Source organism: Pituophis catenifer, unplaced genomic scaffold (genome assembly GCF_029215685.1).
Source record: "Pituophis catenifer annectens isolate HBS135680 unplaced genomic scaffold, rPitCat1.0.hap2 SCAF_2, whole genome shotgun sequence".
NCBI classification, from domain to species: Eukaryota; Metazoa; Chordata; class Lepidosauria; order Squamata; family Colubridae; genus Pituophis; species Pituophis catenifer.
Genome location: NW_027256882.1, coordinates 8,903,317 through 8,964,264, shown reverse-complemented (window position 1 = coordinate 8,964,264; position 60,948 = coordinate 8,903,317). Strand labels below are relative to the sequence as shown.

The 60,948-nt window shown below is 39.4% G+C and overlaps 2 protein-coding genes across 2 annotated transcripts; both read left to right on the top strand.

The window, feature by feature from the left end:
* Window positions 1-2,015: 2,015 nt before the first annotated feature.
* On the top strand, window positions 2,016-7,788 carry LOC139310527 (vomeronasal type-2 receptor 26-like). Its single transcript, XM_070934699.1, has 4 exons — window positions 2,016-2,750; window positions 3,695-3,907; window positions 5,939-6,065; window positions 6,884-7,788. Exons 1-4 carry the CDS (start codon window positions 2,016-2,018, stop codon window positions 7,786-7,788), a joined length of 1,980 nt encoding a protein of 659 aa, XP_070790800.1.
* A 15,681-nt stretch (window positions 7,789-23,469) lies between these two features.
* LOC139310524 (vomeronasal type-2 receptor 26-like) lies at window positions 23,470-29,216 on the top strand. The gene is made up of 4 exons (XM_070934697.1): window positions 23,470-24,204; window positions 25,152-25,364; window positions 27,368-27,494; window positions 28,312-29,216. The coding sequence occupies exons 1-4, from the start codon at window positions 23,470-23,472 to the stop codon at window positions 29,214-29,216; spliced, it is 1,980 nt and encodes a 659-aa protein (XP_070790798.1).
* The last annotated feature ends 31,732 nt before the right edge of the window (window positions 29,217-60,948 follow it).

The window sequence follows — 60,948 nt, the reverse complement described above, 5'->3', positions numbered from 1 at the left end:
CCATGCGGCTGCATTTTGCACCAGCTGAAGATAATACAATCCCGATCGGTATTGTTTGAAATAAAAACAACAATCTAGGTAATATATTCATCTTAATTACCACTGTTCTTCTCATTGATGATAATTGCAATTTTTTCCATCTCTCCAAACCATCTCAATTTGTCCTTTCAATTTATAGTAATTATCTTCTTTAATTGTTACACACCTTGCTGTTAATTGTATTCCTAAATACCTTACCTTTTTAGTAATCTGAATATCTAGTTCCTCCATTAAATCCCTCTTCTGTTTCTCTGTAATATTTTTCACCAATATTTTTGTTTTATCTTTATTAATTTTCAACCCTCTATATTCTTCTATTTGTTCTATCAGTCTGGATCCTACTTCTTGAGGCTCCTCTAAAATAAACACTAGATCATCTGCAAATGCTTGTAGTTTGCATTCTTCTTTTTTAATTTTCATCCCTTTTATCTCTTCATTTTGTCTTATATTTCTATTTAGCACCTCTAACGTCAACACAAATAGCAATGGGGATAGAGGACAACCCTGCCTTGTTCCTTTCATAATATTAACCTTCTCTGTCATATCTCCATTTATTATCACCTTTGCAGATTGCTTACTATAAATTGCCTCAATCATATTTATAAATCTTCCCACAAAGTCCATAGTCTGCAACTGTTTTATCATAAATTGCCAGTTCACATTATCAAAAGCCTTCTGTACATCAAGAAACATCAATGCCATTTGCTTTTCTGGGTGTACTTCATAATATTCCAAAGTATTTAAGATTGTTCTCATAGTGTCTCTGATCTGTCTCTTTGGTAAGAAACCATTTTGATCTGTGTAAATAAATTCATTTAACAATCTCCAATTTATTCGCCGTTATTGATGCAAACATTTTATAATCTGTACTTAACAAGGAAATCGGTCTATAATTTTTAACTTCTTGTAAGTCTATGTCTTCTTTCGGTATATATGCCCCTATCCAAGAGTTGGGTATTTTTGTATTTACTAAAAGTTCATTTAATACTTCCAACATTGTATTGCTAATTACATCCTGTAATATTTTGTACAACTCTGCTGGCAAACCATCTGGACCTAGCGTTTTACGATTCTTTTGTTTTTTAATCCCCTTCTTGTATTTTATTTTTTTTGGTATTTTAGGTAATTCAGACTTTTCTAAGTATTGCTTTATCTTCTTTTCAGATATTATCTCTTGTTTATAGAGTTTCTCATAGTATTTCTGTACTATTTTCTTCCTTTCCTCATTTCGATAGCATAAAGTTCCTTCCTTATCCATTAATTGATTAATTAGTTTTTTTTTCTCTCTCTCCTTTTTCATTTTATAAGCCAACCATCTACCTGGCTTATTAGCATTTTCAAAGAAGTTTTGTTTGGACATCTTTATTTTATTTGCCAACTCCTCTTTTTCAATTAAATTCATTTCATGTTTTTTCAAATCCATTTGATTTTTAATCCTCTTATTTTGCATGTCTTTTTGTAATTCCATCTCTAATTTCTTGTGTTCCTCTTCCAATTTTTTTTGAGATTGTCTTTTCTTTTTATTTCTTTTTCCCAAATAAATCATTGCCAACCCTCGAATGTATGCTTTCGCTGTATCCCACACATTTTGCAATTATTTTCCTTTTTATTTTGTTGAAACTCTTTTTCATTTAATATTGTTCGAGTCAAAGTCCATCTTAATCTCTTTCTTTGTCCCTTCCACTGCATTCAATTGTAGGAGTGATTGAGAAATATGATTTGCATTTTGATTGTTATTCTTTTTAGTTATTGTTTCTCATTTTCCATTTTTATCTAAAGTCTTCTTAATATTCTGTGTTTAATATTTTAAACAATGGTCAATCAACAAACTATTCGAAGATGTTTATCAAAACAAAAAGTTGGATTTATTAAAAGTTCGTATTTTGGAGTTGCCTTCTTCATTGTTTTTCCAGATCAGTCAAAGAATTGTTTCAGAGACTCTGAGTGATAAAAGTAAATTCCCTTTTTTCCACCGGATGCTCCTCAAAGAAGTATTTCAGTATTCAGCAATTGTCCGAGTGCTCCTACACTTCAGATGGACCTTGATTGGCCTCCTTGCTCCAGACACAGAGGAGGGAGATAATTTCCTGAGGATTTTTCCTCCTTTGCTTCTCAGGAATGGAATTTGTGTCGTTATATCACAACAATTCTCAATGAGTGGAGATCCAGAACCCTTGAGGGATTCCAGCTTTTCTCAGTGGAAACAAGTCAATGTCTTTGTTCACTTCACAGAACATATTATCGTTTCACATACATTTCATATTTTTCATCTAACACTTGATATTTTGTCAGGACCCATTAGAGAGAAAATCTGGATCACCACAAGTTTGGGAAACTATATAATGACTCATCTTGGATATCACAAATACATCCATAGTATTTGGAGTTTTGAATTTCTGCAAAAAATAAGCCCAAAATATGGTGCTTTTGAACCCTTTTCCTTTTTAGACTCCCAGTATGAAGACAAGAATTTTCAGTGTTCTTTTCCAAAGCATGTTTTTTCTGTCAAAGGCCAGAAAAGATGCACCCAAAAAACTCCAGTGGAGACAGAAGATGATTTGAATGGGATATTCGTTGAAAACAGTGATTCTGTTTACATTATCTTCATGACTCTGGCCCACGTCTTGAAGGCTGCATATTTGTCCAGATCCTGGAGGAGAAAGAAGGAGGCCCAAGAGACACTGGAGGCTCCAAGGCTGCAGCCGTGGCAGGTATGTGGTCCCAACAAGGATCCAACTAAACTAAATTCCTCTGGAGAAGGAATCCTTTAGAGAAAGAGGGGAATCAGATCAACCTCCTTGTGCTACAAAAGAGCAATAGATTTGGCCAATCTAGTGGCTGGGGTGCGTGTGATAATTTACCAAGGAGCTGGTAGCAGATATATGTTTGATATTAAACATTTGTTGTTTGCAATTTCTCACAACATATTAAGCATACTGGTAAACCAGTCTCATCAGCAGTGAAAGTAAATGAATCTGCCCACGTACCATTAAATGTTCTGTTTTCTTCTAAAATTTTTCTTTTCTTGGATTTATCCATGGTTGGCCTACCGCGGTTTGAAAAACTCAATAAATCATGTGCTGGCACTTGTCACACATTGGCAGTTGTGAAGCATATTTTGAGCGACAGGGAGCCGGAGCAGAGGGATGAAAGAGCCACATGTGGCTCCAGAGTGGCAGATTGCTGACCCTTGATCTAGTCCAACATCCTGCCCAAGTAGACCCTATGCTATTTTTGACAGATGGCAGTCCGGTCTCTTCTTGAGACTTCCAGTGATGAAGCTCCTACAACTTCCGAAGGCAACTTCTGTTCCATAGGTTGATTGTTCTCACTGTCAGAAAATTCCTCCTTATTTCTAGGTTGAATCTCTCCTTGATCAGTTTCCATCCATTATTCCTTGTCTGGACTTTGGGTGCTTTGGAAAATAGCTTGACCCCCCTCCTCAAATATTGGAAGACTGGAAGACTGCTATCATATCTCTCCTGGTCCTTCTCTTCACTAGACTAGCCATGCCCAGTTCCTACAACCGTTCAGCATTAAGCATGTTTGCAATTAAAAAAAAAAAAACTAGAAGAAAAATTCATACATGAAAATACCAGGTGGGATAAAAAACCAAGGTTTCTGCTTTTAAAATTTCTGGATGTTTCCATTCTAGTTCCATCCCTTTCTGGAGAAGAATGAGTTCTACAATCTTTCCTTCTGGAATCTTTACATAGACCATAATGGAGAAATAGCTGCAGATATGGACATTGAGTTCTTGGTGATTTCGCCTGAGGGGGATTTGATCAAAAGGAAACTGGGGAGTATTGATAGACAGAGAATTATTATTAACGAAATTGCTCTTTCATGGATAAATCTGCTCAACAAGGTGGGTCAAATATTGCTGTGTTTTCTCCTTTTTTCTAAAGATTATGACCCATTTCAAGTGGCTTAATTCTAGTCACCATGGCAGATGATCCTCACTGGGAGTTGAATGTACAAAAGAGAAAACTTAACATTTTGTTAGATGGATTGTGGAGACTTCAGTACTATCTTAAAAAGTGTCCTTCAGATGCCATGATAAGGAATATCCTTTTAAACAGATTCAGTCATGTCCAATATTGGATGCTGGGTGATTATTCTTTAGGATGGAGACCATGGATTAAGCAGTTGTGTTCCTAATAGCCTCAGGTTCTTTCAACCAGTGTCTGCATTAAGGTTTGGACTGAATCAGATGAAATATAGTCATGGCTGGTTAGAGGTTCTGTTGATCCATGTGAGAAATAAGCCTCACCTTGTCCAGGTGGAGAAATGTCTCTCTTGAAAGGTCACTGATGTTCTATAATCTTTTTAAGCAGCTCAAACCTGGCCAGAGTTACCCATATCTCTCTTTCACCAGGATAAGCAATAGGCCTTCTGCTCCTCTGAAGAAGCTCCAAAGATATTCATGGTTCAAATGAAACCATAAAGGGTGATTTGATGTGAGATAATGCCCATCACCTGGCAAACTGAAGCAGTGAAACAAAACTTTGATTCAAAGAAAAGCCCTTCCTCATTTTGGAAATAACAAGGAAGAGTTTGAAAGAAAATGCTACTTTAGATTTGGGTTTTATTTTATTTATTTATTTATTTATTTTATTTTATTCGGCTTATATGCCGCCCTATCTCACAATGGACTCAGGGCGGCTCACAACAATAAAACACAAGCCACAATAAAAATAAAAACTAAAATCTAAAAAGTTTAAAATTAACCCATTAAAACCCTTAAAACCCCGTCATCAGACCAGGTCAAGGGATTTGAAAAGCCAAGTTTTTAATTCCCTTACAAGGGAATTTGAAAAGCCAAGTTTTTAATTCCCTTACAAGGGAATTTGAAAAGCCAAGTTTGTAATTCCCTTACAAGTTTTGGCTTGTAAGAGGGTAATACATCTGAAAAAAACTAGCTATGTTAAGTCCCTCTGAGCCAAAAGGAGGATCCAAATTTAAGTAATAAGAAATGCAGACTTCTCTTTCCATGCAAGTTGGTGTCCTCAAATTGTAGTAGAAAAAGACCCAGATACAGAGCTGGACACAAATCTCCCACTTGCTGAAGATGAAAAGATCCCCTTTTTGAGGGACAAGTTCTCATGACCTCTCCTGCATCTCATCTCACCCCAGTTCTAGTCAGTTTTAGTCTTAGTTGAGAGCCATGTGAATTGAGGAAAGAAACACACAAATAAAGAAAGACCTAATTTTTAAGGATTTCTTTTCTTTTAAATCTTAATTGGGGAATGGTTTTGATTACTTTCAAAGGCAAGCAGTTTTGCAATGTTTTATATACTCCAGAAGAAGCCTATCCAGATCTTACTGGTCTGAAGTTTCTTTCTTTGTTACAGTTTTATTTAATCAATCTAAAAATAGATATAAAAATAATAATAAATCTTTTACAATAATTTATTTTCCAACATTTAATGCAAGATCATTGTACTGTAGTTTAAATCATAGTTATGTGAAGAATGGAGAAATGCATGTTAAAAAGGCTTGGAGGAGGAACCAAACTGGTTGTCACTTAAGGCTGAAAAGGATGAAATCAATTCCATCCCTGCAGTCGTTCTTAAGTAGAAAAATCCTTTATTTCAATGTTATAGATGCCAAAAGCAAAGGGGAGTGAATAAATAAACTATCTGCCAGTGTTCATCTCTCCTAAATCTGTTTGGAATGAGTCAAAGATTTCATATTTATCTAAATGAAGCCCAGGAACTATTTGGCTAATGTTAATGTCTACATCCATTTTCATGCATGCTTCATCCCAATATTTTTTCTTCGGCATTTTTTCCTTTTATGCTTAGTCGAGAGTCCGGAGATGTCATCTCAACCTCCATTTTTCCTGGATAGTGAGTCCTAACACATTTTCTTTGGTGCTCCTTCTTATTTTGCTTAGTCTCTCCCTCTGTCCCAATGTGTGGAAAGTTGTCATCCTGGATTTGTCAAGCGGAAGCGAGAAGGAGAGCCTGCTTGCTGCTACGACTGTATTCCTTGTCCTGAGGGGACCATCTCCATCCATGAAGGTGAGGGACACCAAGGAAAAGGACAGGCCTTGTGGAAGTGGATTCATCTGAAACACTGTCATAAAAGTGCAAGTTAAAAGACAGACTGAAGCTCAATTGTTTTTTTTTTGTTTTGCCAGCAGTTTGGCAGTTCTATTTTCACTGTCTCAAGGTTGACTCAGCCTTCCATCCTTCCGAGGTCGGTAAAATGATGTCCCAGATTGTTGGGAGCAATAAGCTGACTCTGTAAACTGCTTAGAGAGGGCTGTAAAAGCACTGTGAAGTTGTATATAAGTCTAAGCACTATTGCTATTATCTTCAAATTGCACAATTTCTTACTAGAGGGAGGAATAGCAGAAAATCCTTGAAGGAAGGTGTAGGAAGAGATAGGAGGGTGTAGCAGATTAGACAAGCTTCTCTACCAGCAGGAAAAAAAAATGTATCTTCTGCTTTTTAGTTCAGATTCCAGATTATTTGCAGAACCTTTTTTTCTAGCTAATTCAATTTCAGAAGATAGGCATCCAGCATCAAGTATATTAAGAAGTGCCATCTGGCAAAATCCAGGAAATGTGTCTAGAAAGATTTATTATCTACTTCTAATAATGTAGGTTCTGCAAATTACACAAGAAATCATTCCATGACTTCTTCCAATTTCATAAACTATAAAAATATTGCTGTTTTTTTTAGAAAGTGATATTCTTCTTACCTTCTTTCTGAAAAGATTTTAAGCAACACTTCTCAGAAATGCTGCTGGGACAAATGTGGTCCGAGGAAAGTATTTCTTGAAAGGTGAAAGTACAGAATATTTTTTACAAATATTCCTTTTTTTGTTTACTCAGATACAGAAAAATGCACCAAGTGTCCAGATGAAAAATATCCAAATGAGGACCGAATCCAATGTATCCCCAAAGTTATAACCTTCCTTTCTTATGAAGAACAGCTGGGAATCATTCTGGTCTCTTTTGCCCTATTCTTGTTCTTAGCCACAGGACTCGTTTTAATTATATTCATTAAATATCTAGAAACTCCCATTGTGAAAGCCAACAACCGAGACCTCTCTTACATCCTCCTAGTCTCCCTCCTGCTTTGCTTCCTGTCTCCTTTTCTTTTCATTGGTCAACCAAGGAAAGCCACCTGCCTTCTCCGACAAACAGCTTTCAGCATCATCTTCTCAGTTGCCGTTTCTTCTCTCTTGGCCAAAACCATCACAGTGGTGCTGGCTTTCCTAGCCACAAAACCAGGAAACCAAGTGAAAAGATGGTTGGGGAAGAGCTTGGCCAACTCCATCATCCTTTCTTGTTCTAGTGTCCAAATTATGATCTGCTCCATCTGGCTGGGAATTTCTCCCCCATTCTGTAACTCAGACTTTCACTCCCAGCCTGGGGAGATCATCCTGCAATGCAATGAAGGCTCTGTTTTCATGTTCTACATCACTCTCAGCTACATGGGCTTCCTGGCTGCCATCTGCTTCACAGTGGCTTTCCTGGCCAGGAATCTCCCTGGAGCCTTCAATGAAGCCAAGCTGATCACCTTCAGCATGCTGGTCTTCTGCAATGTCTGGGTCTCCTTCCTGCCCACCTACCTGAGCACCAAGGGGAAATACATGGTGGCTGTGCAGGTCTTCTCCATCTTGGCCTCCAGTGCTGGTCTGCTGGTCTGCATCTTCATCCCCAAGTGCTACATTATCATTCTAAGACCAGACCTGAATACAAAGGAGTATCTTACGACCAGAAGAAATATATAAATGTGTGTTAGAGGAATTTCAACACATTCCAATAGGCCAAGCATATAAATTGTTTCAAGCTTACATAAGCAGGGGCAACAATTTTGAGCTGAAATAATCAAAAGGCAATTGGAAGATAGTGTCCTCCATCCTTATCCAATATAATTGGAAGATCTGGATAATCTGGATTAGCCATCTGGTCAAATTATGTAGAAATAAAATAAGAGAGGAGCTGAAATTCAGCCGTATAAATTGGTTTGCAAAACAATTCCTAAATAATTGATAGTATCCATATTTGGTTGTCCAAATATGGACAATATTGGGTGTCCTCCTGGACGCACGGCTGTCTTTAGAAGGGCATATGACGGCCGTGGCCAGGGGGGCTTTCTATCAGGTTCGCCTGATATGCCAGTTGCGCCCCTTTCTGGATCGGGACTCCCTACGCACGATCACTCAAGCACTCATCACTTCTCGTCTGGACTATTGTAACGCTCTCTACATGGGGCTCCCCTTGGGATACACCCAGAGGCTCCAACTGGTGCAGAATGCGGCCGTGCAGGGGATTATGGGAGCGACGGGGCGTTCCCATGTGACTCCTCTCCTGCGCGAGCTGCATTGGCTTCCGGTGGACTTCTGGGTGCGCTTCAAGGTGTTGGTGATCACCTTTAAAGCGCTCCATGGCTTAGGACCGGGGTACTTATGGGACCGCCTTCTGCCACCAATAGCCTCCCACCGGCCAGTTCGCTCCCACAGAGAGGGCCTCCTCAGGGTGCCATCGGCCAGACAATGTCGGCTGGCGACCCCCAGGAGGAGAGCCTTCTCTGTGGTGGCACCTACCCTTTGGAACAATCTACCCCCAGAGATATGTGTGATAACCGGCCTCCGGACTTTTCGTCGGGCCCTAAAAACTTATTTTTTTCAGTTAGCCGGTCTGTCCTGATTTTATGGTTGGTTTTAAAATTTGATACGGATTTTTAAATTGATAAGTTTTAAATTACGGGCCAAATTTATTTAATTATTTTAAATCTATTTTTAACTTTATGTATAAATGTTTTTTATCTTGGCTGTTCACCGCCCTGAGTCCGGAAGGAGAAGGGCGGTATAGAAGTTTGAATGAATGAATGAATGAATGAATGAATGAATGAATGAATGAATGAATAAATAAATAAATAAATAAATAAATAAATAAATAAATAAATAAATAAATATCCCATAAATGAGGTATAAGAGAAAGAGATGCAGCAATTCATCCATCTCATTCTTCTGATGGTGGACACTCCAGAGTTATTTGGTTCATGACTAATAGAATAACAAAGTTGGAAGGGATCTTATCTAGTCCAACTATCTGCTCAGGCAGAAAACTCTCTACCATTTCAGACAAATGGCTGCCGAAACTGGTTTTTTTTTTTTTTTTTTGTTTTTTTAAACACCTCCAGTGTTGGAGCACCCACAAGTTCTGGAGGTAAGTTGTTCCACTGATTATTATTCTGACTGTCAGGAAATTTCTCCTTAGTTCTAGGTTGCTTCCCTTCTTGTTTAGTTTCCATCTGTTGCTTTTTGTCCTTCCTGCTGGTGCTTTGGAGAATAGGTTGATTCCCTCTTCTTTGGGGCAGGCCCTCAAATAGTGGAAGACTGCTATCATGTCACCTCTAGTCTTTATTTATTTATTATTTATTTATCTGTATATTTTTTTTATTTATATTTTTTATTTATTTATCTGTATATTTCTAGCACCTAAGAAGTTATCAACCTTCCTCATTCCTTTTTGGATCTGGATAAATATGTATCATTTAAGGACTGTGTCACAATCTGCACCTTTAACCAATGTGGAGAAAGTCAAAGTTTTTGCTGCAGAAACTAGTAGTAATATGGCCAGGTTTTCTACAGCGTCCTCTGTTATTCTTCTGTTTTTGAGAGAAACTGTTAATCATATACATGTTTTTCTTCTAACCACATATGCAATTAACTAGTTTTCAAAGATGCTAAAATGTTAAATGGGTTTTTTTTTAACTCTAATTGTTCATTTTTTTAATCTGGTTTTCTTCTCTGAGTTCTCTTTTGAATAATATATTTTGTTGACAGCTGACCTAAGACTAAATGTAGCTGATCAAATCTTTAATTTACAAACTTGCACAGAACAGTGCATTGAATTCAACTCCAGCAGGTCTCTTTAACATCTGTGGCTCTAGTTATAAGATTTTTTGCTTTATTGTATCCCTGGACTTTTCCTTACTTCCTTTGCCTCCGGTGCGTTTCTCCTTGCTTGGAACTGAACCAGATGGAGATTTCTCCAACACCAATTTTGTGCATGGCTTGAGAAATGTTTAGAACAAATAGCAATAGCAATAATCTTTAAGAAATGTTAAATAGTCTAAATTGTCAAAAAATACATCAACAAATACTTTCCAATATTCTTCACAGAAGTTATAAGTAGAATTATATTTTAACCTCTCTTTTCCTAAAGTTACATTGTGACTCTTTTTATCTATACTTTCCTCTGTATGAAAACCATAAATCACAACTTTATTTATTTTTTTTAAATCCATAATGGGTTTCCAGTCATCAATACATGCAGATTTTGCCCTTTCTCTATTTAAAATAGGCAGTTTGTCCATCTCTGGAAGTTCTGTCAATTTCACAAGCTATTCCTCCCTGCTGGGTACTTCTGAATGTTCTCAAACCAATGTTCCATGGCATTTTCCTAACTGATCCTCCATCAGTCCTCAAATAAAATATTGAACATTTATCTTTAAAATCCTCTGCATTATCTTCTTTACATGTCCACTGAGCATAATAAAATGTCCCATCACGTTTTTCACATTTCCAACCCTACAAAGCTTTTCAGTAAAAAGCCCATGATGTAATATCTGGAAATCTGTTTTAGTCGAATTGGTTGGAGAACTTTTATCAATGTAATTTCTCTCATCTTTGTCCTCAGTGCTCCTCATCTTTCTATTTAGCTCTTTCCCTAATTGAAGCAGGTAGAAAGAGCAACATGTTCAGAACCCTTAAAAAAACAGCATTGTGAGGGACTTCTGGATCTCTTGGGGAACCATGTCCATTTCTTTTGGAGTCGCCAACTCTAACTCCTCCCAGATCACAACACCAGACTATGCACCAGGCACTTTGACCCTCCTTGTTCAGATCAGGACAAATCTCAGTAATTTTATCATCCAGACAGCCTGGATAAAATTCCTCCCAGAGGTCCAGCAGATGTTCTGAGGGCCTCTCCCTAACCTATAAGGACCAGGTCACCCTAAATCTGGCTGTTGCTTGGCTATCAGCAGACCTAGTGAAGGTGGGAAAATATTGCTGTACCCTACTCTTAACATTAGGGAGGGTTTAAGGATATTTGAACTAGAAGACAGGCAGGATTAGAGTTGTGTCACCAACATACAGTTTAATCAAATTCCACAGCTCTGGGTGACCTTCCCCAGCAGTCTCTGGAGACAAGACGCTGCGATGAAGGATAACAGGTCAATTCTCTAGATGTTGAACTCTTTTCCTCCAGCATCACTTTCTGGACATATTCTGACAGGAAGGACAACAACACTTCCTGGGGTGTATTTGTGATTTTTCACTTACATGAACTTCAGAATCCCCAGAGGAGAAGTTTCTTGTCATCATAATTATCATTATTCTGGTGATAATGGAGATCTATTTTGCTACACTGAGTGCCTTTGACATTATGATCACTACACTAAACTGGTGTGGTTGATATCCATACAATCCACTTAACCTGGTCATGTCACCAATGGCTGCATTCACATTTGTAACTTTTAACTATGTTTTCTGAAGTTGAACCCATTGGCTGATGGGTCAGTGAATTATTGGAATCCTGAAATACATGAATTTATTTATTATTATTTATTTATTTTATAATATTTATATGACACTCTTCTCCCAAAGGACTCGGGGTGGCTCACAGGATAAAAACAACAATAAAAATCCAATAAAAATCAATAAAAAACCCCCACAATTAAAATAAAACTCCTAAACAGATCAGGCGATTTGATTAAAAAGCCGTGTCTTCAGGTCCTTGCGGAAGGAACGGAGGCCAGGGGCCGTCTGGAGCCCAGTAGGTAGCTCATTCCAGAGGGTCGGTGCAGCCACAGAGAACGCCCTCATCCTGGGCACCACCAGCTGGCATTGTCTGGTCGATGGCACACGAAGGAGGGCAGTCCTATGTGCGCGCACTGGGCAGTGGGAGGCCGATAGGAGGTGATCCTGCAAGTACCTCAAATCCTGCAAGTAATTTAGTGGAGACCATCTGAACAATAGTTTGTAACTGAAATAACCATTGACATTTTTCTTCCTGCAAGGATGACATTCACACAACAGATTTCACTAGATCAGGGAAAATTCTCATAGCCAAACTGAGACAAATTGGAGGTCTAAGTCCAGCCTCCTGAAAGACCATAATAAACCACAAATGACAACAGCCAATCTTCCTCCTCTCCTCTAGGGAAAAACTACATATTGGCAAGGGCACATATCTAACCGAAAAGGGGAATTCCTCCCATCTTCTCTGGTACCCAGACCCTGAGAGTAGAAGTTGAAGGCCAAACAGTGGGAAAACATTCTCACTTTCTCTGTTCCTTACTTCAGGATGGACCTGCCTATCCCCTCAGCTCTCTCTTCTCACTTAAATCCTCCCATTCTCCATTCAAAGCCGAGCTGTACATATGAAGTGACAATTCATTTCTGTCTGTTCTCCAGGTAAGAAACGTAACATCAGCATTAAATCACCCAAATAAACCAGGAACACAGGTCTCCTAACTCCTCCTCAAAGCACTTGTGTGTGTGGAGAAGTGTCACACAAAGCCTGAGAGATGGGAACGTCAAATGGGGCCTAATCCTCCAAGTACATCTATAGAAGCAGAGAAAGGGCCATTATGTATCCCTAAACCAGTTTCTCAGTGGGTCTGGCAAGAAATCGGGTCATACCATACACAACGCTGTGAGCACCACCACAATCTCAGAGCTGCAGACTTCACCTGCATTCTTTATTTAATAAACTATGAAATTTTAAAAAAAAAGATTTTAGGATTAATATCTGGAGATGTCATAGAAAAGAAAATCACAAAGAAGACCCGATCTTAACATTAGGCAGGGTTCAAGGGTGCAGATGGTGTTAGAGAGTACTAGAGTTAAGTGTCAAGAACCTAGATTGCCACCAAACTGCACAGCTCCAGGTGACCTTCTCAAGCAATCTCTGGAGACCATATGACACAATGGTGGAGAGCAGGAGTCAGTTCCTTGGCTATTGAAGCAACTTCCTCCAGCATCACTTTCTGGACATGTCCTGACAGGAAGGATGACAACCATTATAGAAGAGTGTCTCCAGGGATGTATCCGCAACGTTTCATAAAAATCCTTTTCTCCAGCTGCCCCTCTGTACATGGAGCCCTGGAAGTGGACAAATTATCACTCACAGTAATTATCACAATCCCAGACTTTGAGACGTTTACTGCTACTTTTCCAGTGTCTGCCTTTGATAGAACATCAGACTGAAGCAACATGGAATGGATCTTGCATCAGAAAAAGATATGAGCCTCTACTCATGCTGGATGATTTGCACAAGATTTAGGACACAGGTAGGGGCTGTGCTGCTGAATCTATCTTTCTATCTTTTTCAGATGAAGCTCAATTTGTTTCTGTTTGAATAAGGAAAGCTCCTGGATATCCCATTTTCTGAGAGTGCTTTTAAATTATCTAACTCTTCTTTGGAAACAGGCGATTGATTCAGCTCCATGAATTATGGACCTCTTGCTTCTGCTTTCAATGCTACTGGTGTACCAGGCAGTCTCTGGGAAGCTTGTAATGAAGTGTCCACTGAATATGGTGCACCTGGATAGAGAAAGACCATGGAGCTACTACAGCCCAGGAGACCATCTCATCGGTATAGTCACCAGTACAGTAACACTAAACCAGAAAATGTTGTTTTTCAACCTGCTTCCTTATAGTCGGTCTTACTTGTAAGTTATTCAATGTGATGAAATTGTATTCCTTCCATCTGCAGTTCTGACACTGATTAACTTTTTTGATTGATCAGTTTTCCATGGGTTTCCTCTTTCGTCTTATTTAGTGGAAGGGACACAAATACAAAGTTGGAGCAGAAAAAAAAAAGACCTGAAAGAAGTCCACATTATTTCCCTCTCTATGTCCAATCTAGAATTCATGATTTGAGTACTGACTTCTGTTTAAAGCAGTGATTGTTGTAGTTAACCTTGAGCAGCTTATTTCTATATTTTTATAACTGCTCCTTCCGATCCTTATAGGAATAATGGATGACTTGTTTTTAGAACAGCTTTTCTGGGTCACTTATGAAATATATTCTTCCTTTTATGATGGTTGAATGACTTTAAAAAAAGGAATTATTTTGCCGACTGGGTACTGCGTTGATGAAAATTAGTGCTGCTATAAATAATAGATTATTTGTGATTCTTATGTGTTTCCCATTTTCTCAACATTTACAAATATTAAATGTTGAATGTGTGACCATTGTTTTTTATCAATATTGGCTTCAGATTCAATAGTCATGTATTGATAAAGAGGATGAAATTGGAAAAAAAGGTATTTTATTACTGCTGTTGATGATGCTTGTATTAATTAAAGCATTTTTTTTACACTAGTGAAACTTATACTTCCAAAGGAATAGAACGCTTTATTTTCACCATTCAAGAGATCAACAAGACTATCCAGCTCCTGTGCAATCTCACACTTGGCTACAATATCCATGACAACTATTTGCACACGCGTGGCACTTCAGATGTCTTGCTGGACATGCTCTCTACCGGAGAAGCCAATGTTCCCAACTACAGCTGTGGAAGGAAGGACAACATTTTGGCTCTTCTTGATGCAGCTGACAGGGAGTTTTCCATCCAGATGTCAACATTAGTAGGAACCTACAAAGTCCCACAGGTTTGTGTGCATGTTTCTCTATATAGTAAAGTGAGTAGGGTGGTAGTGGGTGCATGATAGATCCATCCATATCTTCTCTATGGAATTCAAGAGTTGCTTTTCACTATGTCTATTGTATGTGTCATGGCTGGGAACTGGGATTCACATTAGGATGGGAGTGTCAGGGTTCCAAGTAACACCCCCAATGAAAGAAGACTCTGAGGCTAGAAGTGCCTCAAAGTTCCATTTTATTAGAGATGTCATATCGGCACATCTGGGAAAACCTGAATCTGAAAGCTTTCACCCAAAAGGAAGTCCAAGTCCCTTCCCCTGCACCCACGTGTCCATCACATGGTCCAATCAATGCACCGTCCCAACTGGAGATGCCTCCCAGTCATCCCACTCCAGGTACAGGGTAGAATGTCCTTGACTCTCAGAGAAAAGAATGTCATTATGACTATATATCTCCCCAACTCCATACAATCCCCCCTTACAGTTTCCCACAGCTCTCAAAGTGGCAGCCCTGAAGTTCCAAAGAAAAGATGGCTTCCAGGGCTGCCAGGGAGCATGTATCAAAACAGTCAGATCCTCTCTTGTTAGCATCCCCATTGCTTTCGGGGCTTCTGCTGCATAGTTGTGAAGGTGAGGAGGGGCTCTGTGTCCAATCAAAGGGTCTTCTGTACAATAGGAAAGTGCAGCATTGATGGAAAGCTCACATTTTGTGCATGATCTTAGTTAAATGATGACAATGCTGAACAAATGCCATATTCATGAAAATACATGAAGTACATCAAAATACATCAAAGAAAATTTACTTGGCATTAAATTCACAGATTTTCTGGGGAAACATTTAAACATCTCTGTCCTCGGCAAGCTAAAACTAATCAGTGCTTATAACATCGATGTTTGTGCAGTTAAGAATATCAACCTTGCTGTGAAGGAAAATCAAGCTTTTAACAGATTAACAAATTAACAGAGTTGGAAAGGACCTTTTAGGTCACCTAGTCCAACCCCACACCCAAGCAGGAGACCCTACACCATTTCTGACAGATGGCAGTCCAGTCTCTTCTTGAACATTTCTGGGGATGAAGCTCCTACAATGTCTGAAGGCAACTTTTGTTCCACGGGTTGATTTTTCTCACTGTCAGAAAATTTCTCCTTATTTCTAGGTTGAATCTCTCCTTGTTCAGTTTCCATCCATTATTCCTTGTCTGGCCTTCAGGTGCTTTGGAAAACAGCTTGGCCCCCTCCTCTCTGTGGCAGTCCCTCAAATATTGGAACACCGCTATTGTGTCTACCCTGGTCCTTCTTTTCACTAGACTAGCCGTGCCCAGTTCCTGCAACCGTTCATTGTATGTTTTAATCTCCAGCCCCCTAATCATTTTAGTTGTTCTTCTCTGCACTTTTTCTAGAGTCTCAACATCTTTTTCTAGTGTGGTGACCAAAATTGGATGCATTACTCTAGGTGTGGTCTTACTAAGGCTTTATAGAGTGGTATCAGTACCTCCCTTGATCTTGATTGTATCCCTCCTGTTAATGCAATTTAGGATTGCATTGGCTTTTTTGGCTGCTGCCGCACACTGCTGGCTCATATTAACCTAGTTAACCTCTCACTGTCACTGCTATTAAACATGGTTTCAATTGTCTTACACTTACAAAAGTATGTATAGTCAAGGCTATGGTTTTCCCAGTTGCAATGTATGGCTGTGAAAGTTGGACCATAAGAAAGGCTGAGTGCCAAAGAATTGAAGCCTTTGAACTCTGGTGCTGGAGAAGACTCCTGCGAGTCCCATGGACTGCAAAGCGATCAAACCAGTCAGTCCTAGAGGAGATCAACCCTGACTGCTCTTTAGAAGGCCAGATCCTGAAGATGAAACTCAAAATACTTTGGCCACTTAAAGAGAAGGAAGGACTCAGGGAGAAGAGCCTAATGCTGGGAACGATTGAGGGCAAAAGAAGAAGGGGGCTTCAGAGAATGAGGTGGCTGGATAGAGTCACTGAAACAGTTGGTCTGAGCTTAAATGGACTCCAGGGGATGATAGAGGACAGGAAGGCCTGGGGGAACATTGTCCATGGGGTCACAATGGATCAGACATGACTTCACAACTAATGACAACAATGTGTAGGACTTTACTTTTCTCTACATTGAATTCCATTTTGTTAAATAGGGCCCAGTGTTCAAGTCTGTCAAGAGCCATCTGGATCTTGAGCCAATCATCTTTGGCTATTCCTGCCAGTTTAGTATCATCCACAAATTTGGTAAGTTCCCCTTCTATTCCCACATCTAAGACTTTTATGAAGATATTGAAGAGTACTGGGCTTAAGATGGAACCTTGTGGTACCCCACTGCTTACTTCCCTCCATATAGATGTAGTACCATTAAGGTCTATTCGTTGAGTACGATTTGTCAGCCAGTTGTGAATCCATCTGGTGGTGAAGCTACCTATCCCACTTTTTTCTAGTTTACCAAGAAGTAGGTTGTGCTCTACTTTGTCGAATGTCTTGCTGTAGTCTTAAGTATATTATTGTCCACAGTATTTTGCCGGTCTACTAATTTAGTCACTATGTTGAAAAATGAAATAAGATTGCTTTGGCATGATCTGTTTTTAACAAACCCATGCTGACTTCTAGTTATTACTTTACTTGTTTCTAGATGTTCGCAGAGCTGTTTTTTTATTATCTTTTCCAGCATCTTCTCGGATATTGATGTTAGGCTCATTGGTCTGTATTTTCCTGGGTTTGGTCCCCCCCCCTTTTTTTTTTTGAAGATGGGAACCCCATCAGCTCTTTTCCAGTCCTCTGGTAGTTCCCCAGTGCTCCAGGATTTTTGGAAGATGTAGTATAGTGGTTCTAAGATGATATGTGTCAGCTCCTTTAAAACTCTGGGATGTAATCCATCAAGTCCCAGTGATTTGTATTCATCAATATCAGACAGGTGTTCTCTTACCATTTTTGGGGCTTATTTTAACTTTTATTTCTAGTCTGTCTTTTACAGTTATGTTATGTTTTTGGTAGATTGGACTATTGTTTGTTTTTGTGTGAAGACTGATGCAAAGAATGAGTTAAGCAGCTCTGCTTTCTCTCTGCTACCTGTTACTTCTTTGCTGTCTTCTCTCTTTAGTGGACTGATTGCATCCTTGATTTTTTTTCTTGTTATTTATATGTTAGAAGAAACTTTTTTTATTACCTTTGTTGCAAGTCTTTGTTCATTCTGAGCCTTTGCTTTCCTGACTTCGTTTTTGCAGATTCTGGTTATCTGCTGATATTCTGCCTTAGTTATGTGTCCTTCTTTCCATTTTTTGTACTTGTCCTTTTTGTCTTTTAATTTGTCAGAGAGATATTTGTGGAGCCATGCTGGTTTCTTCTTGGATATCTTGTTTTTCTTTTTCAGTGGTATTGTGTTGGACTGGGCTTTTATGGTCATATTTTTCAGAGTTTCCCAAGCTTCTTGAGTTGTTTTCTCCTTAGGGATTTTCATCCAAGGAATATTTCCTAAATTCTCTTTGAGCTTGTTATAATCAGCTCTTTTAAAATCTAGGACTCTGGTATCATTGTGTTCTATTGCGTGTGTTTGTGTTATGTTGAATTCTAGTATGACATGGTCACTCTCACCCAAGGTTCCTGCTGTTTCAACTCCCTCTATCACTTCTTCTCTATTTGTAAGAATTAAGACAGTATGGCTGTCCCTTGAGTTCCCTCCTCTACCTTTTGGACAACAAAGTTGTCAGCTAGGTTGGTCAGGAACCTATTTGAGTTCTCACTTGGTTGTGGAATTAGCCTTTCAATTCAGGATAATTGAAGTCCGCAATTACTATTGTAGTGTGTTTCCTACATATATTTGTTAGTTGGTTGGCAAAAGTACATCTAATTTTTCTGCTTGGTTGGGTGGCCTGTAGTACACACCTATGGTGATGTCATTCTTTTTTCTTTTATATTGACTCATATGCATTCCAGGAGGTTTTCGTCATTAGTTCCATACCTTTCTGTAGCAATGTAGTGGTCCTTTACATACAGTGCAACTCCACCTCCTCTTTTGTGGGGTCTGGTTTTTTTGAACAGTTTGTATTCTTCTATCAGTATGTTCCAGTCATGGGTTTCATGAGACGAAATAATGTGTGCTACATTATGTGATAGTGTGTGCTGCACTATATTAAAATTGAAAAAACTACAGAAAAGCATACTTGTAATAGCCTAGGGACACGGTGGTTCAGTGGCTAAGATTTGTTGATCAAAAGGTCGGCACTTCAGCGGTTCGAATCCCTAGTGCCTTGTAATGGGGTGAGCCCCCGTCACTTTGATCTGTCCCCGTCCCCATACACACACAACACAGCCAGCCGAGGGTTAAGGAAACACTTTGGAATGCACCCGTTCTTATCTCCCTCTTGGCAGCGATAGACACACCGTCTGCCAAGGGACTTTATTTTCACAAACAGACAGATAAGATACGAACGTTCAAGAAAGTCCAAACAGAAATAATATTCCTCCCAGCAGTTCCGGACGAGGCTTTAGTGACTGTCCAAGGTTTACTTTGTTCGTCACAAGGATCCTTTGACCACTACCCTCTATTATATAGTCTCTGGGGTGTGGTCCAGTGACTCAGTTCTAATCCCTAGCACGCCTCCTAAGCTGCTGCAAACATTTATCACGCCTTCGGAGGCGTGCGTCCAGGAATGATATTTCATTATCACTTTGATTCGAATCAGCTGTCTCCTCTCCCTCGACCGGCACTTGAGACAATGCCAGAGGGGAGGGGCCTGGAGAGGGAGGCCTGGCTGACTCCTCTTCCTCATGCTCGGAGCTTTCTTCCTCCGATGGGACAGGCTCAGAGGGCGGGGCCACAACACACTTGTCCCAGCTTCTGCCAACCTAGCAGTTCGAAAACAAATAAAATAATGCAAGTAGAAAAATAGGGACCATCTTTGGTGGGAAGGTAACAGTGTTCCGTGCACCTTTGGTGTTAGGCACGCTGGCCACATGACCAGGAGACGTTTTTGGATAGCGCTGGCTCTTCGGCTTTGAAACGAAGATGAGCACCGCCCCCTAGAATTGGCAACGACTAGCACATATGTGAGAGGGAACCTTCACCTTTACCTTTTAATAACCTAAAACATGGGGTGGGAGGGAGTAGATGAGCAGACTTGGAGGTGGGATCTGCAATTGATCAATCAACCAACATAAGACTACCTATTTGGGGCCTCAAGCCAACTATCTTCAGGCTCTTGCAGAAGGTCAGGAGATTGGGAGCTGTCCTCACTCTGTAGGACAAGATGTTCCAAAGGGCAGGAGCAATGACAGAGAACATTCTTCTCCTGGACCCAGCCAACCAGAATTCCCTGACTGATGAGTTCTGCAGCATGCCTTCTTTGGGGTGAGATGGTTCCTCAAATTTTAGACAGAGTTTTGACTAACCAACCACATTCAGCGTGTAGTCCACAATGGAATTGCATCTACATGGAGGGAAGAATGCACTGTGGTACCCCAAGATTTTGTCTTAGGCCCTCTTCAGGCCTAAGTGTTCTTCAACTTCTTCACAAATGATCTAGATGAGGGGAAATTCATCAAGTTTGCAGATGACACCAATTCAGGGGAAATTGCTAACACTTTAGAAGATGGACTCAAGATTCAGAAGGATTTTTTTAGTATTTTTTTTTATTTTTAAACAAACAATTCATCATTAATCAGTGTAACATCTGGATACAAATTTTTGTGTGTCATCACATTCAACATTTATCATCATTTTCTTTCTTCTTTCATTTAAATTTAATGTATTACAACATATTTTCCCATGCTTCTTTTTTTTACATTGTCTATTGTCTATATTCAGTCTCTATCCATTGATAAAATTGCCCCATATGTTGTAATACTTCGATTCTTCCTTCCTTCTAATCGCTAATGCTAATCTACTCATTTCTGCACATTCTAATATTTTCTTAATTAGCTCTCCCTTTGTAGGAATTGTTTCTGCTTTCCAATTTTGTGCAAATACCATTCTTGCTGCCATTATTACAAATATGTATTTTCTTTACTAAATTTCTCTGGTAAGATACCCAACAGGAACAGCTCTGGTTTAAGATCAATGTGTTGCCTTTATCATTTTCTCTAGCCATATTCAAATTTTTGCCCAATAATTTCTTGCTTCTGGACATGTCCACCACATGTGATAATTTATTTATTTATTTATTTTATTTTATTTTATTTTATTTTATTTTATTTTATTTTATTTTATTTTATTTTATTTTATTTTATTTTATTTTATTTTATTTTATTTTATTTTATTTTATTCGGCTTATATGCCGCCCTATCTCCCAATGGACTCAGGGCAGCTCACAATAACACAATAAAGCCACAATACAAAATAAAATCTAAAATCTAAAAAATTTAAAATTTAACCCTTAGACCCCCCCCCCCCAATCAGACCAGGTCAAGCGATTTAAAAAGCCAAGTTTTTAATTCATGATGGAAGGTGCGAAGGTCAGGCGCTAATTGGAGCTCCAAGGGAAGTTGATTCCAGAGGGTGGGCGCCCCCACCGAGAAGGCTCTATTCCTGGGGGCCGCCAACTGGCACAGTCTAGCTGACGACACCCTGAGTAGGCCCTCTCTATGGGCGTAAACCGGGCAATGGGATATCATTGCTGGCTGTAGGTGGTCCGCCAAATATCCTGGACCTAAGCCATGTAGGGCTTTATAGGTCATCACCAGCACCTTGGATCTCACCCGGAGGGCAACTGGCAACCAATGCAAGCCGCGCAGGAGGGGTGTAACATGGGAGTATCGGGGTTCTCCCATCACAACCCATGCGGCTGCATTTTGCACCAGCTGAAGATAATACAATCCCGATCGGTATTGTTTGAAATAAAAACAACAATCTAGGTAATATATTCATCTTAATTACCACTATTCTTCTCATTGATGATAATTGCAATTTTTTCCATCTCTCCAAACCATCTCAATTTGTCCTTTCAATTTATAGTAATTATCTTCTTTAATTGTTACACACCTTGCTGTTAATTGTATTCCTAAATACCTTACCTTTTTAGTAATCTTCCTCCATTAAATCCCTCTTCTGTTTCTCTGTAATATTTTTCACCAATATTTTTGTTTTATCTTTATTAATTTTCAACCCTCTATATTCTTCTATTTGTTCTATCAGTCTGGATCCTACTTCTTGAGGCTCCTCTAAAATAAACACTAGATCATCTGCAAATGCTTGTAGTTTGTATTCTTCTTTTTTAATTTTCATCCCTTTTATCTCTTCATTTTGTCTTATATTTCTATTTAGCACCTCTAACGTCAACACAAATAGCAATGGGGATAGAGGACAACCCTGCTTTGTTCCTTTCATAATATTAACCTTCTCTATCATATCTCCATTTATTATCACCTTTGCAGATTGCTTACTATAAATTGCCTCAATCATATTTATAAATCTTCCCACAAAGTCCATAGTCTGCAACTGTTTTATCATAAATTGCCAGTTCACATTATCAAAAGCCTTCTGTACATCAAGAAACATCAATGCCATTTGCTTTTCTGGGTGTACTTCATAATATTCCAAAGTATTTAAGATTGTTCTCATAGTGTCTCTGATCTGTCTCTTTGATAAGAAACCATTTTGATCTGTGTAAATAAATTCATTTAACAATCTCTTCAATTTATTCACCATTATTGATGCAAATATTTTATAATCCGTACTTAACAAGGAAATCAGTCTATAATTTTTAACTTCTTGTAAGTCTATGTCTTCTTTCGGTATAAGAGTAATATATGCCCCTATCCAAGAGTTGGGTATTTTTGCATTTACTAAAAGTTCATTTAATACTTCCAATATTGTATTGCTAATTACATCCTGTAATATTTTGTACAACTCTGCTGGCAAACCATCTGGACCTGGCGTTTTACCATTCTTTTGCTTTTTAATCCTCTTCTTGTATTTTTTGGTATTTTAGGTAATTTAGACTTTTCTAAGTATTGCTTTATCTTCTCTTCAGATATTGTCTCTTGTTTATAGAGTTTCTCATAGTATTTCTGTACTATTTTCTTCTTTTCCTCATTTCGATAGCATAAAGTTCCTTCCTCATCCATTAATTGGTTAATTAGTTTTTTTCTATCTCTCCTTTTTCATTTTATAAGCCAACCATCTACCTGGCTTATTAGCATTTTCAAAGAAGTTTTGTTTGGACATCTTTATTTTATTTGCCAACTCCTCTTTTTCAATTAAATTCATTTCATTTTTTTCAAATCCATTTGATTTTTAATCCTCTTATTTTGCGTGTCTTTTTGTAATTCCATCTTTAACTTCTTATATTCCTCTTCCAATTTTTTTTGAGATTGTCTTTTCTTTTTATTTCTTTTTTCCAAATAAATCATTGCCAACCCTCGAATGTATGCTTTCGCTGTATCCCACACATTTTGCAATTATTTTCCTTTTTATTTTCTTGAAATTCTTTTTCATTTAATATTGTTTGATTCAAAGTCCATCTTAATCTCTTTCTTTGTCCCTTCCACTGCATTAAATAGTAGGAGTGATCGAGAAATATGATTTGCATTTTGATTGTTATTATTTTTTACTTAATTTGTTTCTCATTTTCCATTTTTATCTAAAGTCTTCTTAATATTCTGTGTTTAATATTTTAAACAATGGTCAATCAACAAAATATTCTAAGATGTTTATCAAAAAAAAAGTTGGATTTATTAAAAATTCGTATTTTGGAGTTGCCTTCTTCATTGTTTTTCCAGATCAGTCAAAGAATTGTTTCAGAGACTCTGAGTGAAAAAAGTAAATTCCCTTTTTTCCATCGGATGCTACTCAAAGAAGCATTTCAGTATTCAGCAATTGTCCGAGTGCTCCTGCATTTCAGATGGACCTTGATTGGCCTCCTTGCTCCAGACACAGAGGGGGGAGATAATTTCCTGAGGATTTTTGCTCCTTTGCTTGTCAGGAATGGAATTTGTGTTGTTATATCACAACAATTCTCAATGACTGGACATCGAGCACCCTTCAGGGATTCCAGCTTTTCTCAGTGGAAACAAGTCAATGTCTTTGTTCACTTCACAGAACATATTATCGTTTCACACACATTTCATATTTTTCATCTAACACTTGACATTTTGTCAGGACCCATCAGAGAGAAAATCTGGATCACCACAAGTTTGGGAAACTATATAATGACTCATCTTGGATATCACAAATACATCCATAGTATTTGGAGCTTTGAATTTCTGCAAAAAATAAGCCCAAAATATGGTGCTTTTGAACCCTTTTCCCTTTTAGACTCCCAGTATGAAGACAAGAATTTTCAGTGCTCTTTTCCAAAGCATGTTTTTTCTGTCAAAGGCCAGAAAAGATGCACCCAAAAAACTCCAGTGGAGACAGAAGATGATTTGAATGGGATATTTGTTGAAAACAGTGATTCTGTTTACATTATCTTCATGACTCTGGCCCACGTCTTGAAGGCTGCATATTTGTCCAGATCCTGGAGGAGAAAGAAGGAGGCCCAAGAGACACTGGAGGCTCCAAGGCTGCAGCCGTGGCAGGTATGTGGTCCCAACAAGGATCCAACTAAACTAAATTCCTCTGGAGAAGGAATCCATTAGAGAAAGAGGGGAATCAGATCAACCTCCTTGTGCTACAAAAGAGCAATAGATTTGGCCAATCCAGTGGCTGGGGTCTGTGTGATAATTTACCAAGGAGCTGGTAGCAGATATATGTTTGATATTAAACATTTGTTGTTTACAATTTCTCACAACATATTAAGCATACTGGTAAACCAGTCTCATCAGCAGTGAAAGTAAATGAATCTGCCCACGTACCATTAAATGTTCTGTTTTCTTCTAAAATTTTTCTTTTCTTGGATTTATCCATGGTTGGCCTACCGCAGTTTGAAAAACTCAATAAATCATGTGCTGGCACTTGTCACACATTGGCAGTTGTGAAGCATATTTTGAGCGACAGGGAGCCGGAGCAGAGGGATGAAAGAGCCACATGTGGCTCCAGAGTGGCAGATTGCTGACCCTTGATCTAGTCCAACATCCTGCCCAAGTAGACCCTACACTATTTTTGACAGATGGCAGTCCGGTCTCTTCTTGAAAACTTCCAGTGATGAAGCTCCTACAACTTCCGAAGGCAACTTCTGTTCCATAGGTTGATTGTTCTCACTGTCAGAAAATTCCTCCTTATTTCTAGGTTGAATCTCTCCTTGATCAGTTTCCATCCATTATTCCTTGTCTGGACTTTGGGTGCTTTGGAAAATAGCTTGACCCCCCTCCTCAAATATTGGAAGACTGGAAGACTGCTATCATATCTCTCCTGGTACTTCTCTTCACTAGACTAGCCATGCCCAGTTCCTACAACCGTTCAGCATTAAGCATGTTTGCAATTAAAAAAAAAAAAAACCTAGAAGAAAAATTCATACATGAAAATACCAGGTGGGATAAAAAACCAAGGTTTCTGCTTTTAAAATTTCTGGATGTTTCCATTCTAGTTCCATCCCTTTCTGGAGAAGAATGATTTCTACAATCTTTCCTTCTGGAATCTTTACATGGACCATAATGGAGAAATAGCTGCAGATATGGACATTGAGTTCGTGGTGATTTCGCCTGAGGGGGATTTGATCAAAAGGAAACTGGGGAGTATTGAAAGGCAGAGAATTATTATTAATGAAATTGCTCTTTCATGGATAAATCTGCTCAACAAGGTGAGTCAAATATTGCTGTGTTTTCTCCTTTTTTCTAAAGATTATGACCCATTTCAAGTGGCTTAATTCTAGTCACCATGGCGGATGACCCTCACTGGGAGTTGAATGTACAAAAGAGAAAACTTAACATTTTGTTAGATGGATTGTGGAGACTTCAGTACTATCTTAAAAAGTGTCCTTCAGATGCCGTGATAAGGAATATCCTTTTAAACAGATTCAGTCATGTCCAATATTGGATGCTGGGTGATTATTCTTTAGGATGGAGACCATGGATTAAGCAGTTGTGTTCCTAATAGCCTCAAGTTCTTTTAACCAGTGTCTGCATTAAGGTTTGGACTGAATCAGATGAAATATAGTCATGACTGGTTAGAGATCTTGTTGGTCCATGTGAGAAATAAGCCTCACCTTGTCCAGGTGGAGGAATGTCTCTCTTGAAAGGTCTCTGATGTTCAATAATCTTTATAAGCAGCCCAAACCTGGCCAGAGTTATCCACATCTCTCTTTCACCCCACCGGGATAAGCAAAAGGCCTTCTGCTCCTCTGAAGAAGCTCCAAAGATGTTCATGTTTCAAATGAAACCATAAAGGGTGATTTGATGTGAGATAATGCCTATCACCTGGAAAACTGAAGCAGCGAAACAAGACTTTGATTCAAAGAAAAGCCCTTCCTCATTTTGGAAATAACAAGGGAGAATTTGAAATGAAATGCTAGTTAGATTTGGGTTTTATTTTATTTATTTATTTATTTATTTATTTATTTATTTATTTATTTATTTATTTATTTTATTTTATTTTATTTTATTCGGCTTATATGTCGCCCTATCTCACAATGGACTCAGGGCGGCTCACAACAATAAAACACAAGCCACAATAAAAATAAAAACTAAAATCTAAAAAGTTTAAAATTAACCCATTAAAACCCTTAAAACCCCGTCATCAGACCTGGTCAAGGGATTTGAAAAGCCAAGTTTTTAATTCCCTTACAAGTTTTGGCTTGTAAGAGGGTAATACATCTGAAAAAAACTAGCTATGTTAAGTCCCTCTGAGCCAAAAGGAGGATCCAAATTTAACTAATAAGAAATGCAGACTTCTCTTTCCATGCAAGTTGGTGTCCTCAAATTGTAGTAGAAAAAGACCCAGATACAGAGCTGGACACAAATCTCCCACTTGCTGAAGATGAAAAGATCCCCTTTTTGAGGGACAAGTTCTCATGACCTCTCCTGCATCTCATCTCACCCCAGTTCTAGTCAGTTTTAGTCTTAGTTGAGAGCCATGTGAATTGAGGAAAGAAACACACAAATAAAGAAAGACCTAATTTTTAAGGATTTCTTTTCTTTTAAATCTTAATTGGGGAATGGTTTTGATTACTTTCAAAGGCAAGCAGTTTTGCAATGTTTTATATACTCCAGAAGAAGCCTATCCAGATCTTACTGGTCTGAAGTTTCTTTCTTTGTTACAGTTTTATTTAATCAATCTAAAAATAGATATAAAAATAATAATAAATCTTTTACAATAATTTATTTTCCAACATTTAATGCAAGATCATTGTACTGTAGTTTAAATCATAGTTATGTGAAGAATGGAGAAATGCATGTTAAAAAGGCTTGGAGGAGGAACCAAACTGGTTGTCACTTAAGGCTGAAAAGGATGAAATCAATTCCATCCCTGCAGTCGTTCTTAAGTAGAAAAATCCTTTATTTCAATGTTATAGATGCCAAAAGCAAAGGGGAGTGAATAAATAAACTATCTGCCAGTGTTCATCTCTCCTAAATCTGTTTGGAATGAGTCAAAGATTTCATATTTATCTAAATGAAGCCCAGGAACTATTTGGCTAATGTTAATGTCTACATCCATTTTCATGCATGCTTCATCCCAATATTTTTTCTTCGGCATTTTTTCCTTTTATGCTTAGTCGAGAGTCCGGAGATGTCATCTCAACCTCCATTTTTCCTGGATAGTGAGTCCTAACACATTTTCTTTGGTGCTCCTTCTTATTTTGCTTAGTCTCTCCCTCTGTCCCAATGTGTGGAAAGTTGTCATCCTGGATTTGTCAAGCGGAAGCGAGAAGGAGAGCCTGCTTGCTGCTACGACTGTATTCCTTGTCCTGAGGGGACCATCTCCATCCATGAAGGTGAGGGACACCAAGGAAAAGGACAGGCCTTGTGGAAGTGGATTCATCTGAAACACTGTCATAAAAGTGCAAGTTAAAAGACAGACTGAAGCTCAATTGTTTTTTTTTGTTTTGCCAGCAGTTTGGCAGTTCTATTTTCACTGTCTCAAGGTTGACTCAGCCTTCCATCCTTCCGAGGTCGGTAAAATGATGTCCCAGATTGTTGGGAGCAATAAGCTGACTCTGTAAACTGCTTAGAGAGGGCTGTAAAAGCACTGTGAAGTTGTATATAAGTCTAAGCACTATTGCTATTATCTTCAAATTGCACAATTTCTTACTAGAGGGAGGAATAGCAGAAAATCCTTGAAGGAAGGTGTAGGAAGAGATAGGAGGGTGTAGCAGATTAGACAAGCTTCTCTACCAGCAGGAAAAAAAAATGTATCTTCTGCTTTTTAGTTCAGATTCCAGATTATTTGCAGAACCTTTTTTTCTAGCTAATTCAATTTCAGAAGATAGGCATCCAGCATCAAGTATATTAAGAAGTGCCATCTGGCAAAATCCAGGAAATGTGTCTAGAAAGATTTATTATCTACTTCTAATAATGTAGGTTCTGCAAATTACACAAGAAATCATTCCATGACTTCTTCCAATTTCATAAACTATAAAAATATTGCTGTTTTTTTTAGAAAGTGATATTCTTCTTACCTTCTTTCTGAAAAGATTTTAAGCAACACTTCTCAGAAATGCTGCTGGGACAAATGTGGTCCGAGGAAAGTATTTCTTGAAAGGTGAAAGTACAGAATATTTTTTACAAATATTCCTTTTTTTGTTTACTCAGATACAGAAAAATGCACCAAGTGTCCAGATGAAAAATATCCAAATGAGGACCGAATCCAATGTATCCCCAAAGTTATAACCTTCCTTTCTTATGAAGAACAGCTGGGAATCATTCTGGTCTCTTTTGCCCTATTCTTGTTCTTAGCCACAGGACTCGTTTTAATTATATTCATTAAATATCTAGAAACTCCCATTGTGAAAGCCAACAACCGAGACCTCTCTTACATCCTCCTAGTCTCCCTCCTGCTTTGCTTCCTGTCTCCTTTTCTTTTCATTGGTCAACCAAGGAAAGCCACCTGCCTTCTCCGACAAACAGCTTTCAGCATCATCTTCTCAGTTGCCGTTTCTTCTCTCTTGGCAAAAACCATCACAGTGGTGCTGGCTTTCCTAGCCACAAAACCAGGAAACCAAGTGAAAAGATGGTTGGGGAAGAGCTTGGCCAACTCCATCATCCTTTCTTGTTCTAGTGTCCAAATTATGATCTGCTCCATCTGGTTGGGAACTTCTCCCCCATTCTGTGACTCAGACTTTCACTCCCAGCCTGGGGAGATCATCCTGCAATGCAATGAAGGCTCTGTTTTCATGTTCTACATCACTCTCAGCTACATGGGCTTCCTGGCTGCCATCTGCTTCACAGTGGCTTTCCTGGCCAGGAATCTCCCTGGAGCCTTCAATGAAGCCAAGCTGATCACCTTCAGCATGCTGGTCTTCTGCAATGTCTGGGTCTCCTTCCTGCCCACCTACCTGAGCACCAAGGGGAAATACATGGTGGCTGTGCAGGTCTTCTCCATCTTGGCCTCCAGTGCTGGTCTGCTGGTCTGCATCTTCATCCCCAAGTGCTACATTATCATTCTAAGACCAGACCTGAATACAAAGGAGTATCTTACGACCAGAAGAAATATATAAATGTGTGTTAGAGGAATTTCAACACATTCCAATAGGCCAAGCATATAAATTGTTTCAAGCTTACATAAGCAGGGGCAACAATTTTGAGCTGAAATAATCAAAAGGCAATTGGAAGATAGTGTCCTCCATCCTTATCCAATATAATTGGAAGATCTGGATAATCTGGATTAGCCATCTGGTCAAATTATGTAGAAATAAAATAAGAGAGGAGCTGAAATTCAGCCGTATAAATTGGTTTGCAAAACAATTCCTAAATAATTGATAGTATCCATATTTGGTTGTCCAAATATGGACAATATTGGGTGTCCTCCTGGACGCACGGCTGTCTTTAGAAGGGCATATGACGGCCGTGGCCAGGGGGGCTTTCTATCAGGTTCGCCTGATATGCCAGTTGCGCCCCTTTCTGGATCGGGACTCCCTACGCACGATCACTCAAGCACTCATCACTTCTCGTCTGGACTATTGTAACGCTCTCTACATGGGGCTCCCCTTGGGATACACCCAGAGGCTCCAACTGGTGCAGAATGCGGCCGTGCAGGGGATTATGGGAGCGACGGGGCGTTCCCATGTGACTCCTCTCCTGCGCGAGCTGCATTGGCTTCCGGTGGACTTCTGGGTGCGCTTCAAGGTGTTGGTGATCACCTTTAAAGCGCTCCATGGCTTAGGACCGGGGTACTTATGGGACCGCCTTCTGCCACCAATAGCCTCCCACCGGCCAGTTCGCTCCCACAGAGAGGGCCTCCTCAGGGTGCCATCGGCCAGACAATGTCGGCTGGCGACCCCCAGGAGGAGAGCCTTCTCTGTGGTGGCACCTACCCTTTGGAACAATCTACCCCCAGAGATATGAGTGATAACCGGCCTCCGGACTTTTCGTCGGGCCCTAAAAACTTATTTTTTTCAGTTAGCCGGTCTGTCCTGATTTTATGGTTGGTTTTAAAATTTGATACGGATTTTTAAATTGATAAGTTTTAAATTACGGGCCAAATTTATTTAATTATTTTAAATCTATTTTTAACTTTATGTATAAATGTTTTTTATCTTGGCTGTTCACCGCCCTGAGTCCGGAAGGAGAAGGGCGGTATAGAAGTTTGAATGAATGAATGAATGAATGAATGAATGAATGAATAAATAAATAAATAAATAAATAAATAAATAAATATCCCATAAATGAGGTATAAGAGAAAGAGATGCAGCAATTCATCCATCTCATTCTTCTGATGGTGGACACTCCAGAGTTATTTGGTTCATGACTAATAGAATAACAAAGTTGGAAGGGATCTTATCTAGTCCAACTATCTGCTCAGGCAGAAAACTCTCTACCATTTCAGACAAATGGCTGCCGAAACTGGTTTTTTTTTTGTTTTGTTTTTTTAAACACCTCCAGTGTTGGAGCACCCACAAGTTCTGGAGGTAAGTTGTTCCACTGATTATTATTCTGACTGTCAGGAAATTTCTCCTTAGTTCTAGGTTGCTTCCCTTCTTGTTTAGTTTCCATCTGTTGCTTTTTGTCCTTCCTGCTGGTGCTTTGGAGAATAGGTTGATTCCCTCTTCTTTGGGGCAGGCCCTCAAATAGTGGAAGACTGCTATCATGTCACCTCTAGTCTTTATTTATTTATTATTTATTTATCTGTATATTTTTTTTATTTATATTTTTTATTTATTTATCTGTATATTTCTAGCACCTAAGAAGTTATCAACCTTCCTCATTCCTTTTTGGATCTGGATAAATATGTATCATTTAAGGACTGTGTCACAATCTGCACCTTTAACCAATGTGGAGAAAGTCAAAGTTTTTGCTGCAGAAACTAGTAGTAATATGGCCAGGTTTTCTACAGCGTCCTCTGTTATTCTTCTGTTTTTGAGAGAAACTGTTAATCATATACATGTTTTTCTTCTAACCACATATGCAATTAACTAGTTTTCAAAGATGCTAAAATGTTAAATGGGTTTTTTTTTAACTCTAATTGTTCATTTTTTTAATCTGGTTTTCTTCTCTGAGTTCTCTTTTGAATAATATATTTTGTTGACAGCTGACCTAAGACTAAATGTAGCTGATCAAATCTTTAATTTACAAACTTGCACAGAACAGTGCATTGAATTCAACTCCAGCAGGTCTCTTTAACATCTGTGGCTCTAGTTATAAGATTTTTTGCTTTATTGTATCCCTGGACTTTTCCTTACTTCCTTTGCCTCCGGTGCGTTTCTCCTTGCTTGGAACTGAACCAGATGGAGATTTCTCCAACACCAATTTTGTGCATGGCTTGAGAAATGTTTAGAACAAATAGCAATAGCAATAATCTTTAAGAAATGTTAAATAGTCTAAATTGTCAAAAAATACATCAACAAATACTTTCCAATATTCTTCACAGAAGTTATAAGTAGAATTATATTTTAACCTCTCTTTTCCTAAAGTTACATTGTGACTCTTTTTATCTATACTTTCCTCTGTATGAAAACCATAAATCACAACTTTATTTATTTTTTTTAAATCCATAATGGGTTTCCAGTCATCAATACATGCAGATTTTGCCCTTTCTCTATTTAAAATAGGCAGTTTGTCCATCTCTGGAAGTTCTGTCAATTTCACAAGCTATTCCTCCCTGCTGGGTACTTCTGAATGTTCTCAAACCAATGTTCCATGGCATTTTCCTAACTGATCCTCCATCAGTCCTCAAATAAAATATTGAACATTTATCTTTCAAATCCTCTGTATTACCTTCTTTACATGTCCACTGAGCATAATAAAATGTCCCATCACATTTTTCACATTTCCAACTCTACAAAGCTTTTCAGTAAAAAGCCCATGATGTAATATCTGAAAATCTGTTTTAGTCGAATTGGTTTGAGAACCTTTATCAATGTAATTTCTCTCATCTTTGTCCTCAGTGCTCCTCATCTTTCTATTTAGCTCTTTCCCTAATTGAAGCAGGTAGAAAGAGCAACATGTTCAGATCCCTTAAAAAAACAGCATTGTGAGGGACTTCTGGATCTCTCGGGGAACCATGTCCATTTCTTTTGGAGTCGCCAACTCTAACTCCTCCCAAATCACAACACCAGACTGTGCACCAGGCACTTTGACCCTCCTTGTTCAGATCAGGACAAATCTCAGTAATTTTATCATCCAGACAGCCTGGATAAAATTCCTCCCAGAGGTCCAGCAGATGTTCTGAGGGCCTCTCCCTAACCTATAAGGACCAGGTCACCCTAAATCTGGCTGTTGCTTGGCTATCAGCAGACCTAGTGAAGGTGGGAAAATATTGCTGTACCCTACTCTTAACATTAGGGAGGGTTTAAGGATATTTGAACTAGAAGACAGGCAGGATTAGAGTTGTGTCGCCAACATAGAGTGTAATCAAACTCCACAGCTCTGGATGATCTTCCCCAGCAGTCTCTGGAGACAAGACGCCGCGATGAAGGATAACAGGTCAATTCTCTAGATGTTGAACTCTTTTCCTCCAGCATCACTTTCTGGACATATTCTGACAGGAAGGACAACAACACTTCCTGGGGTGTATTTGTGATTTTTCACTTACATGAACTTCAGAATCCTCAGAGGAGAAGTTTCTTGTCATCATAATTATCATTATTCTGGTGATAATGGAGATCTATTCTGCTACACTGAGTGCCTTTGACATTATAATCACTACACTAAACTGGTGTGGTTGATATCCATACAATCCACTTAACCTGGTCATGTCACCAATGGCTGCATTCACATTTGTAACTTTTAACTATGTTTTCTGAAGTTGAACCCATTGGCTGATGGGTCAGTGAATTATTGGAATCCTGAAATACATGAATTTATTTATTATTATTTATTTATTTTATAATATTTATATGCCGCTCTTCTCCCAAAGGACTTGGGGTGGCTCACAGGATAAAAACAACAATAAATATCCAATAAAAATCAATAAAAAACCCCCACAATTAAAATAAAACTCCTAAACAGATCAGGCGATTTGATTAAAAAGCCGTGTCTTCAGGTCCTTGCGGAAGGAACGGAGGTCAGGGGCCATCCGGATCCCAGTAGGTAGCTCATTCCAGAGGGTCGGTGCAGCCACAGAGAACACCCTCATCCTGGGCACCACCAGCCGGCATTGTCTGGTCGATGGCACACGGAGGAGGGCAGTCCTATGTGCGCGCACTGGGCAGTGGGAGGCCGATAGGAGGTGATCCTGCAAGTTCCTCAAATCCTGCAAGTAATTTAGTGGAGACCATCTGAACAATAGTTTGTAACTGAAATAACCATGGACATTTTTCTTCCTGCAAGGATGACATTCACACAACAGATTTCACTAGATCAGGGAAAATTCTCATAGCCAAACTGAGAAAAATTGGAGGTCTAAGTCCAGCCTCCTGAAAGACCATAATAAACCACAAATGACAACAGCCAACCTTCCTCCTCTCCTCTAGGGAAAAACTACATATTGGCAAAGGAACATATCTAACCAAAAAGGGGAATTCCTCCCATCTTCTCTGGTACCCAGACCCTGAGAGTAGAAATTGAAGGCCAAACAGTGGGAAAACTTTCTCACTTTCTCTGTTCCTTACTTCAGGATGGACCTGCCTATCCCCTCAGCTCTCTCCTCTCACTTAAATCCCTCTGGTCTCCATTCAAAGCCGAGCTGTACATATGAAGTGACAATTCATTTCTATCTGTTCTCCAGGTAAGAAACGTAACCTCAGCATTAAATCACCCAACTAAACCAGGAACACAGGTCTCCTAACTCCTCCTCAAAGCACTTGTGTGTGTGGAGAAGTGTCACACAAAGCCTGAGAGATGGGAACGTCAAATGGGGCCTAATCCTCCAAGTACATCTATAGAAGCAGAGAAAGGGCCATTATGTATCCCTAAACCAGTTTCTCAGTGGGTCTGGCAAGAAATCGGGTCATACCATACACAACGCTGTGAGCACCACCACAATCTCAGAGCTGCAGACTTCACCTGCATTCTTTATTTAATAAACTATGAAATTTAAAAAAAAAAGATTTTAGGATTAATATCTGGAGATGTCATAGAAAAGAAAATCACAAAGAAGACCCGATCTTAACATTAGGCAGGGTTCAAGGGTGCAGATGGTGTTAGAGAGCACTAGAGTTAAGTGTCAAGAACCTAGATTGCCACCAAACTGCACAGCTCCAGGTGACCTTCTCAAGCAATCTCTGGAGACCATATGACACAATGGTGGACAGCAGAAGTCAATTCCTTGGCTATTGAAGCATCTTCTTCCAGCATCACTTTCTGGACATGTCCTGACAGGAAGGATGACAACCATTATAGAAGAGTGTCTCCAGGGGTGTATCTGCAACAGTTCAGAAAAATACTTTTTACCAGCTGTCCCTCTGTACATGAAGCCCTGGAAGAGGACAAGTTATCACTTACAGTAATTATCACAATTCCAGACTTTGAGACGTTTACTGCTACTTTTTCAGTGTCTGCCTTTGATATAACATCAGACTGAAGCAACATGGAACGGATCTTGCATCAGAAAAAGATATGAGCCTCTACTCATGCTGAATGGTTTGCAAAAGATTTAGGACACAGGCAGGGGCTGTGCTGCTGAATCTATTTTTCCCTCTTTTCCAGATAAAGCTCAATTTGTTTCTGTTTGAATAAGGAAAGCTCCTGGATATTCCATTTTCTGAGAGTGCTTTTAAATTATCTAACTGTTCTTTGGAAACAGGCGATTGATTCAGCTCCATGAATTATGGACCTCTTGCTTCTGCTTTCAATGCTACTGGTGTACCAGGCAGTCTCTGGGAAGCTTGTAATGAAGTGCCCACTGAATATGGTGCACCTGGATAGAGAAAGACCATGGAGCTACTACAGCCCAGGAGACCATCTCATCGGTATAGTCACCAGTACAGTAACACTAAACCAGAAAATGTTGTTTTTCAACCTGCTTCCTTATAGTCGGTCTTACTTGTAAGTTATTCAATGTGATGAAATTGTATTCCTTCCATCTGCAGTTCTGACACTGATTAACTTTTTTGATTGATCGGTTTTCCATGGGTTTCCTCTTTCGTCTTATTTAGTGGAAGAGACACAAATACAAAGTTGGAGCAGAAAAAAAAAAGACCTGAAAGAAGTCCACATTATTTTCTTCTCCACCTCCAATCTAGAATTCATGATTTGAGTACTGACTTTTGTTTAAAGCAGTGATTGTTGTAGTTAACCTTGAGCAGCTTATTTCTATATTTTTATAACTGCTCCTTCCGATCCTTATAGGAATAATGGATGACTTGTTTTTAGAACAGCTTTTCTGGGTCACTTATGAAATATATTCTTCCTTTTATGATGGTTGAATGACTTTAAAAAAGGAATTATTTTGCCGACTGGGTACTGCGCTGATGAAAATTAGTGCTGCTATAAATAATAGATTATTTGTGATTCTTATGTGTTTCCCATTTTCTCAACATTTACAAATATTAAATGTTGAACGTGTGACCATTGTTTTTTATCAATATTGGCTTCAGACTCAATAGTCATGTATTGATAAAGAGGATGAAATTGGAAAAAAAGGTATTTTATTACTGCTGTTGATGATGCTTGTATTAACCAAAGCATTTTTTTACACTAGTGAAACTTATACTTCCAAAGGAATAGAACGCTTTATTTTCACCATTCAAGAGATCAACAAGACTATCCAGCTCCTGTGCAATCTCACACTTGGCTACAATATCCATGACAACTATTTGCACACGCGTGGCACTTCAGATGTCTTGCTGGACATGCTCTCTACTGGAGAAGCCAATGTTCCCAACTACAGCTGTGGAAGGAAGGACAACATTTTGGCTCTTCTTGATGCAGCTGACAGGGAGTTTTCCATCCAGATGTCAACATTAGTAGGCCCCTACAAAGTCCCACAGGTTTGTGTGCATGTTTCTCTATATAGTAAAGTGAGTGGGGTGGTAGTGGGTGCATGATAGATCCATCCATATCTTCTCTATGGAATTCAAGAGCTGCTTTTCACTATTTCTATTGTAGGTGTAGCTGGGAACTGGGATACACATTAGGATGGGAGTGTCAGGGTTCCAAGTAACACCCCCAATGAAAGAAGACTCCAAGGCTAGAAGTACCTCAAAGTTCCATTTTATTAGAGATGTCATATCGGCACATCTGGAAAAACCTGAATCTGAAAGCTTCCAGGTTTTCCCCACCCAAAAGGAAGTCCAAGTCCCTTTTACTGCACCCACATGTCCATCACATGGTCCAATCAATGCACCGTCCCAACTGGAGATGCCTCCCAGTCATCCCACTCCAGGTACAGGGTAGAATGTCCTTGACTCTGAGAGAAAAGAATGTTATTATGACTATATATCTCCCCAACTCCATACAATCCCCTCTCGCAGTTTCCCACAGCACTCAATGTGGCAGCTCTGAAGATCCAAAGAAAAGATGGCTTCCAGGGCTGCCAGGGAGCATGTATCAAAACAGTCAGATCCTCTCTTGGTAGCATCCCCATTGCTTTGGGGGCTTCTGCTGCATAGTTGTGAAGGTGAGGAGGGGCTCTGTGTCCAATCAAAGGTTCTGTACATTAGAAAGGTGCAGCACTGATGGAAAGCTCACATTTTGTGCATGATCTTAGTTAAATGATGACAATGCTGAACAAATGCCATATTCATGAAAATACATGAAGTACATCAAAATACATCAAAGAAAATTTACTTGGCATTAAATTCACAGATTTTCTGGGGAAACATTTAAATATCTCAGTCCTCAGCAAGTTAAAACTAATCAGTGCTTGTAACATCAATGTTTGTGCAGTTAAGAATATCAACCTTGCTGTCAAGGAAAATCAAGCTTTTAACAGATTAACAAATTAACAGAGTTGGAAAGGATCTTTTAGGTCACCTAGTCCAACACCACACCCAAGCAGGAGACCCTACACTATTTCTGACAGATGGCAGTCCAGTCTCTTCTTGAACATTTCTGGGGATGAAGCTCCTACAATGTCTGAAGGCAACTTTTGTTCCACGGGTTGATTTTTCTCACTGTCAGAAAATTTCTCCTTATTTCTAGGTTGAATCTCTCCTTGTTCAGTTTCCATCCATTATTCCTTGTCTGGCCTTCAGGTGTTTTGGAAAACAGCTTGGCCCCCTCCTCTCTGTGGCAGTCCCTCAAATATTGGAACACCGCTATTGTGTCTACCCTGGTCCTTCTCTTCACTAGACTAGCCATGCCCATTTCCTGCAACCGTTCATTGTATGTTTTAACTTCCAATCCTCTATTCATTATAGTTGCTCTTCTCTTCACTCTTTCTAGAGTCTCAACATCTTTTTTATAGTGCGGTGACCAAAATTGGATGCATTACTCTAGGTGTGGTGTTACTAAGGCTTTATAGAGTGGTATTAGTACCTCACTTGATCTTGACTGTATCCCTCTGTTAATGCAATTTAGGATTGCATTGGCTTTTTTGATTGCTGCTGCACACTGCTGGCTCATATTTACCTAGCTGTCTACTAAGACTCAAAGATCCCTCTCACTTTCACTGCTATTAAACATGGTTTCACTTGTCTTACACTTACAAAAGTATGTGTAGTCAAGGCGATGGTTTTCCCAGTTGCAATGTATGGCTGTAAAAGTTGGACCATAAGGAAGGCTGAGCGTCAAAGAATTGAGGCCTTTGAACTATGGTGCTGGAGAAGATTCTTGAAAGTCCCTTGGACTGCAAGGCGATCAAACCGGTCAGTCCTAGAGGAGATCAATCCTGACTGCTCTTTAGAAGCCCAGATCCTGAAGATGAAACTCAAATACTTTGATCACCTAATGAGAAGGAAGGACTTACTGGAGAAGAGCCTAATGTTGGGAACGATTGAGGGCAAAAGAAGAAGGGGGCTGCAGAGAATGAGGTGGCTGGATGGAGTCACTGAAACAGTTGGTCTGAGCTTCAGTGGACTCCAGGGGATGGTAGAGGACAGGACGGCCTGGAGGAACATTGTCCATGGGGTCACAATGAATCAGACATGACTTCACAACTAACAACAACAATGTGTAGGACTTTACTTTTCTCTACATTGAATTTCATTTTGTTAAATAGGGCCCAGTGTTCAAGTCTGTCAAGAGCCATCTGGATCTTGAGCCAATCATCTAGGGTTTTGGCTATTCCTGCCAGTTTAGTATCATTCACAAATTTGGTAAATTCCCCTTCTATTCCCTCATCTAAGACATTTATGAAAATATTATGAAAGAGTACTGGGCTTAAGACGGAACCTTATGGTACCCTTACTTCCCACCATATAGACGTAGTACCATTAAGGGCTATTCGTTGAGTATGATTTGTCAGCCAGTTGTGAATCCATCTGGTGGTGAAGCTACCTATCCCACTTTTTTCTAGTTTACCAAGAAGTAGGTTGTGCTCTACTTTGTCGAATGCCTTGCTGAAGTCTAAGTATATTATGTCCACAGTATTTTGCCGGTCTACTAATTTAGTCACTATGTTGAAAAATAAAATAAGATTGCTTTGGCATGATCTGTTTTAACAAACCCATGCTGACTTCTAGTTATTACTTTACTTGTTTCTAGATGTTCGCAGAGCTGGTTTTTTATTATCTTTTCTAGTATCTTCTTGGATATTGATGTTAGGCTCATTGGTCTCTTTTCCTGGGTTTGGTTCCCCCCCCCCTTTTTTTTTTTTTTTGAAGATGGGAACCCCATCAGCTCTTTTCCAGTCCTCTGGTAGTTCCCCAGTGCTCCAGGATTTTTGGAAGATGTAGTACAGTGGTTCTAAGATGATATACCATCGCTGGCTATTGGGGGCGAGTTATTGGCCCCCACGGATAGGGCTCGCAACTTGGGCGTCCTCCTGGATGCACGGCTGTCTTTAGAAGAGCATATGACAGCCGTGGCCAGGGGGGCTTTTTATCAGGTCCGCCTGATTCGCCAGTTGCGTCCCTTTCTGGATCGGGATTCCTTACGCACAGTCACTCAGGCACTCGTCACTTCCCGCCTGGACTACTGTAATGCTCTCTACATGGGGCTCCCCTTGAGGAGTACCCGGAGGCTCCAACTGGTGCAGAATGCGGCCGCGCGGGGGATTATGGGAGCGAGGGGTCACTCCCATGTGACACCTCTCCTGCGTGAGCTGCATTGGCTTCCAGTGGTCTTCTGGGTGCGCTTCAAGGTGTTGGTTACCACCTTTAAAGCGCTCCATGGCATAGGACCTGGGTACTTGCGGGACCGCCTTCTGCCGCCGATAGCCTCCCACCGTCCAGTACGCTCCCACAGAGAGGGACTCCTCAGGGTGCCGTCGGCCAGGCAATGTCGGCTGGCGACCCCCAGGGGGAGGGCCTTCTCTGTGGCAGCCCCCGCCCTCTGGAACGATCTGCCCCCGGAGATAAGAAGGATATCGGATCTTCGGGTCTTTCGCCGAGCCCTGAAAACTCTTCTTTTCCAGCAAGCAGGGCTGGCGTGAACCCCGCCCCCCTTTTTTAGTTTTTTAGTTTTTAATGGTTATTAATTGTTTAGTTTTAATTTGTTAATGGGTTTTAATTCGCACTGTTTTAATTTGGGCCAAAGTATATAATTCTTTTAATTAATTTTAAATTTTGTATTGTTATGTATTTTAGTTTTGGCTGTGCACCGCCCTGAGTCCACTAGGAGAAGGGCGGTATATAAATTGAATAAATAAATAAATAATAATAATAATATATGTCAGCTCCTTTAAAACTCTGGGATGTAATCCATCAAGTCCCAGTGATTTGTATTCATCAAGATCAGACAGGTGTTCTCTTACCATTTTTTGGGCTTATTTTAACTTTTATTTCTAGTCTGTCTTTTACAGTTATGTTATGTTTTTGTTAGATTGGACTATTGTTTCTTTTTGCGTGAAGACTGATGCAAAGAATGAGTTAAGCAGCTCTGCTTTCTCTCTGCTACCTGTTACTTCTTTGCTGTCTTCTCTCTTTAGTGGACTGATTGCATCCTTGATTTTTTTTCTTGTTATTTATATGTTAGAAGAAACTTTTTTTATTACCTTTGTTGCAAGTCTTTGTTCATTCTGAGCCTTTGCTTTCCTGACTTCATCTTTGCAGATTCTGGCTGATATTCTGCCTTAGATATGTGTCCTTCTTTCCATCTTTTGTACTTGTCCTTTTTGTCTTTTAATTTGTCAGAGAGATCTTTGTGGAGCCATGCTGGTTTCTTCTTGGATATCTTGTTTTTCTTTTTCAGTGGTATTGTGCTGGACTGGGCTTTTATGGTAATATTTTTCAGGGTTTCCCAAGCTTCTTGAGTTGTTTTCTCCTTGAGGATTTTCATCCAAGGAATCTTTCCTAAATTCTCTTTGAGCTTCTTAAAATCAGCTCTTTTAAAATCTAGGACTCTGGTATCATTGTGTTCTATTGTGTGTGTTTGTGTTATGTTGAATTCTAGTATGACATGGTTACTCTCACCCAAGGTTCCTGCTGTTTCAACTCCCTCTATCACTTCTTCTCTATTTGTAAGAATTAAGACAGTATGGCTGTCCCTCGAGTTCCCTCCTCTACCTTTTGGACAACTAGGTTGGTCAGGAACCTATTTGAGTTCTCACTTGGTGCAGCATTAGTCTTCCAATTGATGTCAGGATAATCGAAGTCCTCAATTACTATTGTAGTGTGTTTCCTACATATATTTGTTAGTTGGTTGGCAAAAGTACATCTAATTTTTCTGTTTAGTTGGGTGGCCTGTAGTATACACCTATGGTGATGTCATTCTTTTTTTCTTTTATATTGACCCATATGCACTCCAGGAGATTTTCGTCTTTGGTTCCATGCCTTTCTGTAGCAATGTAGTAGTCCTTTACATTCAATGCAATTCCACCTCCTCTTTTATGGGGTCTGGTTTTTTTTAAACAGTTTGTATTCTTCTATCAGTATGTTCCAGTCATGGGTTTCATCTGACGAAATAATGTGTGCTACATTATGTGATATTAGTGCTACACTATGTGCACTAATAAAACAGGTGGTAGGGAAGTAGGGAACTCAGGCACAAAACAGGTTATGTAGAAAATAAACATGGGTTCAGTCAAAAAGAACTCAAATGTCTATACACTAACACAGAGAGTATGAGGAATAGGGTGAATTAGAAATTAGAAATGAAGGCAGATATGATATTGTTGCCGTTACAGAAATTTGGAGAGATGAAACCAACAAATGGAATACACAGCTAGAGGGATTTAAATTATTTAAAAGAAACAGAAGGGAACTAGGGGATCAGCCATATTGGACTTAATTCTCACTAACAGAGATGAAATGAGACAAGGTATCCAAGCAACAGGAACCTTGGGGTGTGTGTCTGTGTGTGTGTGATCGTGCAATATTGGAATTCAACATTATGCAAGCACAAGCAATAGAGCAAAGTCAAGCTAGAGTCTTGGACTTTAAGTGAGTTAATTTCAACACACTTAGAAAGATCTTGGGAAGGATTCCATAGGTAAGAATCCTCTAGGGGAAAACAGGAGGAAAGCTGAGTCTCAAAAGTAACTAAAGCTTGTGATAAAGCTCTCTTACCATTGGGAAGGAGATGTCAAAGTATAGCCAGCTGCACAAACAGGCTGAAGAACAGATTTTATCTGTGTGCTATCAGAGTCCTGAATGAGAAATAACATCATAACTACGTAGTATGATGGGCTGCAGGACCGGTGCAATGTGTAACATGTTCACACTGGTGAAATAATACTGGGTATTTTGTTATTATGATTTATTGGGTTAGTAATTTTCTGTCTTCACTGTGAGTTGTATTGTGTTGGGGGGGGTGTACTGAGGGAGCTCAACCAATCTCATTGTACATATGTTGTGCACTGACAATAAAGATTTGAATTTGAATTTGAATTTCAGGTGCCAAAAAAGCCAACACATGTCTAGGTTGCATTAACAGAGGGATAGAATCAAGATTGCATGAAGTATTAATACCACTTTATAATGCCTTGGTAAGGCCACACTTGGAATACTGCATCCAGTTTTGGTCACCACGATATAAAATAGATGTTGAGACTCTAGAAAGAGTGCAGAGAAGAGCAACAAAGATGATTAGAGGACTGGAGGCTAAAACATATAAAGAACGGTTGCTGGAATAGGATATGTCTAGTTTAATGAAAAGAAGAACTACGGATGATATGATAGCAATGTTCCAATATCTCAGGGTTTCCAAGCAAAGAAGAGGGAGTCAAGCTATTCTCCAAAGTACCTGAAGCCAGGACAAGATGCAATGGAAAAAAACATTCCCATGTTGTGAGTCCAACTATTGGCAGGATGATTTACAGATATGTATAAACAATACCTCCTATATCCAGTTGGGTGGAAGATGGCAATAATATTTTCTAAATATAAAAAAGGGAATAAAAATACCCAATCAATTATTGTCCTATTGGTCAAATAGATATTGTATCTAAAATAAATGCTAAGTTCCTATTGAGTAGAGTTGATAGTTGTTCAGTGAATAAATGACAAATAATTTCTTGTTGAAGGCTTTATTTTTTTCATTCGTTGATTAAACTTGTTTGCCACCTGTCTCACTGCAAAGTGACTCTGAGCAACTAACAATATTAAAATTGATAAAACTACAGAAAAGTACACTTGTAATAGCCAAGGGATGCAATGGCTCAGTGGCTAAGATGCTGAACTTGTCAATCGAAAGGTCGAAGGGGAAGAATACTGTAAAATCTCCATTCCCTCCCCAGTCCAGGGGAAGGTTACTGCAAAATCCATATTTCCTCCCAATCAGCTGGGACTTGGGAGGCAGAGAATAGATGGGGGCGGGGCCAGTCAGAATTTTTACTACCAGTTCTCTGAACTACTCAAAATTTGCTGCTTGAGGAAATTACCAGTTCTCCAGAACTGGTCAGAACCTGCTGAAAACCACCTCTGCAATAGAGAAATGGGATCAAATTGATAAAGCTCGGTGTTGAAGTGAGGGTTTCTTGTAGCTTTCTGAGCTTGGTTATTTTCTTGCAACGTTTCATTACGCAAATTAGGTAACATCATGAGTGCTAGTAAGGGGTGTGAGGTATGCTCTGAATTTTATCTTCTAATGACTTGCACTGTAAGCACTGGTGGGAATGGCCTTGGAGGTTTTTTGGTTGAGCTGTTTACTCTTTGTTTGGCAGTTCCTTGATTGGGGTATTGTTTACTTCTTAATTGTTCATCTGATATTAATCAACATCAATTAACATCATTAATTATTGGTGCAAAATGAAAGCTATGAAAACTAGAAACTCCCAAAATTGTGTCTGTTAGAACAGGCAAAATTCCAACTAAAGACTTCTCATCTTATATAACTGACAAATTATACGAGGAACTTTGGTCTTCCTGTCTCTTGTACAACTGGAGAAGAAAGTAAAAAAGATGGCTGCACAAAGAATCTGAAATGTAGAAGCAAAGATCAATGTAGCAATCGTCCAAAACTAAATATAATATGGCCCTTTATTGGAACAATATACTTCAGTTAACATCTGCATACATGAGTCTAACTGCATTAAATTGTAGGGGTGATCGAGAAATATGATTTGCATTTTGATTGTTATTCTTTTTCATTAATTTGTTTCTCATTTTCCATTTTTATCTAAAGTCTTCTTAATATTCTGTGTTTAATATTTTAAACAATGGTCAATCAACAAACTCTTCTAAGATGCTTATCAAATCAAAAAGTTGGATTTTTAAAAAACTCATATTTTGGAGTTGCCTTCTTCCTTGCTTTTCCAGATCAGTCATAGAATTGCTTCAGAGACTCTGAGTGATAAAAGTAAATTCCCTTTTTTCCACCGGATGCTCCTCAAGGAAGGGTTTCAGTATTCAGCAATTGTCCGAGTGCTCCTGCACTTCAGATGGACCTTGATTGGCCTCCTTGCTCCAGACACAGAGGAGGGAGATAATTTCCTCAGGATTTTTCCTCCTTTGCTTGTCAAGAATGGAATTTGTATTGTTATATCACAACAATTCTCAATGACTGGACATCTAGCACCCTTCAGGGATTCCAGCTTTTCTCAGTGGAAACAAGTCAATGTCTTTGTTCACTTCACAGAACACATTATTGTTTCAAGCACATTTCATATTTTTCATCTAACACTTGACATTTTGTCAGGACCCATTAGAGAGAAAATCTGGATCACTACAAGTTTGGGAAACTATATAATGACTCATCTTGGATATCACAAATACATCCATAGTATTTGGAGCTTTGAATTTCTGCAAAAAACAAGCCCAAGATATGGTGCTTTTGAACCCTTTTCCTTTTTAGACTCCCAGTATGAAGACAAGAATTTTCAGTGTTCTTTTTCAAAAAATGTTTTTTCTGTCAAAGGCCGGAAAAGATGCACCCAAAAAACTCCAGTGGAGACAGAAGATGATTTGAATGGAAAGATTATTGAAAACAGTGACTCTGTTTACATTATCTTTATGACTCTGGCCCACATCTTGAAGGCTGCATATTCATCCAGGTCCTGGAGGAGAAGGAAGGAGGCCCAAGAGACACTGGAGGCTCCAAGGCTGCAGCCGTGGCAGGTATGGGGTCCCAACAAGGATCCAACTAAATCAACTAAATTCCTCTGGAGAAGGGATCCATTAGAGAAAGAGGGGAATCATATCAACCTCCTTGTGCTACAAGAAGCCAACAGATTTGGCCAATCTAGTTGCTGGGAGGATAATTTACCAAGGAGCTGGTATCAGATATATTTTGATATTAAACACTTCTAATTTTAAAAAAGGTGATTGCACCTTTAACACTATTCCTGTATGTATGGTTTGCAATTAGCACTATAGAATTTTACTGTTATAAATTTGAAGGATACCCCAAGAACAACAAGCCTCAGCTGGGTTCTACTTTCCCCGGTGTGAGTGGCTCATGAATCATGCTGGAGTGAGGAAGACAACTTTCAGCTGTTTATTCCAGCAGAAATAGAGCTCCATCCTTGGGACAGAGGTCCATTTCAAGTAGTCTGAGTAAAAGTTAGCTCAGAATGTTATACAAAATATTCCTTTGTTGTTTACAACATGTCAACCTATGTGACTTCTTTTACAAGGTTCAATCTTTTTGGTACAAGATTACATTTTGTCAGTGTATAAGAGTTCATGAATTTGAATAGACATGGCAACAGGTCAGCCAATGGGGACTGTTTGGTGACTCAGACAGTTTGGAGCCTGGACATGGGTTAACATAACTGTTCTGTGTATAAGAGCTTGAGTGCACTGGCACTATCTTGCTTCCATTATTGCTTCTGTGATTCTGTGATTCTGAGTTCTGGTTCTGGCTTCTGCTGCATGGGTATTGTTTACATGTATTATGCTTTATATTATTGTGTATAAAGAAGTTTCTTCTATAAATGAATACTGCTGAATTATTTACTTGTGTGTTGGTTGGATTGCTGCAAACTCTAACAGGTTATGGGCCCAGAGCACAGCAAGCACACAGTAAGACTGAACTGTAATGAAACTGAAGGACAGCCTGTGTTATAAGTAAAAGAGAACAAGGCTGAGAAGGCTTGCAGGATGGCTTGCAGGAGAGGTCTCTGTCTCGATTGGGAAAGAAGAATTATATTATTTAGGCTGCAAAAGTGGAATGCTTCCTGAAGGCTATGGAGCTCTGGGATATTGTTATTAATCCACCCCAGGCACCATTAGCAGCAGCAGATCAAAGGCAGCATGATAAGGCACTGGCCTACATCATCTTAAGTTTAGAAGAGGAACAATTCTTGAATGTAGCTGATTTAAAAACTGCAAAGAAGGTTTGGCTGAAATTGATAAGTGTGCATGTGAGTGCATCAGCATGCAATATTGTGCAATTATCAAGACAATTATTCAGAGCCCAGCTGCTAACACAAGGGAGTATAGAGCAGGATTTGCTGCACATGGAGAAACTATTTATTGAATTAGAATAGCGCGGAATGCAGATTCCTGAATCTCAGAAGGTGCTGTTGGTGTTAAATAGTCTTGATGAAATGTGGGACATTGTTTCAGCCATTTTTGAATGCAGACCAGAACAGGAGTTGTGGATGGAAGCCCTTAAAGCCTGTTTGCTTTCTGAAGAAAACAAACACCATTTTAGAAAAAGCCACGACTAAAAATTTCTGAGGTGGGGGGGCCAAAGGAACAGAGCGAGAAAAGCAACAGACAGGATGTCTGCAGAGACCAGATTACAGCCCAGCAAAGATTTTCTATGAAGAAAGAAAAAGAATGGTGATGCTTCATCTGTGGTGATAAGACTCATTTAAAGAAAGACTGTTTACACAAGGAAGAAAAACAACAGATGGACAAGCTGCTGTTGCAAAAGTTAGCTGTTGTAATAGCAGAGACAAATGGTTAATTGACAGTGGGGCTAGTCAAACAAATTTATTTATTTTATTTATTTATTTTATTTCCAATTTATATACCGCCCTTCTCCCTGAGGACTCAGGGTGGTGTACAGCCAGAATTAAGAACATGAAATACAAATATTAAAAAACAGTTAAAATATATATAGATTTGGCCCAAAAATTAAAAATCACAAACCAATTAAAACATTTAAAAATTTCTTCTTAAGCCAGCCTGGCTTGCTGGAAAAAGTGGGTTTTAAGGACACGGTGGAAGGCACTGAGGTCTTGGATTCTCCTTATCTCTGGGGGCAACTGATTCCAGAGGGTAGGCGCCCCCACAGAGAAGGCCCTCCCCCTGGGGGTCACCAGCCTACATTGTTTGGCTGATGGCACCCCGAGGAGGCCCTCTCTGTGGGAGCACACGGGTCGATGGGAGGTCATCGGTAGCAGCAGGCGGTCTTGAAGATAGCTAGGCCCTATGCCATGGAGCGCTTTAAAGGTGATAACCAACACCTTGAAGTGCACCCGGAAGACCACCGGGAGCCAGTGCAGCTTGCACAGGAGCGGTGTTACATGGGAGCGCCATGTTGCTCCCATCACTACCCGCACTGCTGCATTCTGGACCAGCTGGAGCTTCCGGGTGCTCTTCAAGGGGAGCCCCATGTAGAGAGCGTTGCAGTAGTCAAGGCGAGAGATGACGAGGGCGTGAGTGACTGTGCACAGGGAATCCCGATCAAGAAAGGGCCGCAACTGGCGAATCAGGCGAACCTGACAAAAGGTCCCCCTGCTTACAGCCGTCAGATGTTCCTCCAAGGACAGCTGCATATCCAGGAGGACTCCCAGATTGCGAGCCCTTTCTGTGGGGGCCAAAGACTCGCCTCCAATAGTCAGTGATGGAGTCAACTGACTATATCGGGATGCCGGAAGCCACAGCCACTCAGTCTTGGAAGGGTTGAGCTTGAGCCTGTTCCTCCCCATCCAGATCCGCACAGCCTCCAGGCACTGAGACATCACTTCAAGGGCATCGTTGGGGTGGCCTGGGGTGGAGATGTACAGCTGGGTGTCATCAGCATACTGATGGTATCTAACCCCGAAGCCACGGATGATCTCGCCCAGTGGCTTCACATAAATGTTGAACAGAAGGGGCGAGAGGACCGATCCCTGCAGCACTCCACAGATGAGAGGCCTCGAGGTCGACCTCTACCCCCCTGCCAACACAAACTGCGACCAGTCAGAGAGAAAGGAGGAGAACCACCGCAAGACGGTGCCTCCCACCCCCAACTCTTCCAGCCGGTGCAGCATGATACCATCGTCGATGGTATCAAAATCCACTGAGAGATGTAACAGGACCAGAACAGAGGAGCAACCCCTGTCCCGAGCCCTCCAGAGATCATCAACCAACGCGACCAATGCCATTTCCGTGCTGTGCCCAGACCTGAAACCCGACTGGAACGGATCTAGATAATTTGTTAATTATTAACAAATGTTAATAATTCTAAATTGTTTTTCACAATGAATCCAGCTGGAGGAGATGCAGTAGCCTTAGTAAATGGCCAGAAGGCTAAAGTCACAGGAAAAGGCAGTGTGCTAATTCCATGTCTGGAGGAAAAGTTTAGTAACATATTATATGTGCCTGAAATGGAGCATAATTTACTGATTATCTAGTCTAGAAAAACAAGGTTTTGAGACCATATTTATAAATGGGAACTGTCTCATGAAAAGAAATGTGATCAGGAAAATACTAGAATGCAGAAATGAATAAGTTAACACTGGCAATTAAAGAGAAAGAACAAACCGAATATTATACTATATGGGAGTTATTTTATTGAAGTATAGAGAATAAATATAAACATTAGAAATAAAAATACATGGGTGAAATGTAGAAAATGCATTAATAGAGTTAATAGAGTTAAATAAATTAAGAAGAGAATTGTCATAGTATTTGATATTTAATGTAATGGTATTAAGCCAGAATAGATTAAATAATGAATATGGTTGTAAACTTTAGCTGTTATTGCACAAAATATTGTACCCAGACGACACACTGTTTAATGGAAGACAGATTGTTTGCATTAAAATAAAATATTTTTTTTTACAAAAAAAAAAAAAAATCCATGCTTTTGTGTAATTGACCTTTCTTTTCAAGGAGCTTATGAATGTTTAAGGAGTTTTTGCTGTTGTTCAATTTATTTCATACCTGCTGTAGAATGTTCCCTATAATTGATCAAATGTTTCTATTACATTTTCTTAATACATATTTTTTCAATATATGATTCACAAATTTTGCTGAACCTTTCTTGTTCACAGTTTAGTGGTAACACTTGTCCTAATTAAGCATGTTTGCAATTTAAAAAAAATAATTAGAAGAAAAAGCCACACAGGTGGGATAAGAAACCAAGTTTTCTGCTTTTAAAATTCCGGGATGTTTCCATTCTAGTTCCATCCCTTTCTGGAGAAGAACGACTTCTGCAATCTTTCCCTCTGGAATCTTTACATGGACCATAATGGAGAAATAGCTGCAGATATGGACATTGAGTTCTTGGTGATTTCGCCTGAGGGGGATTTGATGAAAAGGAAACTGGGGAATATTGATAGAGAGAGAGTTATTATTAACGAAATTGCTCTTTCATGGATAAATCTGCTCAACAAGGTGGGTCAAATATTGCTGTGTTTTCTCCTTTTTTCTAAAGATTATGACCCATTTCAGGAGGGTTAACTCTAGTCGGCATGGCGGATGATCCTCACTGGGAGTTGAATGTACAAAAGAGAAAACTTAACATTTTGTTAGATGGATTGTGGAGACTTCAGTACTATCTTAAAAAGTGTCCTTCAGATGCCATGATAAGGAATATCCTTTTAAACAGATTCAGTCATGTCCAATATTGGATGCTGGGTGATTATTCTTTAGGATGGAGACCATGGATTAAGCAGTTGTGTTCCTTATAGCCTCAGGTTCTTTTAACCAGTGTCTGCATTAAGGTTTGGACTGAATCAGATGAAATATAGTCAGGACTGGTTAGAGGTTCTGTTGATCCATGTGAGAAATAAGCCTCACCTTGTCCAGGTGGAGAAATGTCTCTCTTGAAAGGTCATTGATGTTCTATAATCTTTTTAAGCAGCTCAAACCTGGCCAGAGTTATCCACGTCTCTCTTTCACCCCACCGGGATAAGCAATAGGCCTTCTGCTCCTCTGAAGAAGCTCCAAAGATGTTCATGTTTCAAATGAAACCATAAAGGGTGATTTGATGTGAGATAATGCCCATAACCTTGAAAACTGAAGCAGTGAAACAAAACTTTGATTCAAAGAAAAGCCCTTCCTCATTTTGGAAATAACATGGAAGAGTTTGAAAGAAAATGCTACTTTAGATTTGGGTTTTATTTTATTTATTTATTTATTTTATTTTATTCGGCTTATATGCCACCCTATCTCACAATGGACTCAGGGCGGCTCACAACAATAAAACACAAGCCACAATAAAAAATAAAGACTAAAATCTAAAAAGTTTAAAATTAACCCATTAAAACCCTTAAAACCCCGTCATCAGACCTGGTCAAGGGATTTGAAAAGCCAAGTTTTTAATTCCCTTACAAGGGAATTTGAAAAGCCAAGTTTGGCTTTGAAAAGCCAAGTTTGTAATTCCCTTACAAGTTTTGGCTTGTAAGAGGGTAATACATCTGAAAAAAACTAGCTATGTTAAGTCCCTCTGAGCCAAAAGGAGGATCCAAATTTAACTAATAAGAAATGCAGACTTCTCTTTCCATGCAAGTTGGTGTCCTCTAATTGTAGTAGAAAAAGACCCAGATACAGAGCTGGACACAAATCTCCCACTTGCTGAAGATGAAAAGATCCCCTTTTTGAGGGACAAGTTCTCATGACCTCTCCTGCATCTCATCTCACCCCAGTTCTAGTCAGTTTTAATCTTAGTTGAGAGCCATGCGAATTGAGGAAAGAAACACACAAATAAAGAAAGACCTAATTTTTAAGGATTTCTTTTCTTTTAAATCTTAATTGGGGAATGGTTTTGATTACTTTCAAAGGCAAGCAGTTTTGCAATGTTTTATATACTCCAGAAGAAGCCTATCCAGATCTTACTGGTCTGAAGTTTCTCTCTTTGTTACAGTTTTATTTAATCGATCTAAAAATAGATATAAAAATAATAATAAATCTTTTACAATAATTTATTTTCCAACATTTAATGCAAGATCATTGTACTCTAGTTTAAATCATAGTTATGTGGAGAATGGAGAAATGCATGTTAAAAAGGCTTGGAGGAGGAACCAAACTGGTTGTCACTTAAGGCTGAAAAGGCTGAAATCAATTCCAACCCTGCAGTCGTTCTTAAGTAGAAAAATCCTTTATTTCAATGTTATAGATGCCAAAAGCAAAGGGGAGTGAGTAAATAAACTATCTGCCAGTGTTTATCTCTCCTAAATATGTTTGGAATGAGTCAAAGATTTCATATTTATCTAAATGAAGCCCAGGAACTATTTGGCTAATGTTAATGTCTATATCCATTTTCATCCATGCTTCATCCCAATGTATTTTCTTTGGCATTTTTTCCTTTTATGCTTAGTCTAGAGTCCAGAGATGTCATCTCAACCTCCATTTTTCCTGGATAGTGAGTCCTAACACATTTTCTTTGGTGCTCCTTCTTGTTTTGCTTAGTCTCTCCCTCTGTCCCAATGTGTGGAAAGTTGTCGTCCTGGATTTGTCAAGCGGAAGCGAGAAGGAGAGCCTGCTTGCTGCTATGACTGTATTCCTTGTCCTGAGGGGACCATCTCCATCCATGAAGGTGAGGGACACCAAGAAAAAGGGCAGGCCTTGTGGAAGTGGATTCATCTGAAACACTGTCATACAAATACAAGTTAAAAGGCAAATTGAAGCTCAATTGTTTTTTGTTTTGCCAGCAGTTTGGCAATTCTATTTTCACTGTCTCAAGGTTGACTCAGCCTTCCATCCTTCCGAGGTCGGTAAAATGATGTCCCAGATTGTTGGGAGCAATAAGCTGACTCTGTAAACTGCTTAGAGAGGGCTGTAAAAGCACTGTGAAGTTGTATATAAGTCTAAGCACTATTGCTATTATCTTCAAATTGCACAATTTCTTACTAGAGGGAGGAATAGCAGAAAATCCTTGAGGGAAATTGTAGGAAGAGATAGGAGGGTGTGGCAGATTAGATAATCTTCTCTACCAGCAGGAAAAAAAAAATATATCTTCTGCTTTTTAGTTCAGATTCCAGATTATTTGCAGAACCTTTTTTCTAGCTAATTCAATTTCAGAAGATAGGCATCCAGCATCAAGTATATTAAAAAGTGCCATCTGGCAAAATCCAGGAAATGTGTCTAGAAAGATTCATTATCTACTTCTAATAATGTAGGTTCTGCAAATTACACAAGAAATCATTCCATGACTTCTTCCAATTTCATAAACTATAAAAATACTGCTGTTTTTTTAGAAAATGATATTCTTCTTACCTGCTTTCTGAAAAGATTTTAAGCAAAACTTCTCGGAAATGCTGCTGGTAACAAATGTTGTCCCAGGAAAGCATTTCTTGAAAGGTGAAAGTACAGAATATTTTTTACAAATATTGCTTTTTTGGTTTACTCAGATACAAAAAAATGCACCAAGTGTCCAGATGAAAAATATCCAAATGAAGACAGAATCCAATGTATCCCCAAAGTTATAACCTTCCTTTCTTATGAAGAACAGCTGGGAATTATTCTGGTCTCTTTTGCCCTATTCTTGTTCTTAGCCACAGGACTCGTTTTAATTATATTCATTAAATATCTAGAAACTCCCATTGTGAAAGCCAACAACCGAGACCTCTCTTACATCCTCCTAGTCTCCCTCCTGCTTTGCTTCCTGTCTCCTTTTCTCTTCATTGGTCAACCAAGGAAAGCCACCTGCCTTCTCCGACAAACAGCTTTCAGCATCATCTTCTCAGTTGCCGTTTCTTCTCTCTTGGCCAAAACCATCACAGTGGTGCTGGCTTTCCTAGCCACAAAACCAGGAAACCGAGTGAAAAGATGGTTGGGGAAGAGCTTGGCCAACTCCATCATCCTTTCTTGTTCTAGTGTCCAAATTATGATCTGCTCCATCTGGTTGGGAACTTCTCCCCCATTCTGTGACTCAGACTTTCACTCCCAGCCAGGGGAGATCATCCTGCAATGCAATGAAGGCTCTGTTTTCATGTTCTACATCACTCTCAGCTACATGGGCTTCCTGGCTGCCATCTGCTTCACAGTGGCTTTCCTAGCCAGGAATCTCCCTGGAGCCTTCAATGAAGCCAAGCTGATCACCTTCAGCATGCTGGTCTTCTGCAATGTCTGGATCTCCTTCCTGCCCACCTACCTGAGCACCAAGGGGAAATACATGGTGGCTGTGCAGGTCTTCTCCATCTTGGCCTCCAGTGCTGGTCTGCTGGTCTGCGTCTTCATCCCCAAGTGCTACATTATCATTCTAAGACCAGACCTGAATACAAAGGAACATCTTACGACCAGAAGAAATGTATAAATGTGAGTTAGAGGAATTTCAACACATTCCAATAGGCCAAGCATATAAATTGTTTCAAGCTTACATAAGCAGGGGCAACAATTTTGAGCTGAAATAATCAAAAGGCAATTGGAAGATAGTGTCCTCCATCCTTATCCAATATAATTGGAAGATCTGGATAATCTGGATTAGCCATCTGGTCAAATTATGTAGAAATAAAATAAGAGAGGAGCTGAAATTCAGCCGTATAAATTGGTTTGCAAAACAATTCCTAAATAATTGATAGTATCCATATTTGGTTGTCCAAATATGGACAATATTGGGTGTCCTCCTGGATGCACGGCTGTCTTTAGAAGGGCATATGACGGCCGTGGCCAGGGGGGCTTTCTATCAGGTTCGCCTGATATGCCAGTTGCGCCCCTTTCTGGATCGGGACTCCCTACGCACGATCACTCAAGCACTCATCACTTCCCGTCTGGACTATTGTAACACTCTCTACATGGGGCTCCCCTTGGGGTACACCCAGAGGCTCCAACTGGTGCAGAATGCGGCCGTGCAGGGGATTATGGGAGCGACAGGGTGCTCCCATGTGACTCCTCTCCTGCGCGAGCTGCATTGGCTTCCAGTGGACTTCCGGGTGCGCTTCAAGGTGTTGGTGATCACCTTTAAAGCACTCCATGGCTTAGGGCCGGGGTACTTATGGGACCGCCTTCTGCCACCAATAGCCTCCCACCGGCCAGTTCGCTCCCATAGAGAGGGCCTCCTCAGGGTGCCATCAGCCAGACAATGTCGGCTGGCGACCCCCAGGAGGAGAGCCTTCTCTGTGGTGGCACCTACCCTTTGGAACAATCTACCCCCAGAGATACGCGTGATCTCTGACCTCCGGACTTTTCATCGGGCCCTAAAAACTTATTTTTTTCAGTTAGCCGGTCTGTCCTGGTTTTATGGTTGGTTTTAAAATTTGATACGGATTTTTAAATTGATAAGTTTTAAATTACGGGCCAAATTTATTTAATTATTTTAAATCTATTTTTAACTTTATGTATAAATGTTTTTTATCTTGGCTGTTCACCACCCTGAGTCCAGAAGGAGAAGGGCGGCATAGAAGTTTGAATAAATAAATAAATAAATAAATAAATAAATAAATAAATAAATAAATAAATAAATAAATATTTAAATATCCCATAAATGAGGTAGAAGAGAAAGAGATGCAGCAATTCATCCATCTCATTCTTCTGATGGTGGACACTCCAGAGTTATTTGGTTCATGACTAATAGAATAACAAAGTTGGAAGGGATCTTATCTAGTCCAACTATCTGCTCAGGCAGAAAACTCTCTACCATTTCAGACAAATGGCTGCCGAAACTGGTTTTTTTTTTTTTTGTTTTGTTTTTTTAAACACCTCCAGTGTTGGAGCACCCACAAGTTCTGGAGGTAAGTTGTTCCACTGATTATTATTCTGACTGTCAGGAAATTTCTCCTTAGTTCTAGGTTGCTTCCCTTCTTGTTTAGTTTCCATCTGTTGCTTTTTGTCCTTCCTGCTGGTGCTTTGGAGAATAGGTTGATTCCCTCTTCTCTGGGGCAGGCCCTCAAATAGTGGAAGACTGCTATCATGTCACCTCTAGTCTTTATTTATTTATTATTTATTTATCTGTATATTTTTTATTTATATTTTTTATTTATTTATCTGTATATTTCTAGCACCTAAGAAGTTATCAACCTTCCTCATTCCTTTTTGGATCTGGATAAATATGTATCATTTAAGGACTGTGTCACAATCTGCACCTTTAACCAATGTGGAGAAAGTCAAAGTTTTTGCTGCAGAAACTAGTAGTAATATGGCCAGGTTTTCTACAGCGTCCTCTGTTATTCTTCTGTTTTTGAGAGAAACTGTTAATCATATACATGTTTTTCTTCCAACCACATATGCAATTAACTAGTTTTCAAAGATTTTAAAATGTTAAATGTTTTTTATTATTTTTTAAACTCTAATTGTTCATTTTTTTAAAAATCTGGTTTTCTTCTCTGAGTTCTCCTTTGAATAATATATTTTTTAAACAGCTGACCTAAGACTAAATGTAGCTGATGTAATCTTTATCTTACAAACTTGCACAGAACAGTGCATTGAATTCAACTCCAGCAGGTCTCTTTAACATCTGTGGCTCTAGTTATAAGATTTTTTGCTTTATTGTATCCCTGGCCTTTTTCTTACTTCCTTTGCCTCCAGTGTGTTTCTCCTTGCTTGGAACTGAACCAGATGGAGATTTCTCCAACACCAATTTTGTGCATGGCTTGCGAAATGTTTAGAACAAATAGCAATAGCAATAATCTTTAAGAAATGTTAAATAGTCTAAATTGTCAAAAAATATATCAACACATACTTTCCAATATTCTTCACAGAAGTTATAAGTAGAATTATATTTTAACCCAGTGCAGGAGGTTGGACTCCGCACCATCAAGGTCAGAGCAGGAGCAAGCCTTGTATCCAAATTAAGTAAACGAATCCAACCAACCTCCATTTTACCTCTTCGTAAAGTCTTTCAGGCTAAACTTGTTCCGATCATGCTCTATGGTGCTGAAATTTGGGGTCTTACAGAGGCCCCCATATTGGAGAGAACTCAAAATAATTTGTTAAGGAGGATGCTTGGGGTAAACAATTCCACTTCAGCTGCAGCCGTCAGAGCTGAATTGGGACATTTCTCACTGTACACCTATACAATCACTAGGGCGGTAGCCTACTGGCTAAAAATGACCCAGATGGATGCCAGCAGACTCCCTAAAATATGTCTAGAGGAACAGCAGATTTCAAATCCTCAAAGGTATTCCTGGCTAACCCGGCTGTCAGAAATATTGAACCGATATGGCGTAGGGTTCCCATTGTGTGACACACTGAACCATGTTAAACAACAGATTAAAGATATACATGGGCAAATGGATATGGCAACCCTTTCAACGAATCATTCCCTTAAACTGCTGACAGCAGTTAAAACAACTTTCACTCTGGAAAAGTATTTACATTTAGAAATGCCATCAGTGGAGAGACAGTTATTTGTTAAGTTTAGATTCGAACTTCTAGATACCAATGTTAAATTCGGCCGTTATCGGAAAATCCCGTATGACAAAAGAATATGCATATGTGGGGTAAACGTCGTGGAGGACACGGTGCATATAATATTCGAATGTAGTCTCTATCAAGAAGTAAGAAAACAATATCTATCCCCAATTATAAATAAATTTCCCCACTGGAATATAAGCCAAAAATTAGCATTTCTGTTGAGGGCTGACTCTCCTCCCCTAGTAAGAGCAATCACTCGATACCTTAAAAGAATGACGGCAATACGAGCCAGTTATATATAAAAAAAAAATTATCGATTGTAAGGAAGATGAGCTCAGTTAGAAAGGAGCTATCCTATTTGGGTTATCTAGTCTTGGCAACTTAGCTATTGAAATTTGATATTGTAAAATTTTAATGTCATCTATCATATATTTTTAGATTGCTATTTTTGTAACTGTTTTATCTTTTTCTCTTTTTCTTTTCTGTTTTGTTTGAAAAGGCCTTCGGGCTATTCAATAAACTAAACTAAACTATATTTTAACCTCTCTTTTCCTAAAGTTACATTGTGACTCTTTTTATCTATACTTTCCTCTGTATGAAAACCATAAATCACAATTTTATTTATTTTTTTTAAATCCATAATGGGTTTCCAGTCATCAATACATGTAGATGTTGCCCTTTCTCTATTTAAAATAGGCAGTTTGTCCATCTCTGGAAGTTCTGTCGATTTCCCAAGCTATTCCTCCCTGCTGGGTACTTCTGAATGTTCTTAAACCAATGTTCCATGGCATTTTCCTAACTGATCCTCCATCAATCCTCAAATAAAATATTGAACATTTATCTTTAAAATCCTCTGTATTACCTTCTTTACATGTCCACTGAGCATAATAAAATGTCCCATCACGTTTTTCACATTTCCAACTCTACAAAGCTTTTCAGTAAAAAGCCCATGATGTAATATCTGAAAATCTGTTTTAGTCGAATTGGTTTGAGAACTTTTATCAATGTAATTTCTCTCATCTTTGTCCTCAGTGCTCCTCATCTTTCTATTTAGCTCTTTCCCTAATTGAAGCAGGTAGAAAGAGCAACATGTTCAGAACCCTTAAAAAAACAGCATTGTGAGGGACTTCTGGATCTCTTGGGGAACCATGTCCATTTCTTTTGGAGTCGCCAACTCTAACTCCTCCCAGATCACAACACCAGACTATGCACCAGGCACTTTGACCCTCCTTGTTCAGATCAGGACAAATCTCAGTAATTTTATCATCCAGACAGCCTGGATAAAATTCCTCCCAGAGGTCCAGCAGATGTTCTGAGGGCCTCTCCCTAACCTATAAGGACCAGGTCACCCTAAATCTGGCTGTTGCTTGGCTATCAGCAGACCTAGTGAAGGTGGGAAAATATTGCTGTACCCTACTCTTAACATTAGGGAGGGTTTAAGGATATTTGAACTAGAAGACAAGCAGGATTAGAGTTGTGTCGCCAACATAGAGTGTAATCAAACTCCACAGCTCTGGATGATCTTCCCCAGCAGTCTCTGGAGACAAGAGGCCGCGATGAAGGATAACAGGTCAATTCTCTAGATGTTGAACTCTTTTCCTCCAGCATCACTTTCTGGACATATTCTGACAGGAAGGACAACAACACTTCCTGGGGTGTATTTGTGATTTTTCACTTAAATGAACTTCAGAATCCCCAGAGGAGAAGTTTCTTGTCATCATAATTATCATTATTCTGGTGATAATGGAGATCTATTCTGCTACACTGAGTGCCTTTGACATTATGATCACTACACTAAACTGGTGTGGTTGATATCCATACAATCCACTTAACCTGGTCATGTCACCAATGGCTGCATTCACATTTGTAACTTTTAACTATGTTTTCTGAAGTTGGACCCATTGGCTGATGGGTCAGTGAATTATTGGAATCCTGAAATACATGAATTTATTTATTATTATTTATTTATTTTATAATATTTATATGCCGCTCTTCTCCCAAAGGACTTGGGGTGGCTCACAGGATAAAAACAACAATAAATATCCAATAAAAATCAATAAAAAACCCCCACAATTAAAATAAAACTCCTAAACAGATCAGGCGATTTGATTAAAAAGCCGTGTCTTCAGGTCCTTGCAGAAGGAACGGAGGTCAGGGGCCATCCGGATCCCAGTAGGTAGCTCATTCCAGAGGGTCGGTGCAGCCACAGAGAACACCCTCATCCTGGGCACCACCAGCCGGCATTGTCTGGTCGATGGCACACGGAGGAGGGCAGTCCTATGTGCGCGCACTGGGCAGTGGGAGGCCGATAGGAGGTGATCCTGCAAGTACCTCAAATCCTGCAAGTAATTTAGTGGAGACCATCTGAACAATAGTTTGTAAGTGAAATAACCATGGACATTTTTCTTCCTGCAAGGATGACATTCACACAACAGATTTCACTAGATCAGGGAAAATTCTCATAGCCAAACTGAGAAAAATTGGAGGTCTAAGTCCAGCCTCCTGAAAGACCATAATAAACCACAAATGACAACAGCCAACCTTCCTCCTCTTCTCTAGGGAAAAACTACATATTGGCAAAGGAACATATCTAACCAAAAAGGGGAATTCCTCCCATCTTCTCTGGTACCCAGACCCTGAGAGTAGAAATTGAAGGCCAAACAGTGGGAAAACTTTCTCACTTTTTCTGTTCCTTACTTCAGGATGGACCTGCCTATCCCCTCAGCTCTCTCCTCTCACTTAAATCCCTCTGGTCTCCATTCAAAGCCGAGCTGTACATATGAAGTGACAATTCATTTCTATCTGTTCTCCAGGTAAGAAACGTAACCTCAGCATTAAATCACCCAAATAAACCAGGAACACAGGTCTCCTAACTCCTCCTCAAAGCACTTGTGTGTGTGGAGAAGTGTCACACAAAGCCTGAGAGATGGGAACGTCAAATGGGGCCTAATCCTCCAAGTACATCTATAGAAGCAGAGAAAGGGCCATTATGTATCCCTAAACCAGTTTCTCAGTGGGTCTGGCAAGAAATCGGGTCATACCATACACAACGCTGTGAGCACCACCACAATCTCAGAGCTGCAGACTTCACCTGCATTCTTTATTTAATAAACTATGAAATTTTAAAAAAAAAGATTTTAGGATTAATATCTGGAGATGTCATAGAAAAGAAAATCACAAAGAAGACCCGATCTTAACATTAGGCAGGGTTCAAGGGTGCAGATGGTGTTAGAGAGCACTAGAGTTAAGTGTCAAGAACCTAGATTGCCACCAAACTGCACAGCTCCAGGTGACCTTCTCAAGCAATCTCTGGAGACCATATGACACAATGGTGGAGAGCAGAAGTCAATTCCTTGGCTATTGAAGCATCTTCCTCCAGCATCACTTTCTGGACATGTCCTGACAGGAAGGATAACAGCCATTATAGAAGAGTGTCTCCAGGGGTGTATCTGCAACAGGGCAGAAAAATACTTTTTACCAGCTGTCCCTCAGTACATGGAGCCCTGGAAGAGGACAAATTATCACTCACAGTAATTATCACAATCCCAGACTTTGAGACATTTACTGCTACTTTTTCAGTGTCTGCCTTTGATATAACATCAGACTGAAGCAACATGGAACGAATCTTGCATCAGAAAAAGATATGAGCCTCTACTCATGCTGAATGGTTTGCAAAAGATTTAGGACACAGGTAGGGGCTGTGCTGCTGAATGTATCTTTCCCTCTTTTCCAGATAAAGCTCAATTTGTTTCTGTTTGAATAAGGAAAGCTCCTGGATATTCCATTTTCTGAGAGTGCTTTAAAATTATCTAACTCTTCTTTGGAAACAGGCGATTGATTCAGCTCCATGAATTATGGACCTCTTGCTTCTGCTTTCAATGCTACTGGTGTCCCAGGCAGTCTCTGGGAAGCTTAGAACGAAGTGCCCACTGAATATGGTGCACCTGGATAGAGAAAGACCATGGAGCTACTACAGCCCAGGAGACCATCTCATCGGTATAGTCACCAGTACAGTAACACTAAACCAGAAAATGTTGTTTTTCAACCTGCTTCCTTATAGTCGGTCTTACTTGTAAGTTATTCAATGTGATGAAATTGTATTCCTTCCATCTGCAGTTCTGACACTGATTAACTTTTTTGATTGATCAGTTTTCCATGGGTTTCCTCTTTCGTCTTATTTAGTGGAAGGGACACAAATACAAAGTTGGAGCAGAAAAAAAAAGATCTGAAAGAAGTCCACATTATTTCCCTCTCTATGTCCAGTCTAGAATTCATGATTTGAGTACTGACTTTTGTTTAAAGCAGTGATTGTTGTACTTAACCTTGAGCAGCTTATTTCTATATTTTTATAACTGCTCCTTCCGATCCTTATAGGAATAATGGATGACTTGTTTTTAGAACAGCTTTTCTGGGTCACTTATGAAATATATTCTTCCTTTTATGATGGTTGAATGACTTTAAAAAAAGGAATTATTTTGCCGACTGGGTACTGCGTTGATGAAAATTAGTGCTGCTATAAATAATAGATTATTTGTGATTCTTATGTGTTTCCCATTTTCTCAACATTTACAAATATTAAATGTTGAATGTGTGACCATTGTTTTTTATCAATATTGGCTTCAGATTCAATAGTCATGTATTGATAAAGAGGATGAAATTGGAAAAAAAAGGTATTTTATTACTGCTGTTGATGATGCTTGTATTAATTAAAGCATTTTTTTTACACTAGTGAAACTTATACTTCCAAAGGAATAGAACGCTTTATTTTCACCATTCAAGAGATCAACAAGACTATCCAGCTCCTGTGCAATCTCACACTTGGCTACAATATCCATGACAACTATTTGCACACGCGTGGCACTTCAGATGTCTTGCTGGACATGCTCTCTACTGGAGAAGCCAATGTTCCCAACTACAGCTG

Excerpts from the sequence above, each read along its gene's own strand:
- LOC139310527 (XM_070934699.1), top strand. The coding sequence starts at position 2,016 with ATGCTCCTCAAAGAAGTATTTCAGTATTCAGCAATTGTCCGAGTGCTC. Across the intron at positions 3,908-5,938 it reads GGATAAATCTGCTCAACAAG|TCTCTCCCTCTGTCCCAATG; the intron begins GTGGGTCAAATA and ends TATTTTGCTTAG. Across the intron at positions 6,066-6,883 it reads GACCATCTCCATCCATGAAG|ATACAGAAAAATGCACCAAG; the intron begins GTGAGGGACACC and ends TTGTTTACTCAG.
- LOC139310524 (XM_070934697.1), top strand. The coding sequence starts at position 23,470 with ATGCTACTCAAAGAAGCATTTCAGTATTCAGCAATTGTCCGAGTGCTC. Across the intron at positions 24,205-25,151 it reads CAAGGCTGCAGCCGTGGCAG|TTCCATCCCTTTCTGGAGAA; the intron begins GTATGTGGTCCC and ends TTTCCATTCTAG. Across the intron at positions 25,365-27,367 it reads GGATAAATCTGCTCAACAAG|TCTCTCCCTCTGTCCCAATG; the intron begins GTGAGTCAAATA and ends TATTTTGCTTAG.